This window comes from Anser brachyrhynchus, assembly GCF_964034855.1.
Source record: "Anser brachyrhynchus genome assembly, chromosome: 6".
NCBI classification, from domain to species: Eukaryota; Metazoa; Chordata; class Aves; order Anseriformes; family Anatidae; genus Anser; species Anser brachyrhynchus.
Window position 1 is genome coordinate 3069709 of NC_137700.1, and position 72089 is coordinate 3141797.

Consider the following 72089-nt stretch of genomic DNA (forward strand, 5'->3'; position numbering starts at 1 on the left):
AGGGAGTTATAAAATATAAACAAAAAATAGTAAAAATGAGTTATATATAAGACTAATAACAGTTATCAGCAATGGAAAAAGTACCGTACATGTGCAAGGCCTTTCCTTTTAAGCTCACAAAAAGACAGAAAATTCTGGCTTTAAGTGTGACTGAACCGATCACACCTCAAAGAGCACGTTAAGGAAGGACCATGCAATTCAGATGTGAGGTGCTATTACAGTTCTTTCTCTTCCTCAGACATCACTTATGAGAATCCTGAATACGCTGCATGTTGCTTTCTAGGATCCGCAGGCTAAGACGAACCTGGGATTAAATTGCTTTAATAACCTATTGGACGCTCTTGATTCGACACCTTAATTTCCTTAGTATCCAACAACAAGAAGTGGATACTGCATTTTTCATTTAGAGGGGTCAGGCATGAATCCTACAGAACTGAGCCGGGCACTCTGTGCTTTTCTGAGGGGATGTTTGACTAACAGCTTGTTTTGCCAAACCATCTTATGCAAATGTTCAATTGTTTCTCACATACGTAGAAACATCTTACATATTGATCAGCACAGAGAGCGCCTGAACTCAACAGGCTTTCCCTGTGCACGGGTTAGGCTTAAGGGAGCTCATTTCGGACATTAGTCCACATCGACAGGTTTCACAGTTCAAGAGCTGTGCAAGACGCTGTTTAGTGAGCCAGCACAGGCTGCTAACATTCATTACCACAGAGCCAGCTCACATTCCCTGACACTCAATCTAACTTTGTTTCACAGTGAACGCTAGGACCTGCAGCAACCTGCTGCTGCCTTCCACTCCAAATCATTCTCCACAGCTCCTTGCTTCAGCTCACCACTACTTACTGGGCATGTCTTTTCACTTCTGCCAATATGAATATTTCAGCATGCAGCTACACGCCTAGGAAGCTTGACAAGCCATGGTGCAGACAATGCTACGAGAAAAGTCCAATATCAGCTAATAGCCACTCTTCTTAGATTTCCAAAACAGATGTAACGTTTTCAAGTTTGGGATTATTTCCGTGCACCAGTTGTTTAAACAAAATGAAGCAACAACAACAACAACGAAGCTGCGTCTCCTTATTTCTAAATGAAGTTAAAGGATAACTTACGCTCTAAGTCATGCAATACATAAAACTAATATCTAGCATTAAGACATAATTAGTTAATAATCTCACTCGCTACATTTGTAGCAATTCTCTCCATCCAGCTCTTCAGGTTTCACAAATAGTTCTAGAGCTCTGGTAACAGATGAAACCGCCTAGAGGAGCGAGAGAGAAGAGCGTAAAGTCACTGTAAATTCAAAATTCCAGAGACGCACTAGGAGTTTATAAGAGAACCTGACTAATACATACTTAAGCGATCTACTATGAGCACTGTCAAGAAGGAGGCAGAAAGAGCATGCTCAGCGTTTACCTCACCTGGAAGTCATTTTACTTTGAAACAAATCATTTTCCAGTAACGCAGACAGCATCTATAGTGTGCTTTGTCATCAATACTGGCAACAAATCCAGCAGTCTAACAATTAGATGTATATTGAGGTAGAACAACAAAGAAGTTTTGACAGTATCATAATTTGTGCAGACATAAAATTCTTTCCGCTTAAACCCAATGCAAATTTGGAGACTCTTTACATGGCTTCCATCAGCGCATTCCTCTATATTCTTAAACCTATAATAGCAGGGAAAAAAAGAAAAAGACAAAAAAAAAAAACAAAAAGGAGAAAAAAAGCAGGATTTTTACATAGTACATATTTTTACATATTACATAGTTTACATATCCCTCCACATGCTGTTCTGAATAATAGCCAAAATATTCATAGCCACTGTATTTGTTCTCCCCACACAGCTGAAAAAACAACATTTGAAACATATTTTTCAAAACATATTTTAATATCCAGCAGACTGTTCAGTCATCAAGCATTTAAAGACTGTTTTAGATAATCTCTAGATTAATCTAAAAGGAATCCCATAAACATGCTGCAGCCGCTTACCTTTAATATACTCGCTGGATGCGATGTTTCTTCCTTTCACCTGCACTGGAAGGCTTCCCTTCCTTGTGAGGTTGTTTACTGCCCTCACTTCTGCATTGCTCTCATAAAGAGCCATCTGGAGGATGGGATTCTTCCTTCTTCTCCCGGGTTTTCTTCTGGAAACGAGGATCTAAGTGTTCCAAGAAGCCTTTCACTTTCCTGATGTTTCTCCTTTTTCTTCTTTTTGTTACGCTTGCGATTGGCATTGTCAAAGTGGAGCGCAGAGAAATACAAATCATAAAGTCTGAAAGAAACATGCAAGTTAAAAAGAGAAAAAAAGATGTGGCACTTGTTGCATACAGGAAACTTTATTTATTTTACCACAGGCGATGATTTGCCGCATGTCAGCTATTTTGTGGTACTTTGTGCACATGTAACTTCCTTTAGATGCAGCAAACTTAAGCCCTCAGATTGAAGGACCATAGGTCCTGGTTGGTACACAGATCATTAACAATGGTTAGCTCTGGAATATGTGCAAGTAAAAAAAAAAAAATATTTTAACCTAATCCAGAATGGTGTGCAGATGTGATTCGAACTACGTGGTCCAAAGCTAGTGCTCTGACACAATTCAGCAATACCTTTCCTGTCTTCACTGATCAACCTAATGATCCCCAGTCATGATCCCCAGCCAGATTATGCTATCTAAATAACTCAGAAACTATGAAAAAAAAAAAACAAAACATGAGAAGCACCCAGAAAAGAATTAGGAAAAAAAATGCTGATTAGGCTGGAATCCCTGCTTACTTGGAATCCTTCTCTCCCTGTTTATCTTCAGACTTCTTTTTCTTCTAGAACTTCTTATATTTTTTCATGTTTTCACCACCTAAAACCTCCTTTTCTACCTTTCTGCGTTGCCTTTCTATTTCACTTTCACTACCTTCTGCACGAGTATATTGTCTTTTTCTGTTTCCTTCTTTTGCCTTTTTCTGGCGACAGTTCTCCAAATGAGCTGACACAGGTGGAAGTGCATGTCTCTCACGCGAATGTTTTCCAGAATGTTGCTGAGCTACTGAGCAACGATGTGAGTCTGCTCTGGGTGTGCTAAAGTGATGTACATCTTCCTCTCTCAAGAGGGAACCGTGAGGCCATCTGCTTTTGTAATGATAACGCTTATGTGACCTGCTGGAGTAAGTCTGAGTCAATTTGTCAAAGTCTTTATCACCGTGAGAGAACTTTCTCTCTCTACTGTCTCCTGCTGCATGAGGTGAATAGTAATCCTTGTAATAGCTACATTTTTCCCATTTCCGTGGTTCATCTTGATAGTATCTTTCTCTGCTCCAACTTCTTTCCCCTTTGGAATGGTAATATCTAGCGCTATCTTGTTCTGATCTTCCTCTGCTTCGAGATCTGTACTTTGAATATTTTACTGGTCTTCTGCCATTATCAGGGCTGTTCCTTTCACTATGGGAAGATCTGTACCTGCTTCCCTCCCAATACTCCTGCTTGTGACGCTTTTGCTTAACAACTTCCACACTCCGAGAGCACCTTCTCTTGCTGGAATGACCATCTTTTTGACTCTCCTTCTCTTCAGTAGGAGAATGTTCCCTCTTTCTCTGGTAACGCTCTTTGTCAGATTTTTTAGTCTCGTCCTTTGTATCTTGGCATCTATCTGTAACAGCTAAGGAGGAAAGGTTTTTAGAACTACATTCACTGTCAGACTTTAGAGGGGAAGTTTGCCGCAATTTCTCACCAGTCTCAGAAGACTCTTTGATGTAGAAAACATTTTCTTCTGAAATCAGTTCATGTTCTTTTGATCTTCTTGGTTTCTCCTTGTCTCCACGGTCATCACATTGGTACTGTTCAAGGTATTCATCATTCTCAGTAGATTTCGGAGGTCCCGGGACACTGCACAAAATAAAAACACGTTTCCGTCTCCCTCCACCTGCTGCTCTGAGAAAAAAGGGGTGGGGGCGACGGGGGAACAGCCAATGTTTCTCCAGATAATGGAGAAAAATGGAAAAACATTCTATGAAGAAACACAAGTTCTCCGCGAGGCACCAGCCTGCATCAGAGTGCTATGCACAGTGTCGATCATTAGTTCTGTTCGCAACACTGGCCATACAGTACGGAATTCTACTGATTTAAATCCTTCCATTAAATAGTATTAGTAGACAGATAAAACCGCAATGGACTTCCATAAAATCTTGTCTTAATCAGACTGTGCTCATTTTACCTTCTTTCCTCTGACAAGCTGTTCAGCTGGCTGGCCGTGAGGGATTCCATGATGACTTCTCGAGGGACTGGAGGCATAGCTCCAGGCATCTGCAACTAAAACGCACAAGTCAGCAGACAGAAAAAATACCATTTGTGCTGAGGACTAGTCTTCTCAGAATTTCTACATTAAATGCTAAGCAAGATCGCTTTGTGTTGTATGCATTATCTACACTTCAAAGATAACGCCAACTCACTTCCCAAAATCTACTTTATGAAACTTAAGAATTTTTATCTCAGCTCAGCTTAAGCTGACAAGTTCTAATGTCAGCTCAGCTCTGCAAATTCTAATGGCATAATATCACAAAGGGTTACGATCAAATTTGTGCTGTGTTTTCTCAGCATTTCGCCTGAATTAGGAACATGATAAACACTCCCGAATACATCGTGGGTGAGAAATTCTCGATGGAGCAAACTACTATGTTTCAAGCAATCCGTTTGTTTTAGAAAAGAACATCTCACAAGGTTTAACAGGTTCAACTTGGCAAGTGGAATCATCAAGTTTCAGTCCGTTTTCTTTAGATTCATGAACTGAACTAATAGCACCATTCAGTGAATCAGTGTTTGGCAGCTCATGCTGGGATCTTCCTTCATCAGCATTCTGACAGGAAGAATGGGAATTCTGCAATGTACGGACTACCTTTCCAACCAAAATTCCACATTGCATTGCAATTCCTTTTAAATAAGCCCTTTGACTCCTCCTCAGATTTTCCTGAAGATTCTGCACCGTAAGGGACTGTGTTATCAGAGCTGAGTTTAGGATTTCCATTCACCTTTGGCTCCACAAAAATTTCAGCAGAAACTCTTTTTTTTTTTTTTTTGTATTTGTATTTGCTTCATTTGCTTTACCGAATTTGTGATTGTGGATGAAGGAACAGCCTTGTAGAGATCTTCATCCTCCACAGCACTGCTAAGACAGTCAGGCTGTGACACAGTCTGACGAGCAGGCAATTTATTGTGAATACTGATGGTGATCTTCTGGTTTTTTGACGTATCAGTAATTGAAGGCCTGGTAATCGCCTGTTCTTGAACACAGGCCATTGGTGGTGCTGAAGATGGCCTTTTTAGGGTGACACCAGTGGTATTTGCATCCTCTTTTATGGATCCATTTCCATTTAAACGACTTGAATTCTGTATTTAAAAAGAAGAAATTGCAAGACGGGTTAATGGAAACACTCCATTTAACATTTTTAAACATGTCATTCTCCTACTAAGTATTTCTACAAATGGTCTTAACACCTAAAAAGCAAAAAACACTGCCCTTAAAAGATAAATGCAAGTCCCATAAGTGTATTTAATTCCTGCTTTTGGTTTACTGCATATTGATATCAAATTAACATCATTTTTGAAAACCATCCAAACAACTGAACATTGCCTAAAGCTATTCCCAAATATATTTAGTTTCCCCTTTAAACATACCCCAAAAAGCCTGGAATAATTGTTCTGGTGCTCAGGAATAAGACAATTTGGTTTCCCTGTCTTAGCTAAAGTGACGTCGATAGGAAAAACAAGTCCTCTTTTAAATGATTCGAGGATTAGTACACTCTACTTAAATTGTCAAAGAGCGTAGCTCTCTGTGCTTTACAAAGCTGTCTAGGAGGTATAAACAATGGAGTCGCATGGCTGCGCAATTCAGCAGTAACCACTGTTTGAATGACTCTGGCTGTAGCATGAGGGCTGTGAAGACAGCTGCAGCGTGGGAAGGAAAACAAAACAAAGATGCCAAAAACCAAACAAAAAACCCCACACCAAACCCCAAACCCACTGTCCGTTTGGTGCCATTATCTGCCCTCCCGCTTCCCTAAATTACCTTAATCATATGAGGAGGAAGTCGTGGTCCCAGAAATCCAGCCTGCTTACTGTTAGCCCCCCGCTGACCAGGGGGGAATGAACAGGGATAAGACGGTGCTGCTAAGTAAAAAGCACGTTCTCCGAGCGTCAAATCATAGCGCCTTCAGAAAAGAGCAGTGATCTCAGTTTAGTTTTTCTTTCGGCCTACTCTTGGATTAAATCCCATCCTATAATTTTATAGGAACAGTTCATACGATATGGAAGCCTTCTCTACAGAAGACTTAGCCAAGACTACAAACTGAAAAGTAGGTAACAGTCTTCCTACTATGACTATCACTTTCAGAGCAATAATTCATTCTTACACCACAGATGGCCTTCATTTCTCTCCTCTAAATTAGCCAGCTACAGATAACACATATACAGCAATTTACACAAGTGCTGCAGTTTAAGGCCAAGCAACAAAAGATAATAAATGACAGAGAATTTCAGGTTAGACAGAACTGAATTAGAGAAATAATCATCTTTTCCTGGGAGAGAAAGAAAAACACTTGCAAAAAGAAAAGTATCAATAACAGGAGAGTAAATCTCTTCTGAACACATTTGAATACTTGTTATTACCTGATATAAAAAAGTAAGTAAGCTTGCTGACCAAGAACTCTTTTAATGTCAGTACGGACTACTTTTGCATCATTCATCTGATACCAAAGTCCATTACCAGCCTGCAAATAAAGACAACGATATCTTTAGATGAATTGCATGTTTTCCAAATGAAATCACAGATAGCAATAAAATACACACGTGTCAAATAAACATATAATGAAATCTTTTTCCCTAGAAACAGTACTACTAGTAACACTTGAACTGGTTTGCCAGCACAACCTTTACCCTGTTAGAAATGATGTTGACTTCTACCTTTATGTAGCATACATAGTGCCCTGAGCGACAGTTGATACCATGATGCACCAGCACCGCATATAAGGCATAGAGGAGTGGTTCTCCACTTGATTGAGACATGTAGGCTCGGAGGTCCAAATACTCAGGATATTTTACTTCCTAAAGAGAGACCAAGAAGATAGAAAAATTATATCAGAGTACTTCGCGGACTAGCCAGAGAAAAACACTTCCAAAAAACAGAGACTGGAATTATATGAATATATCTCTTGATTCACTAAAAATAAGTCTTCCCATAAGCAACGTTTAATACTAGAAGTTGCAGACAACTGTTTTCTGATGAATTAGCCTTCTCAGAGGAAAGTATATGCTTCTTGTCAAGCAGGAACTTTACTGATATTAAGAGAAAGAATAAGCCGCAGTCGTTAGTCTACTATTATTGTCTGAAAATATTAACAACTTTCAGCTTTGGGGGATGTCCCATTACATGATGACAAAGTTGTATTACAGCGGGAAATATACCTTGTTGATCTTTCCACCTGTGAAATCTGCAAATCTTTTCAGTGATATTGTGAGAACGTTGGAAGAACGGTGTATGGTAAATCTCTTGGATGCAGGAACCATCTTTTTACACCTTAAAAACAAGCAGAGACAAGTGTTTGAAAGCATCATCTTTTTTGCCCCCAAAACAAACTCCTTTTAATGTCTCATGCATGCTTATGCTATTTGAATGATATTTACTTGCATCATATGTTTGGTTTTTTCTTTTCATAAACCCATGCACTGCATGTCACGTTTGTTAATACAGAGAAGAAGGTAAGTTTTACCAACAACTCAGAGCATAGCGGGAACAGGAATCTCTCACGAAAGCGTATTACCAGGGAGTTATAAAATATAAACAAAAAATAGTAAAAATGAGTTATATATAAGACTAATAACAGTTATCAGCAATGGAAAAAGTACTGTACATGTGCAAGGCCTTTCCTTTTAAACTCACAAAAAGACGGAAAATTCTGGCTTTAAGTGTGACTGAACCGATCACACCTCAAAGAGCACGTTAAGGAAGGACCATGCAATTCAGATGTGAGGTGCTATTACAGTTCTTTCTCTTCCTCAGACATCACTTATGAGAATCCTGAATACGCTGCATGTTGCTTTCTAGGATCCGCAGGCCAAGACGAACCTGGGATTAAATTGCTTTAATAACCTATTGGACGCTCTTGATTCGACACCCTAATTTCCTTAGTATCCAACAACAAGAAGTGGATACTGCATTTTTCATTTAGAGGGGTCAGGCATGAATTCTACAGAACTGAGCCGGGCACTCTGTGCTTTTCTGAGGGGATGTTTGACTAACAGCTTGTTTTGCCAAACCATCTTATGCAAATATTCAATTGTTTCTCACATACGTAGAAACATCTTACATATTGATCAGCACAGAGAGCGCCTGAACTCAACAGGCTTTCCCTGTGCACGGGTTAGGCTTAAGGGAGCTCATTTCGGACATTAGTCCACATCGACAGGTTTCACAGTTCAAGAGCTGTGCAAGACGCTGTTTAGTGAGCCAGCACAGGCTGCTAACATTCATTACCACAGAGCCAGCTCACATTCCCTGACACTCAATCTAACTTTGTTTCACAGTGAACGCTAGGACCTGCAGGAACCTGCTGCTGCCTTCCACTCCAAATCATTCTCCATAGCTCCTTGCTTCAGCTCACCACTACTAGAAAATGAAGCAACAACAACAACAACAATGCTGCGTCTCCTTATTTCTAAATGAAGTTAAAGGATAACTTACGCTCTAAGTCATGTAATATATAAAACTAATATCTAGTATTAAGACATAATTAGTAATAATCTTACTCGCTGCATTTATAGCAATTCTCTCCATCCAGCTCTTCAGGTTTCACAAATAGTTCTAGAGCTCTGGTAACAGATGAAACCGCCTAGAGGAGCGAGAGAGAAGAGCGTAAAGTCACTGTAAATTCAAAATTCCAGAGACGCACTAGGAGTTTATAAGAGAACCTGACTAACACATACTTAAGCGATCTACTATGAGCACTGTCAAGAAGGAGGCAGAAAGAGCATGCTCAGCGTTTACCTCACCTGGAAGTCATTCTACTTTGAAACAAATCATTTTCCAGTAACGCAGACAGCATCTATAGTGTGCTTTCTCATCAATACTGGCAACAAATCCAACAGTCTAACAATTAGACGTATATTGAGGTAGAACAACAAAGAAGTGTGACAGTATTATACTTTGCGCAGCAATAAAATTCTTTCCCCTTAAACCCAATGCAGACGTGGAGACTATTTACAGGGGTTCCACAGAAGGACAAAGTCCAATCCACTTTCTAACCACCACCAAGCTCTTATATTTTAACATTGTACGTGGTTTGGTTTTTTAAGTTAAACAAGTTTAATTTAGAAAGTTATACATGTACTTAAACATCATGAATTATATTTACAAAACCTCCTACCTTTACATCCAAAGTGATATCAAGAAATGCCTCATACGTATCCGAAACTGCTTTGCAATTCAAGCACTTCACTGGAAGCAAAATATAAATGCTTAACAACACGTGAAGGAGACTAACTGTCCACATTCAAGTTGTCGATAGATACTACTTCAGACAAACTACAGACTGCTTTACTACCGACAAAAGACACAGATCAGTTCTAAGGACAGGAATATTTTTAAAAGTACCTCTTGATCTTAGAAATCCTCCAAATATTTGATGAATGATGGTGGTAGCTTGAGAAGATCTGTCCAATCTGGAAATAAATTATAATCAGACCTCAGAAGATTTAAGGCACACAGTTAACTCTTCAAAGAGTTTTATGAAAACCAAGGATGACCTAGACTTTCAGTTTTGATAGTAAATAAAGGCCTAAAAGGTGCTAGAGAACGTATAAAAGTGAATTTGTTTATGCTTACTTGGTGCTTCCATTCAAGCACGCTTCCTGCATAGCATCAACAGTATAGCGCAAGAACTCGTGTGCGTCTTCTTGACTGCCAAAACGGAAATGTTGTCCTATTCCTAAATAAGAAGATGATAGTATTCACCTCATTTAAAAATGAAGTAATTCTCCTGTTTCTAAAATCTCTCTTCTTTACAGTGTTAAAACCATTTATACACATCAAATAATTATTTGAAGATTACAAGATGCTGAAAAAGAAACACATCTGAAGCCACTTACGACTGAGATTATTGATAACACGCGTAGGCTCGATGGCATCAACAGTGCAACGCAGGGCCTGGTTAATGTGAGTCTCCATCGTGCACATCATGCAAAAATCTTGTTCACGACCTGAAGAGTGAAAGAAGAAAGCATCCCAGTCTAGCGAAACAGACATAACTACAAACAAACATATAAGTAACATTTAAACTATAGATACAATATCCACTCTCCTTGTCCCAACAGTCTCCTAACATTTCATTTCACACAACTTTATAGAATAAAAATATCCATTAAGCCTGTATTCAAGTGCATTTTGTGATGAGAAATCTAAAAGACTACTGCAAAGTCACGTTTGTAAAGGCTGACAGGAATGTGAACTCCACAGGTTGCAAAATGTATGAGGAAAGAATATTTGACCTTGATGATACAGCATTAAGAGAACGTGGGTTATTTTCAGCACAGTGCTGTCAGGTGAGCTTCATGATACAGAGCTACGAGTCCTTTGGGAGAAAGGAAAAATTACAGTAATGTATGTAATAGTACTTCTGCCCTCCTTTTTTCAACAGGATTCTTAACTGAAACGATTTCTATATACAGGAAGAAAACAGTTAAATTTCTAGGTATCGATACAAAGATACCAGCCTAAAAAGCATACAGGTTTAGTACAACATTTACTTTATAGTACAACATTTTATTTAGGACAAAATCAGTCTAGATTTTAATACAGTCCCACAAAAAAATCTAGTCGTGTTCATAACAGCTCATATTGCTTTCTAGGTTTTTTTTGTTTTTTTTTTTTTTTTAATTGGTTCAACAACGAACAGACCATTTATTGTAGTGCATTATGGAACCTCGGCTGTGCAGACTAAAGACCTATGATGCCAACATCCTAAATTTTATTGCCTTTCTAGCAGCAGGAAGCCCAAATAGCCCAAATGCCAAATGTTCATTAAATGCATTACTGTCCAATGCACTTCATTATTCCCATGAAGCAAGAAAAGATCCTTTTAAAAAAACAAACAAACAAACAAACAAAAAAAACACATGGTGCATTAAACGCACTCCATATGCTATTCCGAGCCCACTGCTAATACAATGCTCAAAGCCAGCGTCTACAGGTAAAATCAGGCAAGTAAGTTTGTCTCACAGAATCACTGCTGTTCTTTCACCTTCACAGCTATCCAACAGATTTAAAATACTGTTAGAAAGTACTCACATGACTGGCTGTGCTCAAGAGAAAGCATGTAATTGGCAAGTGGGGGGGTGTAGGTCAAACACTGTAGAGTAGCATTAAGAAAACACGTGTTGCCAAGATTGTACAGGCCAACTCCAACACTTTGTGTTTCTTGCCAATCCATACGTATCTTCTCAGGTGGAAAAAGAATCCTTTGTGGCGGAGCAATTCCATCATTAACAACTGCAAGAAAGTTATATTTAAAAAGAGATTTTGTTTGTTTGTTTCTAAGAAAGGTATTAAGTATATATAGGTATAGTGAATATATAAAGTATATATAGGCATAGTAAAAATACTATTCTGCGGGAGCACCTAGAGGAACTAGCTACAATCCAAAACAGAAAAACTTATTGCAGACACCTTTAATACCGCCATCTTCAAATTGGCTGGTCAACACAACGTTTTGGGAAAAAAAAGTTTAGTCAACCATTTTAATTTCTTCCTTATTATATGCTTTTTTCCTTATTATAACTTCAACCACAAACTTAGACTTGAAATTATATGGTAATAAATGCAAGGACAATGTAAAAACAAATAACTAGGAATGACGGTACCCCTACAAATATCAGATCTTTTCCTGAGCAATCTTAACATTCAAAAACCTGTGAATAATGGAACCTGTGAATAGCAACAATCAAACACTTTTCTTTGCAAAACAGAAAAGATATGGATGAATCAGTGCATTACAAAATGCTCCCCACATTTCTCTGTCGACTGTAAATATATCAAAATTAATTTCTGTAACGTCAGTCACTTCAGTTGCCTTAGGAGAATCGCTTTGGAAGTCTTTATTCACAGTAGTCCTATTCTCTATCAGTGCAACAAGCAAGAACTACCACTTTCTACTTTTGTTTTGAAGAAAACGGAGGCAGGATAAAGCGCACACTTACTTAGATCTCTTTGGGCAAAAGGCTTAGATTTTTCAGAGGATCTACAATAAATAGCACCTCCACATCCTTGGGCCACAGAGACTTGGCTTGAATCTTCTGCAGGTGGTATCCGGCCCCAGTTTGCGGTGCGTGACATCAGTTTTTTAGTACTCGGTTTCTTGGATTTGCCAGACCGCCTTGAAGATGGCTTTTTAGACTTTGAAGATTTGGGCTTGTTAACTATGGTCATTGTTCTCATCTGCGACAGAGACAAATGTTCTGGCTGACGTAAGAATACCAAGAAGCATTCCAAGAAGAAAAGAGTAGTAGAAGTCCTGTCACTTAATCTCAAAGAAACGGCCTTGAAGAACTAAATTGCTGGTATGAATGATTTAAAAGGAATCCCCAAACTAAACACACAAAGGAAAAATTTCCATCAAAACTCTATCAGTATTACTTTTAGCTTCTGCAGAACTAGTGGCTGATGCCATTTCTTTCACTTTCGTAGGATTTTAATCCATTACAACTCTGGAGTCTTTTTAATATAAAAATGCAAATGACATTCTCTGAGGGGAATCAGTTATTTATTGCATTTTTGGAGCTTTGCAATTATCTATTAATTATTACCTATTATCTAATAGATAATGGTTGCGATTTATATATAATTGTTGCTCACGCTAGTAATGGAGCACTATTACTTTACTGCCTGCGCTTTTCTGCTTCGTGTGCACAAAGGTACCTGCATTTCGCTGCTACTTTACTTCTGTCTTTCCAGGGCTCACCCTCTACCTCACTGTCTACTGCACCAGTCATGATGGCTTGGTTGTGATTCTATAATGAGCCTAGCTTTTGAATACACTTTTTCTGGGCGTCACTTTGTGATAGCAAGTTAATTTGTGAGGGCTTATCACCTATGACCTGCTTCTCAGTAGGTACACGTTTGGCCTCTGTTAAGCAGAGAGTCAATCACAGCTTAAGATTTTGTCCAAGATGCCATTCACGAAACTGAGTTTAACCTTGACAGAACTGAGTTTAACCTTTAAACCTGAAGCTCCGTTAAAGAATAAAGCAGCACCCAAGCCAGGAAATAGAAGTTAATCGTCACTTTACCCTGAAACGCACGTAAAGCCGGTGAGCTATTCTGTGCTGGCAGGATTGCTGCCGGGATGGCCGACGAGGCGGCGGGCACAGGGGGCCACAGGACCTGCTCCCCGGGGCCACAGGTCCTGTCACAGGGGGCTGCCGGGGGTCTCCAGGCGCCGGGAACAGCGGCAACAGCGGGGACAGAGGGGACAGCAGCGACAGCAGCCGCCACCTCAGCCGAGGCCGTCTCCACAACTGCCACAACGGCCTCGGAACGCCGCCCAACTCGGAGCTCCAGCGTGACGCCTTTTCAACCTGGCCGCGGTGCTCACGGCTAAAAGCAGAGCGTTTCCTCGGGCGTGTCTTTACTGTCGGTGCCGGACCGGCCCTCACCCCGAGCTCTCCCTGCCGGGAGGGCTTTGCGGTTGGGGTTTCCCTCCCGCCGCCGCCGCGGGCAGGCCCCGCGCGCAAGCTGTCCGCGCTGGGGAGCGGCATGTCGCCCGCGGCGAGAGCCCGAGGGCGCGACACGAAAAAGCCCCGACACGAAAAAGCCCCGACGTGCGGGCGAGGCGGCGGGGACACGGCTCTGAGGGAGCGGCCGCTTCGCCCCGCCGTCCTCCTCCCCTCCCGGGCCGCCCCGCCGAGCCCCGTGCGCCTCAGGTGCTGCCCTGAGAGGGCGCTCGGGCACTGGGACAGCTGCCCAGGGCAGTGGTCGTGGCACCGAGCCTGACGGGGGTCCAGAAGTGTTTGAACAATGCTCTCAGACATAGGCTCTGCTTTTGGGGTGGTCCTGTGTGGAGCCAGGAGTTGGACTCGCTCATTATTGTGAGCCCTTTCCACCTTGGGATGTTCTCTGATTCTAGGTCAGCAATCCATTATCTGATGAGAGGTGTGGAGTCATTCGAAGGGAAGAGAGACCAAAACACTTCTGGTTTCCAGAAGCGGGTATTTGGTAACCAAACCGATGATTCCTTTTCTTCTAGAGCGAGTAGCAGCAGGGATCCGCTTTACAATATGCTGGCAACAAGGAAACGAAGAATTGCAAACAAGACGTAGGACTTGAGCAGCAGCTTGTATACATGCATCAGCTTATAAATGAGCACACAGCTGAGCGATAATGCAAAAATTGGACAAACTAAGAGAAGACGTTAACTGTAAATTTTATAGGTATACACTTTACTATGACGTAAGAACTGGGCAAGACCTTTCAGGGAAAAGAGCTGTTGGCATGTAATTTGAAGTAAGCTTCAAATCCCAGAGGATGATTTTGTTGGAACTTTATTCAGCTGAAAACGTGGAAGCCTTGTTTCTGCTTGTGTTAGTTACAGCTCCAGTTTACTTTGGTTGGGAGGGAAGGCATTCCAGGCTAATGTGCTGTACCTGTTCCTTCAGCTCGTTGTCCATAAACGGAGGAGCAAATGAAATTCTTTGAATCTCCATTAAATGCAGCACTACAAAGCGGAGTAGAGGGCGATTTGGCACTTAATTTTTCTGTAAGCAGAAAACCCAACAGAATCTCCACAACAGTTTTCAAATCTTGTCCTGCAGTAAATGACCAGCTGAGTGAAGCTTGCATTTAGAGTATGTGCTCCTACGTTAGAGGGAAATAGCTTTTCCTCTTCAGAAGTGCAACTGAGTGGTGAACTGGCAGCTACGTAGGGAACTAGTTGTACCAAAGGGTTTGTGTTGAAGGCACAGAAAAATATGCAGGTCCCAACAGTAAAGGATTGTCTGTAGGCATCACACTGAGTACAGATGTTGTCCGCGAGTTCGTGCCCAGTGCACCGCGCCAATAAGCACCCAGAGTCGGAATGCACACCAAGGTCTTTTAATTACATAATTAATTACAGAACTCTGCAGAGTCAGGTACTTGGCTATCTTTCGCAAAGCAAGCACACCTCTGACTCGAATCACCGTCATTCATACACAGGAAACTTGTGAAAACTCTCTCTTTGGCTCCTTTTGATTGGTTATTACAGCTCACCTAACTTTTCTCTACTGAGCTTGCGCATTACAGAGGAACACCGGGGGGGGGGGGGGGGGGTACAGGAGGAGGGGGACACACACCGAATCCCACATTAGCAAGGATTATCATTTTGACAGGTGTGATTTCTAATGTGTTAATGACCCTTAATGAGCAAAAGGTTACTACAGGCCAGTCTGGAGCTGGTTTTCTCCTTCTTGTTTTTTCCCTTTTATCCCTTCTCTTCCTTGCTTCTGCTAGCTCAAGGCTACCTGTCTCTCTCCTTCCTTATTTTCTCAGCTAAAAGACTACACAAGCTACAGGCCTCCCTATTTTCTTCAAGGTTTCCTTGCTTTTCTCCCAGCTTTGGGACTACACAGGTGTGCTTTGATATTTGCCAGTATAGCTAAAACTCATGCCAGTCTGCTCACGCACAATAAGCAGTAAGAGTTAAGGACTGGTTTCATCTGCTTTTTACATAGTAACATCCTCCTTATGTTTTAGATATGCTGTAGTTAAAGCTTAAAGTAGTTCAAGTAGTTAAGTTAAAGGAGTAAAGTTACTCCTTGTGGAGTAATTGCCTTAAGTGACTAGGCATTATAAGCACCCCTCCATCCCAAAAGCTACCCGCCTCCAAGGGGCAACCACCCCTCACTGAGCACATCCTCTGAATTTCTCGGAGCCTGTGCCTTTAAACGCAAGCGAGGTAATTTCTACCAATCACAACCAAGATACGCATGACTGGAGTCACTCAAGCTCCACCTAAAAGATAGAAAATAATATAAATTGGCTTAAGAGAAAGGGAATGTTGGGGAAGATACTGTCACGAAGGATACCTTCTGACATCAGTCGACAGGCTGAGCCTCTCACCCCTCCCCCCCCCCGCCCACTGGGATGCTGCGAGGTAAGATCTGAACGCTTGGTTATACCAGGCGTCTCCACGGAAACTTAGAAATCTCTAGCGTCTTTATGCTTTTTAACATCTTAATACCTAGGCCGTGTACCTGTGCATTTCATGCATGCTAGCTTGCTTTTGCAGACAGTGAATTTATCACTGGCAATCCAAAGGACCTGTGTATCTGTTGCCGTAATAAACTGCACTTAATTGCATTGTTCCTGGCCGTGACAGTTCTCCTTGAACGCGACTAGAGCGAGGGCGTGCTGCGTTGTTGGTGGATCCGTGGCCGTGATAGTTCAGTACCCTGAAGCCGACCGGACCCGTAACGGTCAATCGGCTACACCCCTTAATGCGACACTACTAAAGGAAGAAGATGACAGGGCTTGCATTAGGCACGAGTTGCATTAGGCTTTGCATGTGAAAACATCCCCAAATAATTTCACATGGATTTAACGTTTTTAAAGGGAAAAAAACAGGAAGGTGTAGTCTTTCTGTAAGCTACAGCCCTAGATAGTTAAGGCATCAGCATTCATTCCTTTGCTTGACAACAAACTATGAACATACAGAAGAGTTAAATATTTTCATTGCATTCTTAAAGGCGATTTTTCAGACTTGTGCTTCAGTTGTTGGAGTTGAAGAAATCGGTAGACGCCCTTACTTTTACGTTAAGACCAAAATCTTTATCTAAGATTGTGTTATCTAACACAACTAAACTCCCACCCCCACATGTCTTTTTGGAACTTCTGAAAGATCTTTCTGCAGTCCCACTCTGATGGTCTTTCAGTTGTTGAACCTGAGCTGTGCCTACCGCACCAACGAATGCTTTCATGACACAGTATTTTGTCAAAGCAGTTTTGCTTCTTGGAGCTACAGAAGCAGCTCTGGCTACATGATAGGGAACTGTGCTGCACTGGCAAAAACAGACTTACTTACAGACTTAACACCACTTGCTAACTTGATCTATTTCAAATCTCATTTTAACTTTAAAGAGCAATCAGTTTTGCGGTTCCTGTCTTACTAAGTTGCCTTGTTTTGCATGGAAGGTCAGCCTGTGAATGTTTTGCTTTATTGCATGCTTCAAAAAAAGGCTGAGAGGAAGAGACTGGAGGAACCTTTTCTATTCTATAGACTTTCCCCCACGAATGTGGAATTGCAGGCTACTTGGATGAATGTTCGAATGTAAGGGAGCAAGCCTCAGCCAAAGGAGGTAGAATCCTTGCTTAAGAGGAAGTAGCAGTGTGGGGACATCTTTGCTTAATGGGAGCCGTTTAAACTCTTCATAGAAACTCAATAAGCTCTACATCTTATGTTTGGAAAGCAGTATGGTTACGCAGCTGCTAACCTAATGACTTGAGTCTTCTGCTCTGCAACCACGTTTTGTTTTCAAGCAGTGCATACATCAGTTTAGGCTTTGGACAAGGAGATTTGTAATGCAAATAGTGATAAACCAGAATCAGTGCTACTGACGAGTGTAATGGTGAAATGCAGCAAATCAAGTGTTCCTGGAGAACTGTGAGATTACAAAACCAATAAGCCATGAAGCACTTTTTTTTTTTTTTTTTAATCAATTCTTATATGCTGAAATAACACCTTCAAGAAAATCTGTTTATCCAGCCAGGCGACGGTGTCTACCTGTAAGCACAAAGGAAACGCCTTGAGAGTTCGTTTGCTGTATTTGAAGTTCTTATACCCTGCAGAAATAATTATTTAGAGTAACATGTAACTGAGGAGATCGTAGCAGGAAGTATATTATTTCTAGCATTAAATTGCTGCCCCGTTGCCAGTGCAATCTAGGGAGAGAACTGTATATAATAGTTAAACTCCCCTGGACTGACTTAAATTTTAAAATATTCTGACAAAGTAAGCTCTAAATCACTTGACATTTTGAACAGTTTTAAACGGGTACAAAACCGAAGCTTTATAAACCAAGCAGCATTTATAATGCTTCATATATAAAAACAATGCCTATTTTTAAGATTTGTTACATATCTATGTAGATACGCTTGCTGGAAAAGCCAGGTCTGTTGTAGACCAAATGCTGCAGATTAAGACTTGTGGCTTACCAGTTCCATTTCTGTATTTTCTTGGAAAATGTTTCGAGTTAGAGTTTAAATATAAAATGTAAATACTGTACAGATATATATTGAAATAAGTATTTCTTGGTGTACACAGCTGATTTGCATGACAAATACTCTGTATCGATCATTGTTAAAAACGCAATGTTCTGTGTAAATCCACTGCGTATTAATCTTTTCATTTATCATCAAGAGCTGTTACTTAAGCCTGGACATTCTCAAAAATAAAGTGTGAAACTATATACCATTGTGTAGCTCCTCCTTTATCAAGAGTACATGCAAGATAATTGCTCCTTTTTTTTTTCTTTCTAGAGGATGATTCAATTTTATAGCATGGATTATAACCGCTCTTGCAAGTGACCTTCTTTTAAGCACAACAGTTTAAATGATCAGGTTACAGAGAAAACCCTTTCACTGCAAAATAGATTCAATAAAGACTTGTGGCTTACCAGTTTCATTTCAAAACCCAAGGTGTTGGGTTTGATGGAAAAATGGTTGGTTTGGATGGTAAAAAGGTCGTCCGTTTTGATGGTAGGTTTAGTCTGAGTATTGAAGGCTTCCATCAGTAAGCTCTGCATCTGAAAGACAAAGGGAAGAAATGTCATTCCCTGTTGTGATACTCAACATGGAACTGTCTGGCTCAGTGGTTTTCTTTCTAAAGAGAGAAGTCACAAGCCTGCACACAGCTTGATCTGCTCTCTGACTACAGGGCTGAACTGACTGGAGAAGGCAGCTTCCAAAGCCCTCCCATTAAACTGACTGCATTTCAGTTCCATGCTAAAATTGGTCAACTGTACAGAATATTAGGACAAAGCTACCTGTTTTGATAGCAAACGGTAGACCTTAGGTAAGTTGCATTCATTTGAAGGTTTGACTGGACGGCATCCTTGTTTTACTAGTGATCTTGTGGTCAAGCTGACCAAATCCTAGCCACAGAACAGAAGCGTTCAGAAACTGGCTAGAGAGAGCACTTATTAGAGAGAGCAGGAATTTAACTGCTTTAACGCTGCTCTTTCTCTCACGTATCTGGAATTTCCTTAAATCACAAATTATCACTAGCTATCCTTGTTAATTTATTCAAAGTAACATGAGTCCAGGTGAAAAGGCACACTCTAACAAGTCCTCAGTTGTTCCTAGTCTGCTCCTAGCTTACTTGAGAGGTTCAATACAGTAAGAAATAAATAAATAAATAAATAACCTGCTGAAGTGGCCTTTTTTCAGATTAGATTCCACCATTCAGAAAATCCTGCTTAAGAGATGTTTTTTCTTTTCTTTGAAAGACTGACCTTCCCCCACATGAAACTAATTAGTATCTTTAGGCTTGATGAAATACATGAATTCCTCAATTTACCAAAATTGCTTTGCACAGCCCTCCCATCCTGCTTATGTTGCAAGCAGCGTATCTAAGTGGGGTACTGTTGGGGTACATCTCTTTCACTCATGTAGCCCAGTGATCCCAATGCCCTGGACTTGTGTAATGTGTGCAAGACATTTACTTTCTCCCTATACTTTTGACTGGTTTAGAATAAGCGAGTTCGCCATCTGCTGGCCAGAGAATTCACCGAAGCCCAAAGAGCATTAGAGCAGACGCATTTTCTTCTGTGCTATTCCTGATTTATCAGCTAGAAGAGACACAGTTTAGTACAATCAGGATTCTTTTGACATTAGTAGCATAAAAAGTCTATTTTTGCAACACTGGTATTTGAAAGACCTCCGTTCAGTCCCTAATTTTGTTCTTGATAATGGGACAGATTGTATTAATGTTTGCAAGAATGTGTGAACAACCAGCCTCCCCTCCATGTCGTATTTTAAGATTAAAACTTGTGGTCGTCCCTGTCTCAAAACACAGTCATGCTTTGCAACAATCGCACTCCCTCTTTAGCTTGAAGGAACTTGTCAGTGCCAGAATCTACTGACTATGGCAATTTACTTCATCATCCAAACCGGGCAGAATTTTTGAAAACCTCTAGCAAGATTTCACTTCTCCAAACATTATGTAGAAGACATTCAGCTGTAAAGCAAGAAGATGAAGTCCTTTGTTTCCTATGCCAGAATGACATTTTCAACACTGAACAGGATTGTCACCGACCGTTAACTGGTTGTTAAGTTGTGGCTAGGTATAAAATGTAGAAAATGTTTAAAAATAAAACTTGCCTTTGGATAGTGAACTGTCTTCTTCGGGGATTACTTCAGTTACCTGTAAGAGGAAAACAGATGATTTGGGGGGGTTGTTTGTTTTTAAGAACGGGTGCAGTCTTGCCAGTAATTTAGCTGGTATTTTTCAAAGTGACCTCTTAGAAACTTTACAGCACTGTTGAATCAACATGTCTCTAACCCTACAATTAAATAATGCTAAAAGATGCAGCAATTTATCTTCCTGCAAGTGCTTATTAAGATATCTGAGTAACTGCGACCGTGGCTTCATCACAGATATATATATATATATATATATTTAATACTACACACTTCTGCTCAGAAAGAAAATCACGGAAAATGTAAAATTTCATTTGAGATGCTGAATTTGTTGCAGTGTGAGATCTTCTTCATCACATGATTCTATTCGTAATTAAACCATATTATCTACTGAGAGACCAAGATTACGACAAGAACAGCACAGAGTTCAGCATGAAGCCGATCAGGAGCTCAAGTTTGTACTTATTTTTTTGTAAGGAGATGTACCAAGCTGGCTTTTTTATTGTTTCATCAGCACATTTCTAAGCCTATATGAGCAGGGGAAAAAAAAAAAAACAAAAAAAACCCAAGTAGAACAATTGCAGGGCTCCTCAGTTTACAGCATGAGGTCGCTTTTTCCAGGTGAAAAGCGGAGCCATAAGTGGCAGTACACTAAAGCCCTGGCACGTGGAGATCCGAGAGGAGAGCTGTTTGGCCCTCCTTTTCACTCCTGGGAACCACATACCTCAAAACCCACAGACTATGGGATATATCTCAGAGAAATCTTGGGAAAGGAGAGCATGAAGAGCATGTTTGTAAATTTATTTCTCCCTGGGCTTCTTCTGCTTCTCCAAGAAATACTTGTTTGAATATAACTTTGGCAGCAGTACTTATGCTGTTTTGCACCTACCACATTTAAAACTCCTACAAAAAACTGAAAAGTTAGACTGAAAAGCATCTCTTTCCGTTCTACTTTGTAAAGCTGCATGTTTTCCTCATGCAAAACAACAGGGGAATGGAAGCTAGAAAAGGAAATGCTGAATGTAAAACAAAACAAAACAAACCTCAGCCCTCCAGGACAAAAGCCGATAACTAAGTGCTTTCTAACATGCTGATTAGGTTTCAAGAGGATACCGCTTTAAATAAGTGTAATTGTCTGTCCATAGGCAGAAGCTGAATAATGGCAGGATGAATATCTATACTTAATTTTTTGTTACTGTCTTCCTGTAGCACACAGGGACTTGTTACGTTTAGGGAAAATGCTAACCTAATGGAGGGTTTAAACCATAAGCTAGTTTGTTATACCAAAATGACTGAGAGAACAAAGCATAAAGTGTTTTCAGATTTCTAGTACACCTTGATTGCTATCCATTAAACTTAAGACAGGTTAAACAAAGCACAGGAAATAAGAGAACTCCTAGTCCCACAACTGGCAAATTGTGCGCACACTTTCCATTCCTGAGAAAATAATACACAAACCTGAAAAATGCATTTAACTGAGAAACGAAGACATCCTTGTCCTATTGGAAGACTAAGGTGACAGCTCTTGGGCTCAGTGATTTTCAGATAAGCTCCAGTCTTCAACTTGCAGACACCAGTGACAGCTCCTTTTTTTGCATTGAAAGGGAAAATGTTTCAACAACACATTGAAAACATACTTAAGGGACAAGAAACAAAATCAAGACTGCAGTGAGAAGGAAAACAGAAAAACAATACTGGGAAAAAAAAAAAAAAAGAGAAAAGAGAAAAGACCTTGGTCTTTGTATCGACCAACGAGATAAGCCTTACACATTTTTAAGTTTATTTTTGACGATTGATTGATGCGTTACCAGATATTAAGTACTAATCAAGAGCAAATATTAACACTAGTAAGAATAAATCCGATCCACCAGCCCTTATTCAAAATACATCAATTTCTAATTTGGAGACAACGTCTCTCTGACAAGGAAGTAGAAAAGCTGTAAATACCGATATAGTTTCCTCTCCCGATGTTCCATATACATACCGACGCTGTTCCTACACCTACACTCTGAGCATAAATTTATGTTGACATGAGTATCGGGTGTTATTTCTCTCTCTGTTTGCCTTGAGAGACTCTCCTCCTGTCCACTGAAAAGTAAACTCAAGATTCCAGATCAGTTAAGACAGTTGCTAGCCCCCCATTCAGAGTTCTGCAGCAGCACTGTTCAGATTTTTCAGCAGTCTCTTTACAAAATGACCACTTACAAGTGTACAAAAACACTTATCACCTAGCTTCTCAGTAGGTACACGTTTGGCCTCTCTTAAGCAGAGAGTCAATCACAGCTTAAGATTTTATACAAGATCCCATTTTCAAGTTTGGGGTTATTTCAGAAAATCTTTTTCCCTAGAAACAGTACTACTAGTAACACTTGAACTGGTTTGCCAGCACAACCTTTTACCGTGTTAGAAATGATGTTGACTTCTACCTTCATGTAGCATACATAGTGTCCTGTGCGACAGTTGATTCCATGATGCACCAGCACCGCATATAAGGCGTAGAGGAGTGGTTCTCCACTTGATTGAGACATGTAGGCTCGGAGGTCCAAATACTCAGGATATTTTACCTCCTAAAGAGAGACCAAGAAGATAGAAAAATTATATCAGAGTACTTCGCGGACTAGCCAGAGAAAAACACTTCCAAAAAACAGAGACTGGAATTATATGAATATATTTCTTGATTCACTAAAAATAAGTCTTCCCATAAGCAATGTTTAATACTAGAAGTTGCAGACAACTGTTTCCTGATGAATTAGCCTTCTCAGAGGAAAGTATATGCTTCTTGTCAAGCAGGAACTTTACTGATATTAAGAGAAAAATGAAAAAAAGAGAAAATGAAAATAAAAGCAGACCATTTCTCTATATTCTTAAGGTATATTCTTAATATACCTTGTTGATCTTTCCACCTGTGAAATCTGCAAATCTTTTCAGTGATATTGTGAGAACGTTGGAAGAACGGTGTATGGTAAATCTCTTGGATGCAGGAACCATCTTTTTACACCTTAAAAACAAGCAGAGACAAGTGTTTGAAAGCATCTTCTTTTTCGCCCCCAAAACAAACTCCTTTTAATGTCTCACGCATGCTTATGCTATTTGAATGATATTTACTTGCATCATGTGTTTGGTTTTTTCTTTTCATAAACCCATGCACTGCATGTCACGTTTGTTAATACAGAGAAGAAGGTAAGTTTTACCAACAACTCAGAGCACAGCGGGAACAGGAATCTCTCACGAAAGCATATTACCAGGGAGTTATAAAATATAAACAAAAAATAGTAAAAATGAGTTATATATAAGACTAATAACAGTTATCAGCAATGGAAAAAGTACCGTACATGTGCAAGGCCTTTCCTTTTAAGCTCACAAAAAGACAGAAAATTCTGGCTTTAAGTGTGACTGAACCGATCACACCTCAAAGAGCACGTTAAGGAAGGACCATGCAATTCAGATGTGAGGTGCTATTACAGTTCTTTCTCTTCCTCAGACATCACTTATGAGAATCCTGAATACGCTGCATGTTGCTTTCTAGGATCCGCAGGCTAAGACGAACCTGGGATTAAATTGCTTTAATAACCTATTGGACGCTCTTGATTCGACACCTTAATTTCCTTAGTATCCAACAACAAGAAGTGGATACTGCATTTTTCATTTAGAGGGGTCAGGCATGAATCCTACAGAACTGAGCCGGGCACTCTGTGCTTTTCTGAGGGGATGTTTGACTAACAGCTTGTTTTGCCAAACCATCTTATGCAAATGTTCAATTGTTTCTCACATACGTAGAAACATCTTATATATTGATCAGCACAGAGAGCGCCTGAACTCAACAGGCTTTCCCTGTGCACGGGTTAGGCTTAAGGGAGCTCATTTCGGACATTAGTCCACATCGACAGGTTTCACAGTTCAAGAGCTGTGCAAGACGCTGTTTAGTGAGCCAGCACAGGCTGCTAACATTCATTACCACAGAGCCAGCTCACATTCCCTGACACTCAATCTAACTTTGTTTCACAGTGAACGCTAGGACCTGCAGCAACCTGCTGCTGCCTTCCACTCCAAATCATTCTCCACAGCTCCTTGCTTCAGCTCACCACTACTTACTGGGCATGTCTTTTCACTTCTGCCAATATGAATATTTCAGCATGCAGCTACACGCCTAGGAAGCTTGACAAGCCATGGTGCAGACAATGCTACGAGAAAAGTCCAATATCAGCTAATAGCCACTCTTCTTAGATTTCCAAAACAGATGTAACGTTTTCAAGTTTGGGATTATTTCCGTGCACCAGTTGTTTAAACAAAATGAAGCAACAACAACAACAACGAAGCTGCGTCTCCTTATTTCTAAATGAAGTTAAAAGATAACATGCTCTAAGTCATGCAATACATAAAACTAATATCTAGCATTAAGACATAATTAGTTAATAATCTCACTCGCTACATTTGTAGCAATTCTCTCCATCCAGCTCTTCAGGTTTCACAAATAGTTCTAGAGCTCTGGTAACAGATGAAACCGCCTAGAGGAGCGAGAGAGAAGAGCGTAAAGTCACTGTAAATTCAAAATTCCAGAGACGCACTAGGAGTTTATAAGAGAACCTGACTAACACATACTTAAGCGATCTACTATGAGCACTGTCAAGAAGGAGGCAGAAAGAGCATGCTCAGCGTTTACCTCACCTGGAAGTCATTCTACTTTGAAACAAATCATTTTCCAGTAACGCAGACAGCATCTATAGTGTGCTTTCTCATCAATACTGGCAACAAATCCAACAGTCTAACAATTAGACGTATATTGAGGTAGAACAACAAAGAAGTGTGACAGTATTATACTTTGCGCAGCAATAAAATTCTTTCCCCTTAAACCCAATGCAGACGTGGAGACTATTTACAGGGGTTCCACAGAAGGACAAAGTCCAATCCACTTTCTAACCACCACCAAGCTCTTATATTTTAACATTGTACGTGGTTTGGTTTTTTAAGTTAAACAAGTTTAATTTAGAAAGTTATACATGTACTTAAACATCATGAATTATATTTACAAAACCTCCTACCTTTACATCCAAAGTGATATCAAGAAATGCCTCATACGTATCCGAAACTGCTTTGCAATTCAAGCACTTCACTGGAAGCAAAATATAAATGCTTAACAACACGTGAAGGAGACTAACTGTCCACATTCAAGTTGTCGATAGATACTACTTCAGACAAACTACAGACTGCTTTACTACCGACAAAAGACACAGATCAGTTCTAAGGACAGGAATATTTTTAAAAGTACCTCTTGATCTTAGAAATCCTCCAAATATTTGATGAATGATGGTGGTAGCTTGAGAAGATCTGTCCAATCTGGAAATAAATTATAATCAGACCTCAGAAGATTTAAGGCACACAGTTAACTCTTCAAAGAGTTTTATGAAAACCAAGGATGACCTAGACTTTCAGTTTTGATAGTAAATAAAGGCCTAAAAGGTGCTAGAGAACGTATAAAAGTGAATTTGTTTATGCTTACTTGGTGCTTCCATTCAAGCACGCTTCCTGCATAGCATCAACAGTATAGCGCAAGAACTCGTGTGCGTCTTCTTGACTGCCAAAACGGAAATGTTGTCCTATTCCTAAATAAGAAGATGATAGTATTCACCTCATTTAAAAATGAAGTAATTCTCCTGTTTCTAAAATCTCTCTTCTTTACAGTGTTAAAACCATTTATACACATCAAATAATTATTTGAAGATTACAAGATGCTGAAAAAGAAACACATCTGAAGCCACTTACGACTGAGATTATTGATAACACGCGTAGGCTCGATGGCATCAACAGTGCAACGCAGGGCCTGGTTAATGTGAGTCTCCATCGTGCACATCATGCAAAAATCTTGTTCACGACCTGAAGAGTGAAAGAAGAAAGCATCCCAGTCTAGCGAAACAGACATAACTACAAACAAACATATAAGTAACATTTAAACTATAGATACAATATCCACTCTCCTTGTCCCAACAGTCTCCTAACATTTCATTTCACACAACTTTATAGAATAAAAATATCCATTAAGCCTGTATTCAAGTGCATTTTGTGATGAGAAATCTAAAAGACTACTGCAAAGTCACGTTTGTAAAGGCTGACAGGAATGTGAACTCCACAGGTTGCAAAATGTATGAGGAAAGAATATTTGACCTTGATGATACAGCATTAAGAGAACGTGGGTTATTTTCAGCACAGTGCTGTCAGGTGAGCTTCATGATACAGAGCTACGAGTCCTTTGGGAAAAAGGAAAAATTACAGTAATGTATGTAATAGTACTTCTGCCCTCCTTTTTTCAACAGGATTCTTAACTGAAACGATTTCTATATACAGGAAGAAAACAGTTAAATTTCTAGGTATCGATACAAAGATACCAGCCTAAAAAGCATACAGGTTTAGTACAACATTTACTTTATAGTACAACATTTTATTTAGGACAAAATCAGTCTAGATTTTAATACAGTCCCACAAAAAAATCTAGTCGTGTTCATAACAGCTCATATTGCTTTCTAGGTTTTTTTTGTTTTTTTTTTTTTTTAATTGGTTCAACAACGAACAGACCATTTATTGTAGTGCATTATGGAACCTCGGCTGTGCAGACTAAAGACCTATGATGCCAACATCCTAAATTTTATTGCCTTTCTAGCAGCAGGAAGCCCAAATAGCCCAAATGCCAAATGTTCATTAAATGCATTACTGTCCAATGCACTTCATTATTCCCATGAAGCAAGAAAAGATCCTTTTAAAAAAACAAACAAACAAACAAACAAAAAAAACACATGGTGCATTAAACGCACTCCATATGCTATTCCGAGCCCACTGCTAATACAATGCTCAAAGCCAGCGTCTACAGGTAAAATCAGGCAAGTAAGTTTGTCTCACAGAATCACTGCTGTTCTTTCACCTTCACAGCTATCCAACAGATTTAAAATACTGTTAGAAAGTACTCACATGACTGGCTGTGCTCAAGAGAAAGCATGTAATTGGCAAGTGGGGGGGTGTAGGTCAAACACTGTAGAGTAGCATTAAGAAAACACGTGTTGCCAAGATTGTACAGGCCAACTCCAACACTTTGTGTTTCTTGCCAATCCATACGTATCTTCTCAGGTGGAAAAAGAATCCTTTGTGGCGGAGCAATTCCATCATTAACAACTGCAAGAAAGTTATATTTAAAAAGAGATTTTGTTTGTTTGTTTCTAAGAAAGGTATTAAGTATATATAGGTATAGTGAATATATAAAGTATATATAGGCATAGTAAAAATACTATTCTGCGGGAGCACCTAGAGGAACTAGCTACAATCCAAAACAGAAAAACTTATTGCAGACACCTTTAATACCGCCATATTCAAATTGGCTGGTCAACACAACGTTTTGGGAAAAAAAAGTTTAGTCAACCATTTTAATTTCTTCCTTATTATATGCTTTTTTCCTTATTATAACTTCAACCACAAACTTAGACTTGAAATTATATGGTAATAAATGCAAGGACAATGTAAAAACAAATAACTAGGAATGACGGTACCCCTACAAATATCAGATCTTTTCCTGAGCAATCTTAACATTCAAAAACCTGTGAATAATGGAACCTGTGAATAGCAACAATCAAACACTTTTCTTTGCAAAACAGAAAAGATATGGATGAATCAGTGCATTACAAAATGCTCCCCACATTTCTCTGTCGACTGTAAATATATCAAAATTAATTTCTGTAACGTCAGTCACTTCAGTTGCCTTAGGAGAATCGCTTTGGAAGTCTTTATTCACAGTAGTCCTATTCTCTATCAGTGCAACAAGCAAGAACTACCACTTTCTACTTTTGTTTTGAAGAAAACGGAGGCAGGATAAAGCGCACACTTACTTAGATCTCTTTGGGCAAAAGGCTTAGATTTTTCAGAGGATCTACAATAAATAGCACCTCCACATCCTTGGGCCACAGAGACTTGGCTTGAATCTTCTGCAGGTGGTATCCGGCCCCAGTTTGCGGTGCGTGACATCAGTTTTTTAGTACTCGGTTTCTTGGATTTGCCAGACCGCCTTGAAGATGGCTTTTTAGACTTTGAAGATTTGGGCTTGTTAACTATGGTCATTGTTCTCATCTGCGACAGAGACAAATGTTCTGGCTGACGTAAGAATACCAAGAAGCATTCCAAGAAGAAAAGAGTAGTAGAAGTCCTGTCACTTAATCTCAAAGAAACGGCCTTGAAGAACTAAATTGCTGGTATGAATGATTTAAAAGGAATCCCCAAACTAAACACACAAAGGAAAAATTTCCATCAAAACTCTATCAGTATTACTTTTAGCTTCTGCAGAACTAGTGGCTGATGCCATTTCTTTCACTTTCGTAGGATTTTAATCCATTACAACTCTGGAGTCTTTTTAATATAAAAATGCAAATGACATTCTCTGAGGGGAATCAGTTATTTATTGCATTTTTGGAGCTTTGCAATTATCTATTAATTATTACCTATTATCTAATAGATAATGGTTGCGATTTATATATAATTGTTGCTCACGCTAGTAATGGAGCACTATTACTTTACTGCCTGCGCTTTTCTGCTTCGTGTGCACAAAGGTACCTGCATTTCGCTGCTACTTTACTTCTGTCTTTCCAGGGCTCACCCTCTACCTCACTGTCTACTGCACCAGTCATGATGGCTTGGTTGTGATTCTATAATGAGCCTAGCTTTTGAATACACTTTTTCTGGGCGTCACTTTGTGATAGCAAGTTAATTTGTGAGGGCTTATCACCTATGACCTGCTTCTCAGTAGGTACACGTTTGGCCTCTGTTAAGCAGAGAGTCAATCACAGCTTAAGATTTTGTCCAAGATGCCATTCACGAAACTGAGTTTAACCTTGACAGAACTGAGTTTAACCTTTAAACCTGAAGCTCCGTTAAAGAATAAAGCAGCACCCAAGCCAGGAAATAGAAGTTAATCGTCACTTTACCCTGAAACGCACGTAAAGCCGGTGAGCTATTCTGTGCTGGCAGGATTGCTGCCGGGATGGCCGACGAGGCGGCGGGCACAGGGGGCCACAGGACCTGCTCCCCGGGGCCACAGGTCCTGTCACAGGGGGCTGCCGGGGGTCTCCAGGCGCCGGGAACAGCGGCAACAGCGGGGACAGAGGGGACAGCAGCGACAGCAGCCGCCACCTCAGCCGAGGCCGTCTCCACAACTGCCACAACGGCCTCGGAACGCCGCCCAACTCGGAGCTCCAGCGTGACGCCTTTTCAACCTGGCCGCGGTGCTCACGGCTAAAAGCAGAGCGTTTCCTCCGGCGTGTCTTTACTGTCGGTGCCGGACCGGCCCTCACCCCGAGCTCTCCCTGCCGGGAGGGCTTTGCGGTTGGGGTTTCCCTCCCGCCGCCGCCGCGGGCAGGCCCCGCGCGCAAGCTGTCCGCGCTGGGGAGCGGCATGTCGCCCGCGGCGAGAGCCCGAGGGCGCGACACGAAAAAGCCCCGACACGAAAAAGCCCCGACGTGCGGGCGAGGCGGCGGGGAGACGGCTCTGAGGGAGCGGCCGCTTCGCCCCGCCGTCCTCCTCCCCTCCCGGGCCGCCCCGCCGAGCCCCGTGCGCCTCAGGTGCTGCCCTGAGAGGGCGCTCGGGCACTGGGACAGCTGCCCAGGGCAGTGGTCGTGGCACCGAGCCTGACGGGGGTCCAGAAGTGTTTGAACAATGCTCTCAGACATAGGCTCTGCTTTTGGGGTGGTCCTGTGTGGAGCCAGGAGTTGGACTCGCTCATTATTGTGAGCCCTTTCCACCTTGGGATGTTCTCTGATTCTAGGTCAGCAATCCATTATCTGATGAGAGGTGTGGAGTCATTCGAAGGGAAGAGAGACCAAAACACTTCTGGTTTCCAGAAGCGGGTATTTGGTAACCAAACCGATGATTCCTTTTCTTCTAGAGCGAGTAGCAGCAGGGATCCGCTTTACAATATGCTGGCAACAAGGAAACGAAGAATTGCAAACAAGACGTAGGACTTGAGCAGCAGCTTGTATACATGCATCAGCTTATAAATGAGCACACAGCTGAGCGATAATGCAAAAATTGGACAAACTAAGAGAAGACGTTAACTGTAAATTTTATAGGTATACACTTTACTATGACGTAAGAACTGGGCAAGACCTTTCAGGGAAAAGAGCTGTTGGCATGTAATTTGAAGTAAGCTTCAAATCCCAGAGGATGATTTTGTTGGAACTTTATTCAGCTGAAAACGTGGAAGCCTTGTTTCTGCTTGTGTTAGTTACAGCTCCAGTTTACTTTGGTTGGGAGGGAAGGCATTCCAGGCTAATGTGCTGTACCTGTTCCTTCAGCTCGTTGTCCATAAACGGAGGAGCAAATGAAATTCTTTGAATCTCCATTAAATGCAGCACTACAAAGCGGAGTAGAGGGCGATTTGGCACTTAATTTTTCTGTAAGCAGAAAACCCAACAGAATCTCCACAACAGTTTTCAAATCTTGTCCTGCAGTAAATGACCAGCTGAGTGAAGCTTGCATTTAGAGTATGTGCTCCTACGTTAGAGGGAAATAGCTTTTCCTCTTCAGAAGTGCAACTGAGTGGTGAACTGGCAGCTACGTAGGGAACTAGTTGTACCAAAGGGTTTGTGTTGAAGGCACAGAAAAATATGCAGGTCCCAACAGTAAAGGATTGTCTGTAGGCATCACACTGAGTACAGATGTTGTCCGCGAGTTCGTGCCCAGTGCACCGCGCCAATAAGCACCCAGAGTCGGAATGCACACCAAGGTCTTTTAATTACATAATTAATTACAGAACTCTGCAGAGTCAGGTACTTGGCTATCTTTCGCAAAGCAAGCACACCTCTGACTCGAATCACCGTCATTCATACACAGGAAACTTGTGAAAACTCTCTCTTTGGCTCCTTTTGATTGGTTATTACAGCTCACCTAACTTTTCTCTACTGAGCTTGCGCATTACAGAGGAACACCGGGGGGGGGGGGGGGGTACAGGAGGAGGGGGACACACACCGAATCCCACATTAGCAAGGATTATCATTTTGACAGGTGTGATTTCTAATGTGTTAATGACCCTTAATGAGCAAAAGGTTACTACAGGCCAGTCTGGAGCTGGTTTTCTCCTTCTTGTTTTTTCCCTTTTATCCCTTCTCTTCCTTGCTTCTGCTAGCTCAAGGCTACCTGTCTCTCTCCTTCCTTATTTTCTCAGCTAAAAGACTACACAAGCTACAGGCCTCCCTATTTTCTTCAAGGTTTCCTTGCTTTTCTCCCAGCTTTGGGACTACACAGGTGTGCTTTGATATTTGCCAGTATAGCTAAAACTCATGCCAGTCTGCTCACGCACAATAAGCAGTAAGAGTTAAGGACTGGTTTCATCTGCTTTTTACATAGTAACATCCTCCTTATGTTTTAGATATGCTGTAGTTAAAGCTTAAAGTAGTTCAAGTAGTTAAGTTAAAGGAGTAAAGTTACTCCTTGTGGAGTAATTGCCTTAAGTGACTAGGCATTATAAGCACCCCTCCATCCCAAAAGCTACCCGCCTCCAAGGGGCAACCACCCCTCACTGAGCACATCCTCTGAATTTCTCGGAGCCTGTGCCTTTAAACGCAAGCGAGGTAATTTCTACCAATCACAACCAAGATACGCATGACTGGAGTCACTCAAGCTCCACCTAAAAGATAGAAAATAATATAAATTGGCTTAAGAGAAAGGGAATGTTGGGGAAGATACTGTCACGAAGGATACCTTCTGACATCAGTCGACAGGCTGAGCCTCTCACCCCTCCCCCCCCCCGCCCACTGGGATGCTGCGAGGTAAGATCTGAACGCTTGGTTATACCAGGCGTCTCCACGGAAACTTAGAAATCTCTAGCGTCTTTATGCTTTTTAACATCTTAATACCTAGGCCGTGTACCTGTGCATTTCATGCATGCTAGCTTGCTTTTGCAGACAGTGAATTTATCACTGGCAATCCAAAGGACCTGTGTATCTGTTGCCGTAATAAACTGCACTTAATTGCATTGTTCCTGGCCGTGACAGTTCTCCTTGAACGCGACTAGAGCGAGGGCGTGCTGCGTTGTTGGTGGATCCGTGGCCGTGATAGTTCAGTACCCTGAAGCCGACCGGACCCGTAACGGTCAATCGGCTACACCCCTTAATGCGACACTACTAAAGGAAGAAGATGACAGGGCTTGCATTAGGCACGAGTTGCATTAGGCTTTGCATGTGAAAACATCCCCAAATAATTTCACATGGATTTAACGTTTTTAAAGGGAAAAAAACAGGAAGGTGTAGTCTTTCTGTAAGCTACAGCCCTAGATAGTTAAGGCATCAGCATTCATTCCTTTGCTTGACAACAAACTATGAACATACAGAAGAGTTAAATATTTTCATTGCATTCTTAAAGGCGATTTTTCAGACTTGTGCTTCAGTTGTTGGAGTTGAAGAAATCGGTAGACGCCCTTACTTTTACGTTAAGACCAAAATCTTTATCTAAGATTGTGTTATCTAACACAACTAAACTCCCACCCCCACATGTCTTTTTGGAACTTCTGAAAGATCTTTCTGCAGTCCCACTCTGATGGTCTTTCAGTTGTTGAACCTGAGCTGTGCCTACCGCACCAACGAATGCTTTCATGACACAGTATTTTGTCAAAGCAGTTTTGCTTCTTGGAGCTACAGAAGCAGCTCTGGCTACATGATAGGGAACTGTGCTGCACTGGCAAAAACAGACTTACTTACAGACTTAACACCACTTGCTAACTTGATCTATTTCAAATCTCATTTTAACTTTAAAGAGCAATCAGTTTTGCGGTTCCTGTCTTACTAAGTTGCCTTGTTTTGCATGGAAGGTCAGCCTGTGAATGTTTTGCTTTATTGCATGCTTCAAAAAAAGGCTGAGAGGAAGAGACTGGAGGAACCTTTTCTATTCTATAGACTTTCCCCCACGAATGTGGAATTGCAGGCTACTTGGATGAATGTTCGAATGTAAGGGAGCAAGCCTCAGCCAAAGGAGGTAGAATCCTTGCTTAAGAGGAAGTAGCAGTGTGGGGACATCTTTGCTTAATGGGAGCCGTTTAAACTCTTCATAGAAACTCAATAAGCTCTACATCTTATGTTTGGAAAGCAGTATGGTTACGCAGCTGCTAACCTAATGACTTGAGTCTTCTGCTCTGCAACCACGTTTTGTTTTCAAGCAGTGCATACATCAGTTTAGGCTTTGGACAAGGAGATTTGTAATGCAAATAGTGATAAACCAGAATCAGTGCTACTGACGAGTGTAATGGTGAAATGCAGCAAATCAAGTGTTCCTGGAGAACTGTGAGATTACAAAACCAATAAGCCATGAAGCACTTTTTTTTTTTTTTTTTAATCAATTCTTATATGCTGAAATAACACCTTCAAGAAAATCTGTTTATCCAGCCAGGCGACGGTGTCTACCTGTAAGCACAAAGGAAACGCCTTGAGAGTTCGTTTGCTGTATTTGAAGTTCTTATACCCTGCAGAAATAATTATTTAGAGTAACATGTAACTGAGGAGATCGTAGCAGGAAGTATATTATTTCTAGCATTAAATTGCTGCCCCGTTGCCAGTGCAATCTAGGGAGAGAACTGTATATAATAGTTAAACTCCCCTGGACTGACTTAAATTTTAAAATATTCTGACAAAGTAAGCTCTAAATCACTTGACATTTTGAACAGTTTTAAACGGGTACAAAACCGAAGCTTTATAAACCAAGCAGCATTTATAATGCTTCATATATAAAAACAATGCCTATTTTTAAGATTTGTTACATATCTATGTAGATACGCTTGCTGGAAAAGCCAGGTCTGTTGTAGACCAAATGCTGCAGATTAAGACTTGTGGCTTACCAGTTCCATTTCTGTATTTTCTTGGAAAATGTTTCGAGTTAGAGTTTAAATATAAAATGTAAATACTGTACAGATATATATTGAAATAAGTATTTCTTGGTGTACACAGCTGATTTGCATGACAAATACTCTGTATCGATCATTGTTAAAAACGCAATGTTCTGTGTAAATCCACTGCGTATTAATCTTTTCATTTATCATCAAGAGCTGTTACTTAAGCCTGGACATTCTCAAAAATAAAGTGTGAAACTATATACCATTGTGTAGCTCCTCCTTTATCAAGAGTACATGCAAGATAATTGCTCCTTTTTTTTTTCTTTCTAGAGGATGATTCAATTTTATAGCATGGATTATAACCGCTCTTGCAAGTGACCTTCTTTTAAGCACAACAGTTTAAATGATCAGGTTACAGAGAAAACCCTTTCACTGCAAAATAGATTCAATAAAGACTTGTGGCTTACCAGTTTCATTTCAAAACCCAAGGTGTTGGGTTTGATGGAAAAATGGTTGGTTTGGATGGTAAAAAGGTCGTCCGTTTTGATGGTAGGTTTAGTCTGAGTATTGAAGGCTTCCATCAGTAAGCTCTGCATCTGAAAGACAAAGGGAAGAAATGTCATTCCCTGTTGTGATACTCAACATGGAACTGTCTGGCTCAGTGGTTTTCTTTCTAAAGAGAGAAGTCACAAGCCTGCACACAGCTTGATCTGCTCTCTGACTACAGGGCTGAACTGACTGGAGAAGGCAGCTTCCAAAGCCCTCCCATTAAACTGACTGCATTTCAGTTCCATGCTAAAATTGGTCAACTGTACAGAATATTAGGACAAAGCTACCTGTTTTGATAGCAAACGGTAGACCTTAGGTAAGTTGCATTCATTTGAAGGTTTGACTGGACGGCATCCTTGTTTTACTAGTGATCTTGTGGTCAAGCTGACCAAATCCTAGCCACAGAACAGAAGCGTTCAGAAACTGGCTAGAGAGAGCACTTATTAGAGAGAGCAGGAATTTAACTGCTTTAACGCTGCTCTTTCTCTCACGTATCTGGAATTTCCTTAAATCACAAATTATCACTAGCTATCCTTGTTAATTTATTCAAAGTAACATGAGTCCAGGTGAAAAGGCACACTCTAACAAGTCCTCAGTTGTTCCTAGTCTGCTCCTAGCTTACTTGAGAGGTTCAATACAGTAAGAAATAAATAAATAAATAAATAACCTGCTGAAGTGGCCTTTTTTCAGATTAGATTCCACCATTCAGAAAATCCTGCTTAAGAGATGTTTTTTCTTTTCTTTGAAAGACTGACCTTCCCCCACATGAAACTAATTAGTATCTTTAGGCTTGATGAAATACATGAATTCCTCAATTTACCAAAATTGCTTTGCACAGCCCTCCCATCCTGCTTATGTTGCAAGCAGCGTATCTAAGTGGGGTACTGTTGGGGTACATCTCTTTCACTCATGTAGCCCAGTGATCCCAATGCCCTGGACTTGTGTAATGTGTGCAAGACATTTACTTTCTCCCTATACTTTTGACTGGTTTAGAATAAGCGAGTTCGCCATCTGCTGGCCAGAGAATTCACCGAAGCCCAAAGAGCATTAGAGCAGACGCATTTTCTTCTGTGCTATTCCTGATTTATCAGCTAGAAGAGACACAGTTTAGTACAATCAGGATTCTTTTGACATTAGTAGCATAAAAAGTCTATTTTTGCAACACTGGTATTTGAAAGACCTCCGTTCAGTCCCTAATTTTGTTCTTGATAATGGGACAGATTGTATTAATGTTTGCAAGAATGTGTGAACAACCAGCCTCCCCTCCATGTCGTATTTTAAGATTAAAACTTGTGGTCGTCCCTGTCTCAAAACACAGTCATGCTTTGCAACAATCGCACTCCCTCTTTAGCTTGAAGGAACTTGTCAGTGCCAGAATCTACTGACTATGGCAATTTACTTCATCATCCAAACCGGGCAGAATTTTTGAAAACCTCTAGCAAGATTTCACTTCTCCAAACATTATGTAGAAGACATTCAGCTGTAAAGCAAGAAGATGAAGTCCTTTGTTTCCTATGCCAGAATGACATTTTCAACACTGAACAGGATTGTCACCGACCGTTAACTGGTTGTTAAGTTGTGGCTAGGTATAAAATGTAGAAAATGTTTAAAAATAAAACTTGCCTTTGGATAGTGAACTGTCTTCTTCGGGGATTACTTCAGTTACCTGTAAGAGGAAAACAGATGATTTGGGGGGGTTGTTTGTTTTTAAGAACGGGTGCAGTCTTGCCAGTAATTTAGCTGGTATTTTTCAAAGTGACCTCTTAGAAACTTTACAGCACTGTTGAATCAACATGTCTCTAACCCTACAATTAAATAATGCTAAAAGATGCAGCAATTTATCTTCCTGCAAGTGCTTATTAAGATATCTGAGTAACTGCGACCGTGGCTTCATCACAGATATATATATATATATATATATTTAATACTACACACTTCTGCTCAGAAAGAAAATCACGGAAAATGTAAAATTTCATTTGAGATGCTGAATTTGTTGCAGTGTGAGATCTTCTTCATCACATGATTCTATTCGTAATTAAACCATATTATCTACTGAGAGACCAAGATTACGACAAGAACAGCACAGAGTTCAGCATGAAGCCGATCAGGAGCTCAAGTTTGTACTTATTTTTTTGTAAGGAGATGTACCAAGCTGGCTTTTTTATTGTTTCATCAGCACATTTCTAAGCCTATATGAGCAGGGGAAAAAAAAAAAAACAAAAAAAACCCAAGTAGAACAATTGCAGGGCTCCTCAGTTTACAGCATGAGGTCGCTTTTTCCAGGTGAAAAGCGGAGCCATAAGTGGCAGTACACTAAAGCCCTGGCACGTGGAGATCCGAGAGGAGAGCTGTTTGGCCCTCCTTTTCACTCCTGGGAACCACATACCTCAAAACCCACAGACTATGGGATATATCTCAGAGAAATCTTGGGAAAGGAGAGCATGAAGAGCATGTTTGTAAATTTATTTCTCCCTGGGCTTCTTCTGCTTCTCCAAGAAATACTTGTTTGAATATAACTTTGGCAGCAGTACTTATGCTGTTTTGCACCTACCACATTTAAAACTCCTACAAAAAACTGAAAAGTTAGACTGAAAAGCATCTCTTTCCGTTCTACTTTGTAAAGCTGCATGTTTTCCTCATGCAAAACAACAGGGGAATGGAAGCTAGAAAAGGAAATGCTGAATGTAAAACAAAACAAAACAAACCTCAGCCCTCCAGGACAAAAGCCGATAACTAAGTGCTTTCTAACATGCTGATTAGGTTTCAAGAGGATACCGCTTTAAATAAGTGTAATTGTCTGTCCATAGGCAGAAGCTGAATAATGGCAGGATGAATATCTATACTTAATTTTTTGTTACTGTCTTCCTGTAGCACACAGGGACTTGTTACGTTTAGGGAAAATGCTAACCTAATGGAGGGTTTAAACCATAAGCTAGTTTGTTATACCAAAATGACTGAGAGAACAAAGCATAAAGTGTTTTCAGATTTCTAGTACACCTTGATTGCTATCCATTAAACTTAAGACAGGTTAAACAAAGCACAGGAAATAAGAGAACTCCTAGTCCCACAACTGGCAAATTGTGCGCACACTTTCCATTCCTGAGAAAATAATACACAAACCTGAAAAATGCATTTAACTGAGAAACGAAGACATCCTTGTCCTATTGGAAGACTAAGGTGACAGCTCTTGGGCTCAGTGATTTTCAGATAAGCTCCAGTCTTCAACTTGCAGACACCAGTGACAGCTCCTTTTTTTGCATTGAAAGGGAAAATGTTTCAACAACACATTGAAAACATACTTAAGGGACAAGAAACAAAATCAAGACTGCAGTGAGAAGGAAAACAGAAAAACAATACTGGGAAAAAAAAAAAAAAAGAGAAAAGAGAAAAGACCTTGGTCTTTGTATCGACCAACGAGATAAGCCTTACACATTTTTAAGTTTATTTTTGACGATTGATTGATGCGTTACCAGATATTAAGTACTAATCAAGAGCAAATATTAACACTAGTAAGAATAAATCCGATCCACCAGCCCTTATTCAAAATACATCAATTTCTAATTTGGAGACAACGTCTCTCTGACAAGGAAGTAGAAAAGCTGTAAATACCGATATAGTTTCCTCTCCCGATGTTCCATATACATACCGACGCTGTTCCTACACCTACACTCTGAGCATAAATTTATGTTGACATGAGTATCGGGTGTTATTTCTCTCTCTGTTTGCCTTGAGAGACTCTCCTCCTGTCCACTGAAAAGTAAACTCAAGATTCCAGATCAGTTAAGACAGTTGCTAGCCCCCCATTCAGAGTTCTGCAGCAGCACTGTTCAGATTTTTCAGCAGTCTCTTTACAAAATGACCACTTATAAGTGTACAAAAACACTTATCACCTAGCTTCTCAGTAGGTACACGTTTGGCCTCTCTTAAGCAGAGAGTCAATCACAGCTTAAGATTTTATACAAGATCCCATTTTCAAGTTTGGGGTTATTTCAGAAAATCTTTTTCCCTAGAAACAGTACTACTAGTAACACTTGAACTGGTTTGCCAGCACAACCTTTTACCGTGTTAGAAATGATGTTGACTTCTACCTTCATGTAGCATACATAGTGTCCTGTGCGACAGTTGATTCCATGATGCACCAGCACCGCATATAAGGCGTAGAGGAGTGGTTCTCCACTTGATTGAGACATGTAGGCTCGGAGGTCCAAATACTCAGGATATTTTACCTCCTAAAGAGAGACCAAGAAGATAGAAAAATTATATCAGAGTACTTCGCGGACTAGCCAGAGAAAAACACTTCCAAAAAACAGAGACTGGAATTATATGAATATATTTCTTGATTCACTAAAAATAAGTCTTCCCATAAGCAATGTTTAATACTAGAAGTTGCAGACAACTGTTTCCTGATGAATTAGCCTTCTCAGAGGAAAGTGTATGCTTCTTGTCAAGCAGGAACTTTACTGATATTAAGAGAAAAATGAAAAAAAGAGAAAATGAAAATAAAAGCAGACCATTTCTCTATATTCTTAAGGTATATTCTTAATATACCTTGTTGATCTTTCCACCTGTGAAATCTGCAAATCTTTTCAGTGATATTGTGAGAACGTTGGAAGAACGGTGTATGGTAAATCTCTTGGATGCAGGAACCATCTTTTTACACCTTAAAAACAAGCAGAGACAAGTGTTTGAAAGCATCTTCTTTTTCGCCCCCAAAACAAACTCCTTTTAATGTCTCACGCATGCTTATGCTATTTGAATGATATTTACTTGCATCATGTGTTTGGTTTTTTCTTTTCATAAACCCATGCACTGCATGTCACGTTTGTTAATACAGAGAAGAAGGTAAGTTTTACCAACAACTCAGAGCACAGCGGGAACAGGAATCTCTCACGAAAGCATATTACCAGGGAGTTATAAAATATAAACAAAAAATAGTAAAAATGAGTTATATATAAGACTAATAACAGTTATCAGCAATGGAAAAAGTACCGTACATGTGCAAGGCCTTTCCTTTTAAGCTCACAAAAAGACAGAAAATTCTGGCTTTAAGTGTGACTGAACCGATCACACCTCAAAGAGCACGTTAAGGAAGGACCATGCAATTCAGATGTGAGGTGCTATTACAGTTCTTTCTCTTCCTCAGACATCACTTATGAGAATCCTGAATACGCTGCATGTTGCTTTCTAGGATCCGCAGGCTAAGACGAACCTGGGATTAAATTGCTTTAATAACCTATTGGACGCTCTTGATTCGACACCTTAATTTCCTTAGTATCCAACAACAAGAAGTGGATACTGCATTTTTCATTTAGAGGGGTCAGGCATGAATCCTACAGAACTGAGCCGGGCACTCTGTGCTTTTCTGAGGGGATGTTTGACTAACAGCTTGTTTTGCCAAACCATCTTATGCAAATGTTCAATTGTTTCTCACATACGTAGAAACATCTTATATATTGATCAGCACAGAGAGCGCCTGAACTCAACAGGCTTTCCCTGTGCACGGGTTAGGCTTAAGGGAGCTCATTTCGGACATTAGTCCACATCGACAGGTTTCACAGTTCAAGAGCTGTGCAAGACGCTGTTTAGTGAGCCAGCACAGGCTGCTAACATTCATTACCACAGAGCCAGCTCACATTCCCTGACACTCAATCTAACTTTGTTTCACAGTGAACGCTAGGACCTGCAGCAACCTGCTGCTGCCTTCCACTCCAAATCATTCTCCACAGCTCCTTGCTTCAGCTCACCACTACTTACTGGGCATGTCTTTTCACTTCTGCCAATATGAATATTTCAGCATGCAGCTACACGCCTAGGAAGCTTGACAAGCCATGGTGCAGACAATGCTACGAGAAAAGTCCAATATCAGCTAATAGCCACTCTTCTTAGATTTCCAAAACAGATGTAACGTTTTCAAGTTTGGGATTATTTCCGTGCACCAGTTGTTTAAACAAAATGAAGCAACAACAACAACAACGAAGCTGCGTCTCCTTATTTCTAAATGAAGTTAAAAGATAACATGCTCTAAGTCATGCAATACATAAAACTAATATCTAGCATTAAGACATAATTAGTTAATAATCTCACTCGCTACATTTGTAGCAATTCTCTCCATCCAGCTCTTCAGGTTTCACAAATAGTTCTAGAGCTCTGGTAACAGATGAAACCGCCTAGAGGAGCGAGAGAGAAGAGCGTAAAGTCACTGTAAATTCAAAATTCCAGAGACGCACTAGGAGTTTATAAGAGAACCTGACTAACACATACTTAAGCGATCTACTATGAGCACTGTCAAGAAGGAGGCAGAAAGAGCATGCTCAGCGTTTACCTCACCTGGAAGTCATTTTACTTTGAAACAAATCATTTTCCAGTAACGCAGACAGCATCTATAGTGTGCTTTGTCATCAATACTGGCAACAAATCCAGCAGTCTAACAATTAGATGTATATTGAGGTAGAACAACAAAGAAGTTTTGACAGTATCATAATTTGTGCAGACATAAAATTCTTTCCGCTTAAACCCAATGCAAATTTGGAGACTCTTTACATGGCTTCCATCAGCGCATTCCTCTATATTCTTAAACCTATAATAGCAGGGAAAAAAAGAAAAAGACAAAAAAAAAAAACAAAAAGGAGAAAAAAAGCAGGATTTTTACATAGTACATATTTTTACATATTACATAGTTTACATATCCCTCCACATGCTGTTCTGAATAATAGCCAAAATATTCATAGCCACTGTATTTGTTCTCCCCACACAGCTGAAAAAACAACATTTGAAACATATTTTTCAAAACATATTTTAATATCCAGCAGACTGTTCAGTCATCAAGCATTTAAAGACTGTTTTAGATAATCTCTAGATTAATCTAAAAGGAATCCCATAAACATGCTGCAGCCGCTTACCTTTAATATACTCGCTGGATGCGATGTTTCTTCCTTTCACCTGCACTGGAAGGCTTCCCTTCCTTGTGAGGTTGTTTACTGCCCTCACTTCTGCATTGCTCTCATAAAGAGCCATCTGGAGGATGGGATTCTTCCTTCTTCTCCCGGGTTTTCTTCTGGAAACGAGGATCTAAGTGTTCCAAGAAGCCTTTCACTTTCCTGATGTTTCTCCTTTTTCTTCTTTTTGTTACGCTTGCGATTGGCATTGTCAAAGTGGAGCGCAGAGAAATACAAATCATAAAGTCTGAAAGAAACATGCAAGTTAAAAAGAGAAAAAAAGATGTGGCACTTGTTGCATACAGGAAACTTTATTTATTTTACCACAGGCGATGATTTGCCGCATGTCAGCTATTTTGTGGTACTTTGTGCACATGTAACTTCCTTTAGATGCAGCAAACTTAAGCCCTCAGATTGAAGGACCATAGGTCCTGGTTGGTACACAGATCATTAACAATGGTTAGCTCTGGAATATGTGCAAGTAAAAAAAAAAAAATATTTTAACCTAATCCAGAATGGTGTGCAGATGTGATTCGAACTACGTGGTCCAAAGCTAGTGCTCTGACACAATTCAGCAATACCTTTCCTGTCTTCACTGATCAACCTAATGATCCCCAGTCATGATCCCCAGCCAGATTATGCTATCTAAATAACTCAGAAACTATGAAAAAAAAAACAAAACATGAGAAGCACCCAGAAAAGAATTAGGAAAAAAAATGCTGATTAGGCTGGAATCCCTGCTTACTTGGAATCCTTCTCTCCCTGTTTATCTTCAGACTTCTTTTTCTTCTAGAACTTCTTATATTTTTTCATGTTTTCACCACCTAAAACCTCCTTTTCTACCTTTCTGCGTTGCCTTTCTATTTCACTTTCACTACCTTCTGCACGAGTATATTGTCTTTTTCTGTTTCCTTCTTTTGCCTTTTTCTGGCGACAGTTCTCCAAATGAGCTGACACAGGCGGAAGTGCATGTCTCTCACGCGAATGTTTTCCAGAATGTTGCTGAGCTACTGAGCAACGATGTGAGTCTGCTCTGGGTGTGCTAAAGTGATGTACATCTTCCTCTCTCAAGAGGGAACCGTGAGGCCATCTGCTTTTGTAATGATAACGCTTATGTGACCTGCTGGAGTAAGTCTGAGTCAATTTGTCAAAGTCTTTATCACCGTGAGAGAACTTTCTCTCTCTACTGTCTCCTGCTGCATGAGGTGAATAGTAATCCTTGTAATAGCTACATTTTTCCCATTTCCGTGGTTCATCTTGATAGTATCTTTCTCTGCTCCAACTTCTTTCCCCTTTGGAATGGTAATATCTAGCGCTATCTTGTTCTGATCTTCCTCTGCTTCGAGATCTGTACTTTGAATATTTTACTGGTCTTCTGCCATTATCAGGGCTGTTCCTTTCACTATGGGAAGATCTGTACCTGCTTCCCTCCCAATACTCCTGCTTGCGACGCTTTTGCTTAACAACTTCCACACTCCGAGAGCACCTTCTCTTGCTGGAATGACCATCTTTTTGACTCTCCTTCTCTTCAGTAGGAGAATGTTCCCTCTTTCTCTGGTAACGCTCTTTGTCAGATTTTTTAGTCTCGTCCTTTGTATCTTGGCATCTATCTGTAATAGCTAAGGAGGAAAGGTTTTTAGAACTACATTCACTGTCAGACTTTAGAGGGGAAGTTTGCCGCAATTTCTCACCAGTCTCAGAAGACTCTTTGATGTAGAAAACATTTTCTTCTGAAATCAGTTCATGTTCTTTTGATCTTCTTGGTTTCTCCTTGTCTCCACGGTCATCACATTGGTACTGTTCAAGGTATTCATCATTCTCAGTAGATTTCGGAGGTCCCGGGACACTGCACAAAATAAAAACACGTTTCCGTCTCCCTCCACCTGCTGCTCTGAGAAAAAAGGGGTGGGGGCGACGGGGGAACAGCCAATGTTTCTCCAGATAATGGAGAAAAATGGAAAAACATTCTATGAAGAAACACAAGTTCTCCGCGAGGCACCAGCCTGCATCAGAGTGCTATGCACAGTGTCGATCATTAGTTCTGTTCGCAACACTGGCCATACAGTACGGAATTCTACTGATTTAAATCCTTCCATTAAATAGTATTAGTAGACAGATAAAACCGCAATGAACTTCCATAAAATCTTGTCTTAATCAGACTGTGCTCATTTTACCTTCTTTCCTCTGACAAGCTGTTCAGCTGGCTGGCCGTGAGGGATTCCATGATGACTTCTCGAGGGACTGGAGGCATAGCTCCAGGCATCTGCAACTAAAACGCACAAGTCAGCAGACAGAAAAAATACCATTTGTGCTGAGGACTAGTCTTCTCAGAATTTCTACATTAAATGCTAAGCAAGATCGCTTTGTGTTGTATGCATTATCTACACTTCAAAGATAACGCCAACTCACCTCCCAAAATCTACTTTATGAAACTTAAGAATTTTTATCTCAGCTCAGCTTAAGCTGACAAGTTCTAATGTCAGCTCAGCTCTGCAAATTCTAATGGCATAATATCACAAAGGGTTACGATCAAATTTGTGCTGTGTTTTCTCAGCATTTCGCCTGAATTAGGAACATGATAAACACTCCCGAATACATCGTGGGTGAGAAATTCTCGATGGAGCAAACTACTATGTTTCAAGCAATCCGTTTGTTTTAGAAAAGAACATCTCACAAGGTTTAACAGGTTCAACTTGGCAAGTGGAATCATCAAGTTTCAGTCCGTTTTCTTTAGATTCATGAACTAAACTAATAGCACCATTCAGTGAATCAGTGTTTGGCAGCTCATGCTGGGATCTTCCTTCATCAGCATTCTGACAGGAAGAATGGGAATTCTGCAATGTACGGACTACCTTTCCAACCAAAATTCCACATTGCATTGCAATTCCTTTTAAATAAGCCCTTTGACTCCTCCTCAGATTTTCCTGAAGATTCTGCACCGTAAGGGACTGTGTTATCAGAGCTGAGTTTAGGATTTCCATTCACCTTTGGCTCCACAAAAATTTCAGCAGAAACTCTTTTTTTTTTTTTTTTGTATTTGTATTTGCTTCATTTGCTTTACCGAATTTGTGATTGTGGATGAAGGAACAGCCTTGTAGAGATCTTCATCCTCCACAGCACTGCTAAGACAGTCAGGCTGTGACACAGTCTGACGAGCAGGCAATTTATTGTGAATACTGATGGTGATCTTCTGGTTTTTTGACGTATCAGTAATTGAAGGCCTGGTAATCGCCTGTTCTTGAACACAGGCCATTGGTGGTGCTGAAGATGGCCTTTTTAGGGTGACACCAGTGGTATTTGCATCCTCTTTTATGGATCCATTTCCATTTAAACGACTTGAATTCTGTATTTAAAAAGAAGAAATTGCAAGACGGGTTAATGGAAACACTCCATTTAACATTTTTAAACATGTCATTCTCCTACTAAGTATTTCTACAAATGGTCTTAACACCTAAAAAGCAAAAAACACTGCCCTTAAAAGATAAATGCAAGTCCCATAAGTGTATTTAATTCCTGCTTTTGGTTTACTGCATATTGATATCAAATTAACATCATTTTTGAAAACCATCCAAACAACTTAACATTGCCTAAAGCTATTCCCAAATATATTTAGTTTCCCCTTTAAACATACCCCAAAAAGCCTGGAATAATTGTTCTGGTGCTCAGGAATAAGACAATTTGGTTTCCCTGTCTTAGCTAAAGTGACGTCGATAGGAAAAACAAGTCCTCTTTTAAATGATTCGAGGATTAGTACACTCTACTTAAATTGTCAAAGAGCGTAGCTCTCTGTGCTTTACAAAGCTGTCTAGGAGGTATAAACAATGGAGTCGCATGGCTGCGCAATTCAGCAGTAACCACTGTTTGAATGACTCTGGCTGTAGCATGAGGGCTGTGAAGACAGCTGCAGCGTGGGAAGGAAAACAAAACAAAGATGCCAAAAACCAAACAAAAAACCCCACACCAAACCCCAAACCCACTGTCCGTTTGGTGCCATTATCTGCCCTCCCGCTTCCCTAAATTACCTTAATCATATGAGGAGGAAGTCGTGGTCCCAGAAATCCAGCCTGCTTACTGTTAGCCCCCCGCTGACCAGGGGGGAATGAACAGGGATAAGACGGTGCTGCTAAGTAAAAAGCACGTTCTCCGAGCGTCAAATCATAGCGCCTTCAGAAAAGAGCAGTGATCTCAGTTTAGTTTTTCTTTCGGCCTACTCTTGGATTAAATCCCATCCTATAATTTTATAGGAACAGTTCATACGATATGGAAGCCTTCTCTACAGAAGACTTAGCCAAGACTACAAACTGAAAAGTAGGTAACAGTCTTCCTACTATGACTATCACTTTCAGAGCAATAATTCATTCTTACACCACAGATGGCCTTCATTTCTCTCCTTCTCTAAATTAGCCAGCTACAGATAACACATATACAGCAATTTACACAAGTGCTGCAGTTTAAGGCCAAGCAACAAAAGATAATAAATGACAGAGAATTTCAGGTTAGACAGAACTGAATTAGAGAAATAATCATCTTTTCCTGGGAGAGAAAGAAAAACACTTGCAAAAAGAAAAGTATCAATAACAGGAGAGTAAATCTCTTCTGAACACATTTGAATACTTGTTATTACCTGATATAAAAAAGTAAGTAAGCTTGCTGACCAAGAACTCTTTTAATGTCAGTACGGACTACTTTTGCATCATTCATCTGATACCAAAGTCCATTACCAGCCTGCAAATAAAGACAACGATATCTTTAGATGAATTGCATGTTTTCCAAATGAAATCACAGATAGCAATAAAATACACACGTGTCAAATAAACATATAATGAAATCTTTTTCCCTAGAAACAGTACTACTAGTAACACTTGAACTGGTTTGCCAGCACAACCTTTACCCTGTTAGAAATGATGTCGACTTCTACCTTTATGTAGCATACATAGTGTCCTGAGCGACAGTTGATACCATGATGCACCAGCACCGCATATAAGGCATAGAGGAGTGGTTCTCCACTTGATTGAGACATGTAGGCTCGGAGGTCCAAATACTCAGGATATTTTACTTCCTAAAGAGAGACCAAGAAGATAGAAAAATTATATCAGAGTACTTCGCGGACTAGCCAGAGAAAAACACTTCCAAAAAACAGAGACTGGAATTATATGAATATATCTCTTGATTCACTAAAAATAAGTCTTCCCATAAGCAACGTTTAATACTAGAAGTTGCAGACAACTGTTTTCTGATGAATTAGCCTTCTCAGAGGAAAGTATATGCTTCTTGTCAAGCAGGAACTTTACTGATATTAAGAGAAAGAATAAGCCATAGTCGTTAGTCTACAATTATTGTCTGAAAATATTAACAACTTTCAGCTTTGGGGGATGTCCCATTACATGATGACAAAGTTGCATTACAGCGGGAAATATACCTTGTTGATCTTTCCACCTGTGAAATCTGCAAATCTTTTCAGTGATATTGTGAGAACTTATCCCCAAATAATTTCACATGGATTTAACGTTTTTAAAGGGAAAAAAACAGGAAGGTGTAGTCTTTCTGTAAGCTACAGCCCTAGATAGTTAAGGCATCAGCATTCATTCCTTTGCTTGACAACAAACTATGAACATACAGAAGAGTTAAATATTTTCATTGCATTCTTAAAGGCGATTTTTCAGACTTGTGCTTCAGTTGTTGGAGTTGAAGAAATTGGTAGACGCCCTTACTTTTACGTTAAGACCAAAATCTTTATCTAAGATTGTGTTATCTAACACAACTAAACTCCCACCCCCACATGTCTTTTTGGAACTTCTGAAAGATCTTTCTGCAGTCCCACTCTGATGGTCTTTCAGTTGTTGAACCTGAGCTGTGCCTACCGCACCAACGAATGCTTTCATGACACAGTATTTTGTCAAAGCAGTTTTGCTTCTTGGAGCTACAGAAGCAGCTCTGGCTACATGATAGGGAACTGTGCTGCACTGGCAAAAACAGACTTACTTACAGACTTAACACCACTTGCTAACTTGATCTATTTCAAATCTCATTTTAACTTTAAAGAGCAATCAGTTTTGCGGTTCCTGTCTTACTAAGTTGCCTTGTTTTGCATGGAAGGTCAGCCTGTGAATGTTTTGCTTTATTGCATGCTTCAAAAAAAGGCTGAGAGGAAGAGACTGGAGGAACCTTTTCTATTCTATAGACTTTCCCCCACGAATGTGGAATTGCAGGCTACTTGGATGAATGTTCGAATGTAAGGGAGCAAGCCTCAGCCAAAGGAGGTAGAATCCTTGCTTAAGAAGAAGTAGCAGTGTGGGGACATCTTTGCTTAATGGGAGCCGTTTAAACTCTTCATAGAAACTCAATAAGCTCTACATCTTATGTTTGGAAAGCAGTATGGTTACGCAGCTGCTAACCTAATGACTTGAGTCTTCTGCTCTGCAACCACGTTTTGTTTTCAAGCAGTGCATACATCAGTTTAGGCTTTGGACAAGGAGATTTGTAATGCAAATAGTGATAAACCAGAATCAGTGCTACTGACGAGTGTAATGGTGAAATGCAGCAAATCAAGTGTTCCTGGAGAACTGTGAGATTACAAAACCAATAAGCCATGAAGCACCTTTTTTTTTTTTTTTAATCAATTCTTATATGCTGAAATAACACCTTCAAGAAAATCTGTTTATCCAGCCAGGCGACGGTGTCTACCTGTAAGCACAAAGGAAACGCCTTGAGAGTTCGTTTGCTGTATTTGAAGTTCTTATACCCTGCAGAAATAATTATTTAGAGTAACATGTAACTGAGGAGATCGTAGCAGGAAGTATATTATTTCTAGCATTAAATTGCTGCCCCGTTGCCAGTGCAATCTAGGGAGAGAACTGTATATAATAGTTAAACTCCCCTGGACTGACTTAAATTTTAAAATATTCTGACAAAGTAAGCTCTAAATCACTTGACATTTTGAACAGTTTTAAACGGGTACAAAACCGAAGCTTTATAAACCAAGCAGCATTTATAATGCTTCATATATAAAAACAATGCCTATTTTTAAGATTTGTTACATATCTATGTAGATACGCTTGCTGGAAAAGCCAGGTCTGTTGTAGACCAAATGCTGCAGATTAAGACTTGTGGCTTACCAGTTCCATTTCTGTATTTTCTTGGAAAATGTTTCGAGTTAGAGTTTAAATATAAAATGTAAATACTGTACAGATATATATTGAAATAAGTATTTCTTGGTGTACACAGGTGATTTGCATGACAAATACTCTGTATCGATCATTGTTAAAAACGCAATGTTCTGTGTAAATCCACTGCGTATTAATCTTTTCATTTATCATCAAGAGCTGTTACTTAAGCCTGGACATTCTCAAAAATAAAGTGTGAAACTATATACCATTGTGTAGCTCCTCCTTTATCAAGAGTACATGCAAGATAATTGCTCCTTTTTTTTTTCTTTCTAGAGGATGATTCAATTTTATAGCATGGATTATAACCGCTCTTGCAAGTGACCTTCTTTTAAGCACAACAGTTTAAATGATCAGGTTACAGAGAAAACCCTTTCACTGCAAAATAGATTCAATAAAGACTTGTGGCTTACCAGTTTCATTTCAAAACCCAAGGTGTTGGGTTTGATGGAAAAATGGTTGGTTTGGATGGTAAAAAGGTCGTCCGTTTTGATGGTAGGTTTAGTCTGAGTATTGAAGGCTTCCATCAGTAAGCTCTGCATCTGAAAGACAAAGGGAAGAAATGTCATTCCCTGTTGTGATACTCAACATGGAACTGTCTGGCTCAGTGGTTTTCTTTCTAAAGAGAGAAGTCACAAGCCTGCACACAGCTTGATCTGCTCTCTGACTACAGGGCTGAACTGACTGGAGAAGGCAGCTTCCAAAGCCCTCCCATTAAACTGACTGCATTTCAGTTCCATGCTAAAATTGGTCAACTGTACAGAATATTAGGACAAAGCTACCTGTTTTGATAGCAAACGGTAGACCTTAGGTAAGTTGCATTCATTTGAAGGTTTGACTGGACGGCATCCTTGTTTTACTAGTGATCTTGTGGTCAAGCTGACCAAATCCTAGCCACAGAACAGAAGCGTTCAGAAACTGGCTAGAGAGAGCACTTATTAGAGAGAGCAGGAATTTAACTGCTTTAACGCTGCTCTTTCTCTCACGTATCTGGAATTTCCTTAAATCACAAATTATCACTAGCTATCCTTGTTAATTTATTCAAAGTAACATGAGTCCAGGTGAAAAGGCACACTCTAACAAGTCCTCAGTTGTTCCTAGTCTGCTCCTAGCTTACTTGAGAGGTTCAATACAGTAAGAAATAAATAAATAAATAAATAACCTGCTGAAGTGGCCTTTTTTCAGATTAGATTCCACCATTCAGAAAATCCTGCTTAAGAGATGTTTTTTCTTTTCTTTGAAAGACTGACCTTCCCCCACATGAAACTAATTAGTATCTTTAGGCTTGATGAAATACATGAATTCCTCAATTTACCAAAATTGCTTTGCACAGCCCTCCCATCCTGCTTATGTTGCAAGCAGCGTATCTAAGTGGGGTACTGTTGGGGTACATCTCTTTCACTCATGTAGCCCAGTGATCCCAATGCCCTGGACTTGTGTAATGTGTGCAAGACATTTACTTTCTCCCTATACTTTTGACTGGTTTAGAATAAGCGAGTTCGCCATCTGCTGGCCAGAGAATTCACCGAAGCCCAAAGAGCATTAGAGCAGACGCATTTTCTTCTGTGCTATTCCTGATTTATCAGCTAGAAGAGACACAGTTTAGTACAATCAGGATTCTTTTGACATTAGTAGCATAAAAAGTCTATTTTTGCAACACTGGTATTTGAAAGACCTCCGTTCAGTCCCTAATTTTGTTCTTGATAATGGGACAGATTGTATTAATGTTTGCAAGAATGTGTGAACAACCAGCCTCCCCTCCATGTCGTATTTTAAGATTAAAACTTGTGGTCGTCCCTGTCTCAAAACACAGTCATGCTTTGCAACAATCGCACTCCCTCTTTAGCTTGAAGGAACTTGTCAGTGCCAGAATCTACTGACTATGGCAATTTACTTCATCATCCAAACCGGGCAGAATTTTTGAAAACCTCTAGCAAGATTTCACTTCTCCAAACATTATGTAGAAGACATTCAGCTGTAAAGCAAGAAGATGAAGTCCTTTGTTTCCTATGCCAGAATGACATTTTCAACACTGAACAGGATTGTCACCGACCGTTAACTGGTTGTTAAGTTGTGGCTAGGTATAAAATGTAGAAAATGTTTAAAAATAAAACTTGCCTTTGGATAGTGAACTGTCTTCTTCGGGGATTACTTCAGTTACCTGTAAGAGGAAAACAGATGATTTGGGGGGGTTGTTTGTTTTTAAGAACGGGTGCAGTCTTGCCAGTAATTTAGCTGGTATTTTTCAAAGTGACCTCTTAGAAACTTTACAGCACTGTTGAATCAACATGTCTCTAACCCTACAATTAAATAATGCTAAAAGATGCAGCAATTTATCTTCCTGCAAGTGCTTATTAAGATATCTGAGTAACTGCGACCGTGGCTTCATCACAGATATATATATATATATATATATTTAATACTACACACTTCTGCTCAGAAAGAAAATCACGGAAAATGTAAAATTTCATTTGAGATGCTGAATTTGTTGCAGTGTGAGATCTTCTTCATCACATGATTCTATTCGTAATTAAACCATATTATCTACTGAGAGACCAAGATTACGACAAGAACAGCACAGAGTTCAGCATGAAGCCGATCAGGAGCTCAAGTTTGTACTTATTTTTTTGTAAGGAGATGTACCAAGCTGGCTTTTTTATTGTTTCATCAGCACATTTCTAAGCCTATATGAGCAGGGGAAAAAAAAAAAAACAAAAAAAACCCAAGTAGAACAATTGCAGGGCTCCTCAGTTTACAGCATGAGGTCGCTTTTTCCAGGTGAAAAGCGGAGCCATAAGTGGCAGTACACTAAAGCCCTGGCACGTGGAGATCCGAGAGGAGAGCTGTTTGGCCCTCCTTTTCACTCCTGGGAACCACATACCTCAAAACCCACAGACTATGGGATATATCTCAGAGAAATCTTGGGAAAGGAGAGCATGAAGAGCATGTTTGTAAATTTATTTCTCCCTGGGCTTCTTCTGCTTCTCCAAGAAATACTTGTTTGAATATAACTTTGGCAGCAGTACTTATGCTGTTTTGCACCTACCACATTTAAAACTCCTACAAAAAACTGAAAAGTTAGACTGAAAAGCATCTCTTTCCGTTCTACTTTGTAAAGCTGCATGTTTTCCTCATGCAAAACAACAGGGGAATGGAAGCTAGAAAAGGAAATGCTGAATGTAAAACAAAACAAAACAAACCTCAGCCCTCCAGGACAAAAGCCGATAACTAAGTGCTTTCTAACATGCTGATTAGGTTTCAAGAGGATACCGCTTTAAATAAGTGTAATTGTCTGTCCATAGGCAGAAGCTGAATAATGGCAGGATGAATATCTATACTTAATTTTTTGTTACTGTCTTCCTGTAGCACACAGGGACTTGTTACGTTTAGGGAAAATGCTAACCTAATGGAGGGTTTAAACCATAAGCTAGTTTGTTATACCAAAATGACTGAGAGAACAAAGCATAAAGTGTTTTCAGATTTCTAGTACACCTTGATTGCTATCCATTAAACTTAAGACAGGTTAAACAAAGCACAGGAAATAAGAGAACTCCTAGTCCCACAACTGGCAAATTGTGCGCACACTTTCCATTCCTGAGAAAATAATACACAAACCTGAAAAATGCATTTAACTGAGAAACGAAGACATCCTTGTCCTATTGGAAGACTAAGGTGACAGCTCTTGGGCTCAGTGATTTTCAGGTAAGCTCCAGTCTTCAACTTGCAGACACCAGTGACAGCTCCTTTTTTTGCATTGAAAGGGAAAATGTTTCAACAACACATTGAAAACATACTTAAGGGACAAGAAACAAAATCAAGACTGCAGTGAGAAGGAAAACAGAAAAACAATACTGGGAAAAAAAAAAAAAAAGAGAAAAGAGAAAAGACCTTGGTCTTTGTATCGACCAACGAGATAAGCCTTACACATTTTTAAGTTTATTTTTGACGATTGATTGATGCGTTACCAGATATTAAGTACTAATCAAGAGCAAATATTAACACTAGTAAGAATAAATCCGATCCGCCAGCCCTTATTCAAAATACATCAATTTCTAATTTGGAGACAACGTCTCTCTGACAAGGAAGTAGAAAAGCTGTAAATACCGATATAGTTTCCTCTCCCGATGTTCCATATACATACCGACGCTGTTCCTACACCTACACTCTGAGCATAAATTTATGTTGACATGAGTATCGGGTGTTATTTCTCTCTCTGTTTGCCTTGAGAGACTCTCCTCCTGTCCACTGAAAAGTAAACTCAAGATTCCAGATCAGTTAAGACAGTTGCTAGCCCCCCATTCAGAGTTCTGCAGCAGCACTGTTCAGATTTTTCAGCAGTCTCTTTACAAAATGACCACTTATAAGTGTACAAAAACACTTATCACCTAGCTTCTCAGTAGGTACACGTTTGGCCTCTCTTAAGCAGAGAGTCAATCACAGCTTAAGATTTTATACAAGATCCCATTTTCAAGTTTGGGGTTATTTCAGAAAATCTTTTTGCCTAGAAACAGTACTACTAGTAACACTTGAACTGGTTTGCCAGCACAACCTTTTACCGTGTTAGAAATGATGTTGACTTCTACCTTCATGTAGCATACATAGTGTCCTGTGCGACAGTTGATTCCATGATGCACCAGCACCGCATATAAGGCGTAGAGGAGTGGTTCTCCACTTGACTGAGACATGTAGGCTCGGAGGTCCAAATACTCAGGATATTTTACCTCCTAAAGAGAGACCAAGAAGATAGAAAAATTATATCAGAGTACTTCGCGGACTAGCCAGAGAAAAACACTTCCAAAAAACAGAGACTGGAATTATATGAATATATTTCTTGATTCACTAAAAATAAGTCTTCCCATAAGCAATGTTTAATACTAGAAGTTGCAGACAACTGTTTCCTGATGAATTAGCCTTCTCAGAGGAAAGTATATGCTTCTTGTCAAGCAGGAACTTTACTGATATTAAGAGAAAAATGAAAAAAAGAGAAAATGAAAATAAAAGCAGACCATTTCTCTATATTCTTAAGGTATATTCTTAATATACCTTGTTGATCTTTCCACCTGTGAAATCTGCAAATCTTTTCAGTGATATTGTGAGAACGTTGGAAGAACGGTGTATGGTAAATCTCTTGGATGCAGGAACCATCTTTTTACACCTTAAAAACAAGCAGAGACAAGTGTTTGAAAGCATCTTCTTTTTCGCCCCCAAAACAAACTCCTTTTAATGTCTCACGCATGCTTATGCTATTTGAATGATATTTACTTGCATCATGTGTTTGGTTTTTTCTTTTCATAAACCCATGCACTGCATGTCACGTTTGTTAATACAGAGAAGAAGGTAAGTTTTACCAACAACTCAGAGCACAGCGGGAACAGGAATCTCTCACGAAAGCGTATTACCAGGGAGTTATAAAATATAAACAAAAAATAGTAAAAATGAGTTATATATAAGACTAATAACAGTTATCAGCAATGGAAAAAGTACCGTACATGTGCAAGGCCTTTCCTTTTAAGCTCACAAAAAGACAGAAAATTCTGGCTTTAAGTGTGACTGAACCGATCACACCTCAAAGAGCACGTTAAGGAAGGACCATGCAATTCAGATGTGAGGTGCTATTACAGTTCTTTCTCTTCCTCAGACATCACTTATGAGAATCCTGAATACGCTGCATGTTGCTTTCTAGGATCCGCAGGCTAAGACGAACCTGGGATTAAATTGCTTTAATAACCTATTGGACGCTCTTGATTCGACACCTTAATTTCCTTAGTATCCAACAACAAGAAGTGGATACTGCATTTTTCATTTAGAGGGGTCAGGCATGAATCCTACAGAACTGAGCCGGGCACTCTGTGCTTTTCTGAGGGGATGTTTGACTAACAGCTTGTTTTGCCAAACCATCTTATGCAAATGTTCAATTGTTTCTCACATACGTAGAAACATCTTACATATTGATCAGCACAGAGAGCGCCTGAACTCAACAGGCTTTCCCTGTGCACGGGTTAGGCTTAAGGGAGCTCATTTCGGACATTAGTCCACATCGACAGGTTTCACAGTTCAAGAGCTGTGCAAGACGCTGTTTAGTGAGCCAGCACAGGCTGCTAACATTCATTACCACAGAGCCAGCTCACATTCCCTGACACTCAATCTAACTTTGTTTCACAGTGAACGCTAGGACCTGCAGCAACCTGCTGCTGCCTTCCACTCCAAATCATTCTCCACAGCTCCTTGCTTCAGCTCACCACTACTTACTGGGCATGTCTTTTCACTTCTGCCAATATGAATATTTCAGCATGCAGCTACACGCCTAGGAAGCTTGACAAGCCATGGTGCAGACAATGCTACGAGAAAAGTCCAATATCAGCTAATAGCCACTCTTCTTAGATTTCCAAAACAGATGTAACGTTTTCAAGTTTGGGATTATTTCCGTGCACCAGTTGTTTAAACAAAATGAAGCAACAACAACAACAACGAAGCTGCGTCTCCTTATTTCTAAATGAAGTTAAAAGATAACTTATGCTCTAAGTCATGCAATACATAAAACTAATATCTAGCATTAAGACATAATTAGTTAATAATCTCACTCGCTACATTTGTAGCAATTCTCTCCATCCAGCTCTTCAGGTTTCACAAATAGTTCTAGAGCTCTGGTAACAGATGAAACCGCCTAGAGGAGCGAGAGAGAAGAGCGTAAAGTCACTGTAAATTCAAAATTCCAGAGACGCACTAGGAGTTTATAAGAGAACCTGACTAATACATACTTAAGCGATCTACTATGAGCACTGTCAAGAAGGAGGCAGAAAGAGCATGCTCAGCGTTTACCTCACCTGGAAGTCATTTTACTTTGAAACAAATCATTTTCCAGTAACGCAGACAGCATCTATAGTGTGCTTTGTCATCAATACTGGCAACAAATCCAGCAGTCTAACAATTAGATGTATATTGAGGTAGAACAACAAAGAAGTTTTGACAGTATCATAATTTGTGCAGACATAAAATTCTTTCCGCTTAAACCCAATGCAAATTTGGAGACTCTTTACATGGCTTCCATCAGCGCATTCCTCTATATTCTTAAACCTATAATAGCAGGGAAAAAAAGAAAAAGACAAAAAAAAAAAACAAAAAGGAGAAAAAAAGCAGGATTTTTACATAGTACATATTTTTACATATTACATAGTTTACATATCCCTCCACATGCTGTTCTGAATAATAGCCAAAATATTCATAGCCACTGTATTTGTTCTCCCCACACAGCTGAAAAAACAACATTTGAAACATATTTTTCAAAACATATTTTAATATCCAGCAGACTGTTCAGTCATCAAGCATTTAAAGACTGTTTTAGATAATCTCTAGATTAATCTAAAAGGAATCCCATAAACATGCTGCAGCCGCTTACCTTTAATATACTCGCTGGATGCGATGTTTCTTCCTTTCACCTGCACTGGAAGGCTTCCCTTCCTTGTGAGGTTGTTTACTGCCCTCACTTCTGCATTGCTCTCATAAAGAGCCATCTGGAGGATGGGATTCTTCCTTCTTCTCCCGGGTTTTCTTCTGGAAACGAGGATCTAAGTGTTCCAAGAAGCCTTTCACTTTCCTGATGTTTCTCCTTTTTCTTCTTTTTGTTACGCTTGCGATTGGCATTGTCAAAGTGGAGCGCAGAGAAATACAAATCATAAAGTCTGAAAGAAACATGCAAGTTAAAAAGAGAAAAAAAGATGTGGCACTTGTTGCATACAGGAAACTTTATTTATTTTACCACAGGCGATGATTTGCCGCATGTCAGCTATTTTGTGGTACTTTGTGCACATGTAACTTCCTTTAGATGCAGCAAACTTAAGCCCTCAGATTGAAGGACCATAGGTCCTGGTTGGTACACAGATCATTAACAATGGTTAGCTCTGGAATATGTGCAAGTAAAAAAAAAAAAATATTTTAACCTAATCCAGAATGGTGTGCAGATGTGATTCGAACTACGTGGTCCAAAGCTAGTGCTCTGACACAATTCAGCAATACCTTTCCTGTCTTCACTGATCAACCTAATGATCCCCAGTCATGATCCCCAGCCAGATTATGCTATCTAAATAACTCAGAAACTATGAAAAAAAAAAAACAAAACATGAGAAGCACCCAGAAAAGAATTAGGAAAAAAAATGCTGATTAGGCTGGAATCCCTGCTTACTTGGAATCCTTCTCTCCCTGTTTATCTTCAGACTTCTTTTTCTTCTAGAACTTCTTATATTTTTTCATGTTTTCACCACCTAAAACCTCCTTTTCTACCTTTCTGCGTTGCCTTTCTATTTCACTTTCACTACCTTCTGCACGAGTATATTGTCTTTTTCTGTTTCCTTCTTTTGCCTTTTTCTGGCGACAGTTCTCCAAATGAGCTGACACAGGTGGAAGTGCATGTCTCTCACGCGAATGTTTTCCAGAATGTTGCTGAGCTACTGAGCAACGATGTGAGTCTGCTCTGGGTGTGCTAAAGTGATGTACATCTTCCTCTCTCAAGAGGGAACCGTGAGGCCATCTGCTTTTGTAATGATAATGCTTATGTGACCTGCTGGAGTAAGTCTGAGTCAATTTGTCAAAGTCTTTATCACCGTGAGAGAACTTTCTCTCTCTACTGTCTCCTGCTGCATGAGGTGAATAGTAATCCTTGTAATAGCTACATTTTTCCCATTTCCGTGGTTCATCTTGATAGTATCTTTCTCTGCTCCAACTTCTTTCCCCTTTGGAATGGTAATATCTAGCGCTATCTTGTTCTGATCTTCCTCTGCTTCGAGATCTGTACTTTGAATATTTTACTGGTCTTCTGCCATTATCAGGGCTGTTCCTTTCACTATGGGAAGATCTGTACCTGCTTCCCTCCCAATACTCCTGCTTGTGACGCTTTTGCTTAACAACTTCCACACTCCGAGAGCACCTTCTCTTGCTGGAATGACCATCTTTTTGACTCTCCTTCTCTTCAGTAGGAGAATGTTCCCTCTTTCTCTGGTAACGCTCTTTGTCAGATTTTTTAGTCTCGTCCTTTGTATCTTGGCATCTATCTGTAACAGCTAAGGAGGAAAGGTTTTTAGAACTACATTCACTGTCAGACTTTAGAGGGGAAGTTTGCCGCAATTTCTCACCAGTCTCAGAAGACTCTTTGATGTAGAAAACATTTTCTTCTGAAATCAGTTCATGTTCTTTTGATCTTCTTGGTTTCTCCTTGTCTCCACGGTCATCACATTGGTACTGTTCAAGGTATTCATCATTCTCAGTAGATTTCGGAAGTCCCGGGACACTGCACAAAATAAAAACACTTTTCCGTCTCCCTCCACCTGCTGCTCTGAGAAAAAAGGGGTGGGGGCGACGGGGGAACAGCCAATGTTTCTCCAGATAATGGAGAAAAATGGAAAAACATTCTATGAAGAAACACAAGTTCTCCGCGAGGCACCAGCCTGCATCAGAGTGCTATGCACAGTGTCGATCATTAGTTCTGTTCGCAACACTGGCCATACAGTACGGAATTCTACTGATTTAAATCCTTCCATTAAATAGTATTAGTAGACAGATAAAACCGCAATGAACTTCCATAAAATCTTGTCTTAATCAGACTGTGCTCATTTTACCTTCTTTCCTCTGACAAGCTGTTCAGCTGGCTGGCCGTGAGGGATTCCATGATGACTTCTCGAGGGACTGGAGGCATAGCTCCAGGCATCTGCAACTAAAACGCACAAGTCAGCAGACAGAAAAAATACCATTTGTGCTGAGGACTAGTCTTCTCAGAATTTCTACATTAAATGCTAAGCAAGATCGCTTTGTGTTGTATGCATTATCTACACTTCAAAGATAACGCCAACTCACCTCCCAAAATCTACTTTATGAAACTTAAGAATTTTTATCTCAGCTCAGCTTAAGCTGACAAGTTCTAATGTCAGCTCAGCTCTGCAAATTCTAATGGCATAATATCACAAAGGGTTACGATCAAATTTGTGCTGTGTTTTCTCAGCATTTCGCCTGAATTAGGAACATGATAAACACTCCCGAATACATCGTGGGTGAGAAATTCTCGATGGAGCAAACTACTATGTTTCAAGCAATCCGTTTGTTTTAGAAAAGAACATCTCACAAGGTTTAACAGGTTCAACTTGGCAAGTGGAATCATCAAGTTTCAGTCCGTTTTCTTTAGATTCATGAACTAAACTAATAGCACCATTCAGTGAATCAGTGTTTGGCAGCTCATGCTGGGATCTTCCTTCATCAGCATTCTGACAGGAAGAATGGGAATTCTGCAATGTACGGACTACCTTTCCAACCAAAATTCCACATTGCATTGCAATTCCTTTTAAATAAGCCCTTTGACTCCTCCTCAGATTTTCCTGAAGATTCTGCACCGTAAGGGACTGTGTTATCAGAGCTGAGTTTAGGATTTCCATTCACCTTTGGCTCCACAAAAATTTCAGCAGAAACTCTTTTTTTTTTTTTTTTGTATTTGTATTTGCTTCATTTGCTTTACCGAATTTGTGATTGTGGATGAAGGAACAGCCTTGTAGAGATCTTCATCCTCCACAGCACTGCTAAGACAGTCAGGCTGTGACACAGTCTGACGAGCAGGCAATTTATTGTGAATACTGATGGTGATCTTCTGGTTTTTTGACGTATCAGTAATTGAAGGCCTGGTAATCGCCTGTTCTTGAACACAGGCCATTGGTGGTGCTGAAGATGGCCTTTTTAGGGTGACACCAGTGGTATTTGCATCCTCTTTTATGGATCCATTTCCATTTAAACGACTTGAATTCTGTATTTAAAAAGAAGAAATTGCAAGACGGGTTAATGGAAACACTCCATTTAACATTTTTAAACATGTCATTCTCCTACTAAGTATTTCTACAAATGGTCTTAACACCTAAAAAGCAAAAAACACTGCCCTTAAAAGATAAATGCAAGTCCCATAAGTGTATTTAATTCCTGCTTTTGGTTTACTGCATATTGATATCAAATTAACATCATTTTTGAAAACCATCCAAACAACTTAACATTGCCTAAAGCTATTCCCAAATATATTTAGTTTCCCCTTTAAACATACCCCAAAAAGCCTGGAATAATTGTTCTGGTGCTCAGGAATAAGACAATTTGGTTTCCCTGTCTTAGCTAAAGTGACGTCGATAGGAAAAACAAGTCCTCTTTTAAATGATTCGAGGATTAGTACACTCTACTTAAATTGTCAAAGAGCGTAGCTCTCTGTGCTTTACAAAGCTGTCTAGGAGGTATAAACAATGGAGTCGCATGGCTGCGCAATTCAGCAGTAACCACTGTTTGAATGACTCTGGCTGTAGCATGAGGGCTGTGAAGACAGCTGCAGCGTGGGAAGGAAAACAAAACAAAGATGCCAAAAACCAAACAAAAAACCCCACACCAAACCCCAAACCCACTGTCCGTTTGGTGCCATTATCTGCCCTCCCGCTTCCCTAAATTACCTTAATCATATGAGGAGGAAGTCGTGGTCCCAGAAATCCAGCCTGCTTACTGTTAGCCCCCCGCTGACCAGGGGGGAATGAACAGGGATAAGACGGTGCTGCTAAGTAAAAAGCACGTTCTCCGAGCGTCAAATCATAGCGCCTTCAGAAAAGAGCAGTGATCTCAGTTTAGTTTTTCTTTCGGCCTACTCTTGGATTAAATCCCATCCTATAATTTTATAGGAACAGTTCATACGATATGGAAGCCTTCTCTACAGAAGACTTAGCCAAGACTACAAACTGAAAAGTAGGTAACAGTCTTCCTACTATGACTATCACTTTCAGAGCAATAATTCATTCTTACACCACAGATGGCCTTCATTTCTCTCCTTCTCTAAATTAGCCAGCTACAGATAACACATATACAGCAATTTACACAAGTGCTGCAGTTTAAGGCCAAGCAACAAAAGATAATAAATGACAGAGAATTTCAGGTTAGACAGAACTGAATTAGAGAAATAATCATCTTTTCCTGGGAGAGAAAGAAAAACACTTGCAAAAAGAAAAGTATCAATAACAGGAGAGTAAATCTCTTCTGAACACATTTGAATACTTGTTATTACCTGATATAAAAAAGTAAGTAAGCTTGCTGACCAAGAACTCTTTTAATGTCAGTACGGACTACTTTTGCATCATTCATCTGATACCAAAGTCCATTACCAGCCTGCAAATAAAGACAACGATATCTTCAGATGAATTGCATGTTTTCCAAATGAAATCACAGATAGCAATAAAATACACACGTGTCAAATAAACATATAATGAAATCTTTTTCCCTAGAAACAGTACTACTAGTAACACTTGAACTGGTTTGCCAGCACAACCTTTACCCTGTTAGAAATGATGTTGACTTCTACCTTTATGTAGCATACATAGTGTCCTGAGCGACAGTTGATACCATGATGCACCAGCACCGCATATAAGGCATAGATGAGTGGTTCTCCACTTGATTGAGACATGTAGGCTCGGAGGTCCAAATACTCAGGATATTTTACTTCCTAAAGAGAGACCAAGAAGATAGAAAAATTATATCAGAGTACTTCGCGGACTAGCCAGAGAAAAACACTTCCAAAAAACAGAGACTGGAATTATATGAATATATCTCTTGATTCACTAAAAATAAGTCTTCCCATAAGCAACGTTTAATACTAGAAGTTGCAGACAACTGTTTTCTGATGAATTAGCCTTCTCAGAGGAAAGTATATGCTTCTTGTCAAGCAGGAACTTTACTGATATTAAGAGAAAGAATAAGCCGTAGTCGTTAGTCTACAATTATTGTCTGAAAATATTAACAACTTTCAGCTTTGGGGGATGTCCCATTACATGATGACAAAGTTGCATTACAGCGGGAAATATACCTTGTTGATCTTTCCACCTGTGAAATCTGCAAATCTTTTCAGTGATATTGTGAGAACGTTGGAAGAACGGTGTATGGTAAATCTCTTGGATGCAGGAACCATCTTTTTACACCTTAAAAACAAGCAGAGACAAGTGTTTGAAAGCATCATCTTTTTTGCCCCCAAAACAAACTCGTTTTAATGTCTCATGCATGCTTATGCTATTTGAATGATATTTACTTGCATCATATGTTTGGTTTTTTCTTTTCATAAACCCATGCACTGCATGTCACGTTTGTTAATACAGAGAAGAAGGTAAGTTTTACCAACAACTCAGAGCACAGCGGGAACAGGAATCTCTCACGAAAGCGTATTACCAGGGAGTTATAAAATATAAACAAAAAATAGTAAAAATGAGTTATATATAAGACTAATAACAGTTATCAGCAATGGAAAAAGTACTGTACATGTGCAAGGCCTTTCCTTTTAAGCTCACAAAAAGACGGAAAATTCTGGCTTTAAGTGTGACTGAACCGATCACACCTCAAAGAGCACATTAAGGAAGGACCATGCAATTCAGATGTGAGGTGCTATTACAGTTCTTTCTCTTCCTCAGACATCAGTTATGAGATCCTGAATACGCTGCATGTTGCTTTCTAGGATCCGCAGGCCAAGACGAACCTGGGATTAAATTGCTTTAATAACCTATTGGACGCTCTTGATTCGACACCCTAATTTCCTTAGTATCCAACAACAAGAAGTGGATACTGCATTTTTCATTTAGAGGGGTCAGGCATGAATTCTACAGAACTGAGCCGGGCACTCTGTGCTTTTCTGAGGGGACGTTTGACTAACAGCTTGTTTTGCCAAACCATCTTATGCAAATGTTCAATTGTTTCTCACATACGTAGAAACATCTTACATATTGATCAGCACAGAGAGCGCCTGAACTCAACAGGCTTTCCCTGTGCACGGGTTAGGCTTAAGGGAGCTCATTTCGGACATTAGTCCACATCGACAGGTTTCACAGTTCAAGAGCTGTGCAAGACGCTGTTTAGTGAGCCAGCACAGGCTGCTAACATTCATTACCACAGAGCCAGCTCACATTCCCTGACACTCAATCTAACTTTGTTTCACAGTGAACGCTAGGACCTGTAGGAACCTGCTGCTGCCTTCCACTCCAAATCATTCTCCATAGCTCCTTGCTTCAGCTCACCACTACTAGAAAATGAAGCAACAACAACAACAACAATGCTGCGTCTCCTTATTTCTAAATGAAGTTAAAGGATAACTTACGCTCTAAGTCATGTAATATATAAAACTAATATCTAGTATTAAGACATAATTAGTAATAATCTTACTCGCTACATTTATAGCAATTCTCTCCATCCAGCTCTTCAGGTTTCACAAATAGTTCTAGAGCTCTGGTAACAGATGAAACCGCCTAGAGGAGCGAGAGAGAAGAGCGTAAAGTCACTGTAAATTCAAAATTCCAGAGACGCACTAGGAGTTTATAAGAGAACCTGACTAACACATACTTAAGCGATCTACTATGAGCACTGTCAAGAAGGAGGCAGAAAGAGCATGCTCAGCGTTTACCTCACCTGGAAGTCATTCTACTTTGAAACAAATCATTTTCCAGTAACGCAGACAGCATCTATAGTGTGCTTTCTCATCAATACTGGCAACAAATCCAACAGTCTAACAATTAGACGTATATTGAGGTAGAACAACAAAGAAGTGTGACAGTATTATACTTTGCGCAGCAATAAAATTCTTTCCCCTTAAACCCAATGCAGACGTGGAGACTATTTACAGGGGTTCCACAGAAGGACAAAGTCCAATCCACTTTCTAACCACCACCAAGCTCTTATATTTTAACATTGTACGTGGTTTGGTTTTTTAAGTTAAACAAGTTTAATTTAGAAAGTTATACATGTACTTAAACATCATGAATTATATTTACAAAACCTCCTACCTTTACATCCAAAGTGATATCAAGAAATGCCTCATACGTATCCGAAACTGCTTTGCAATTCAAGCACTTCACTGGAAGCAAAATATAAATGCTTAACAACACGTGAAGGAGACTAACTGTCCACATTCAAGTTGTCGATAGATACTACTTCAGACAAACTACAGACTGCTTTACTACCGACAAAAGACACAGATCAGTTCTAAGGACAGGAATATTTTTAAAAGTACCTCTTGATCTTAGAAATCCTCCAAATATTTGATGAATGATGGTGGTAGCTTGAGAAGATCTGTCCAATCTGGAAATAAATTATAATCAGACCTCAGAAGATTTAAGGCACACAGTTAACTCTTCAAAGAGTTTTATGAAAACCAAGGATGACCTAGACTTTCAGTTTTGATAGTAAATAAAGGCCTAAAAGGTGCTAGAGAACGTATAAAAGTGAATTTGTTTATGCTTACTTGGTGCTTCCATTCAAGCACGCTTCCTGCATAGCATCAACAGTATAGCGCAAGAACTCGTGTGCGTCTTCTTGACTGCCAAAACGGAAATGTTGTCCTATTCCTAAATAAGAAGATGATAGTATTCACCTCATTTAAAAATGAAGTAATTCTCCTGTTTCTAAAATCTCTCTTCTTTACAGTGTTAAAACCATTTATACACATCAAATAATTATTTGAAGATTACAAGATGCTGAAAAAGAAACACATCTGAAGCCACTTACGACTGAGATTATTGATAACACGCGTAGGCTCGATGGCATCAACAGTGCAACGCAGGGCCTGGTTAATGTGAGTCTCCATCGTGCACATCATGCAAAAATCTTGTTCACGACCTGAAGAGTGAAAGAAGAAAGCATCCCAGTCTAGCGAAACAGACATAACTACAAACAAACATATAAGTAACATTTAAACTATAGATACAATATCCACTCTCCTTGTCCCAACAGTCTCCTAACATTTCATTTCACACAACTTTATAGAATAAAAATATCCATTAAGCCTGTATTCAAGTGCATTTTGTGATGAGAAATCTAAAAGACTACTGCAAAGTCACGTTTGTAAAGGCTGACAGGAATGTGAACTCCACAGGTTGCAAAATGTATGAGGAAAGAATATTTGACCTTGATGATACAGCATTAAGAGAACGTGGGTTATTTTCAGCACAGTGCTGTCAGGTGAGCTTCATGATACAGAGCTACGAGTCCTTTGGGAGAAAGGAAAAATTACAGTAATGTATGTAATAGTACTTCTGCCCTCCTTTTTTCAACAGGATTCTTAACTGAAACGATTTCTATATACAGGAAGAAAACAGTTAAATTTCTAGGTATCGATACAAAGATACCAGCCTAAAAAGCATACAGGTTTAGTACAACATTTACTTTATAGTACAACATTTTATTTAGGACAAAATCAGTCTAGATTTTAATACAGTCCCACAAAAAAATCTAGTCGTGTTCATAACAGCTCATATTGCTTTCTAGGTTTTTTTTTTTTTTTTTTTTTTTTAATTGGTTCAACAACGAACAGACCATTTATTGTAGTGCATTATGGAACCTCGGCTGTGCAGACTAAAGACCTATGATGCCAACATCCTAAATTTTATTGCCTTTCTAGCAGCAGGAAGCCCAAATAGCCCAAATGCCAAATGTTCATTAAATGCATTACTGTCCAATGCACTTCATTATTCCCATGAAGCAAGAAAAGATCCTTTTAAAAAAACAAACAAACAAACAAACAAAAAAAACACATGGTGCATTAAACGCACTCCATATGCTATTCCGAGCCCACTGCTAATACAATGCTCAAAGCCAGCGTCTACAGGTAAAATCAGGCAAGTAAGTTTGTCTCACAGAATCACTGCTGTTCTTTCACCTTCACAGCTATCCAACAGATTTAAAATACTGTTAGAAAGTACTCACATGACTGGCTGTGCTCAAGAGAAAGCATGTAATTGGCAAGTGGGGGGGTGTAGGTCAAACACTGTAGAGTAGCATTAAGAAAACACGTGTTGCCAAGATTGTACAGGCCAACTCCAACACTTTGTGTTTCTTGCCAATCCATACGTATCTTCTCAGGTGGAAAAAGAATCCTTTGTGGCGGAGCAATTCCATCATTAACAACTGCAAGAAAGTTATATTTAAAAAGAGATTTTGTTTGTTTGTTTCTAAGAAAGGTATTAAGTATATATAGGTATAGTGAATATATAAAGTATATATAGGCATAGTAAAAATACTATTCTGCGGGAGCACCTAGAGGAACTAGCTACAATCCAAAACAGAAAAACTTATTGCAGACACCTTTAATACCGCCATCTTCAAATTGGCTGGTCAACACAACGTTTTGGGAAAAAAAAGTTTAGTCAACCATTTTAATTTCTTCCTTATTATATGCTTTTTTCCTTATTATAACTTCAACCACAAACTTAGACTTGAAATTATATGGTAATAAATGCAAGGACAATGTAAAAACAAATAACTAGGAATGACGGTACCCCTACAAATATCAGATCTTTTCCTGAGCAATCTTAACATTCAAAAACCTGTGAATAATGGAACCTGTGAATAGCAACAATCAAACACTTTTCTTTGCAAAACAGAAAAGATATGGATGAATCAGTGCATTACAAAATGCTCCCCACATTTCTCTGTCGACTGTAAATATATCAAAATTAATTTCTGTAACGTCAGTCACTTCAGTTGCCTTAGGAGAATCGCTTTGGAAGTCTTTATTCACAGTAGTCCTGTTCTCTATCAGTGCAACAAGCAAGAACTACCACTTTCTACTTTTGTTTTGAAGAAAACGGAGGCAGGATAAAGCGCACACTTACTTAGATCTCTTTGGGCAAAAGGCTTAGATTTTTCAGAGGATCTACAATAAATAGCACCTCCACATCCTTGGGCCACAGAGACTTGGCTTGAATCTTCTGCAGGTGGTATCCGGCCCCAGTTTGCGGTGCGTGACATCAGTTTTTTAGTACTCGGTTTCTTGGATTTGCCAGACCGCCTTGAAGATGGCTTTTTAGACTTTGAAGATTTGGGCTTGTTAACTATGGTCATTGTTCTCATCTGCGACAGAGACAAATGTTCTGGCTGACGTAAGAATACCAAGAAGCATTCCAAGAAGAAAAGAGTAGTAGAAGTCCTGTCACTTAATCTCAAAGAAACGGCCTTGAAGAACTAACTTGCTGGTATGAATGATTTAAAAGGAATCCCCAAACTAAACACACAAAGGAAAAATTTCCATCAAAACTCTATCAGTATTACTTTTAGCTTCTGCAGAACTAGTGGCTGATGCCATTTCTTTCACTTTCGTAGGATTTTAATCCATTACAACTCTGGAGTCTTTTTAATATAAAAATGCAAATGACATTCTCTGAGGGGAATCAGTTATTTATTGCATTTTTGGAGCTTTGCAATTATCTATTAATTATTACCTATTATCTAATAGATAATGGTTGCGATTTATATATAATTGTTGCTCACGCTAGTAATGGAGCACTATTACTTTACTGCCTGCGCTTTTCTGCTTCGTGTGCACAAAGGTACCTGCATTTCGCTGCTACTTTACTTCTGTCTTTCCAGGGCTCACCCTCTACCTCACTGTCTACTGCACCAGTCATGATGGCTTGGTTGTGATTCTATAATGAGCCTAGCTTTTGAATACACTTTTTCTGGGCGTCACTTTGTGATAGCAAGTTAATTTGTGAGGGCTTATCACCTATGACCTGCTTCTCAGTAGGTACACGTTTGGCCTCTGTTAAGCAGAGAGTCAATCACAGCTTAAGATTTTGTCCAAGATGCCATTCACGAAACTGAGTTTAACCTTGACAGAACTGAGTTTAACCTTTAAACCTGAAGCTCCGTTAAAGAATAAAGCAGCACCCAAGCCAGGAAATAGAAGTTAATCGTCACTTTACCCTGAAACGCACGTAAAGCCGGTGAGCTATTCTGTGCTGGCAGGATTGCTGCCGGGATGGCCGACGAGGCGGCGGGCACAGGGGGCCACAGGACCTGCTCCCCGGGGCCACAGGTCCTGTCACAGGGGGCTGCCGGGGGTCTCCAGGCGCCGGGAACAGCGGCAACAGCGGGGACAGAGGGGACAGCAGCGACAGCAGCCGCCACCTCAGCCGAGGCCGTCTCCACAACTGCCACAACGGCCTCGGAACGCCGCCCAACTCGGAGCTCCAGCGTGACGCCTTTTCAACCTGGCCGCGGTGCTCACGGCTAAAAGCAGAGCGTTTCCTCCGGCGTGTCTTTACTGTCGGTGCCGGACCGGCCCTCACCCCGAGCTCTCCCTGCCGGGAGGGCTTTGCGGTTGGGGTTTCCCTCCCGCCGCCGCCGCGGGCAGGCCCCGCGCGCAAGCTGTCCGCGCTGGGGAGCGGCATGTCGCCCGCGGCGAGAGCCCGAGGGCGCGACACGAAAAAGCCCCGACACGAAAAAGCCCCGACGTGCGGGCGAGGCGGCGGGGAGACGGCTCTGAGGGAGCGGCCGCTTCGCCCCGCCGTCCTCCTCCCCTCCCGGGCCGCCCCGCCGAGCCCCGTGCGCCTCAGGTGCTGCCCTGAGAGGGCGCTCGGGCACTGGGACAGCTGCCCAGGGCAGTGGTCGTGGCACCGAGCCTGACGGGGGTCCAGAAGTGTTTGAACAATGCTCTCAGACATAGGCTCTGCTTTTGGGGTGGTCCTGTGTGGAGCCAGGAGTTGGACTCGCTCATTATTGTGAGCCCTTTCCACCTTGGGATGTTCTCTGATTCTAGGTCAGCAATCCATTATCTGATGAGAGGTGTGGAGTCATTCGAAGGGAAGAGAGACCAAAACACTTCTGGTTTCCAGAAGCGGGTATTTGGTAACCAAACCGATGATTCCTTTTCTTCTAGAGCGAGTAGCAGCAGGGATCCGCTTTACAATATGCTGGCAACAAGGAAACGAAGAATTGCAAACAAGACGTAGGACTTGAGCAGCAGCTTGTATACATGCATCAGCTTATAAATGAGCACACAGCTGAGCGATAATGCAAAAATTGGACAAACTAAGAGAAGACGTTAACTGTAAATTTTATAGGTATACACTTTACTATGACGTAAGAACTGGGCAAGACCTTTCAGGGAAAAGAGCTGTTGGCATGTAATTTGAAGTAAGCTTCAAATCCCAGAGGATGATTTTGTTGGAACTTTATTCAGCTGAAAACGTGGAAGCCTTGTTTCTGCTTGTGTTAGTTACAGCTCCAGTTTACTTTGGTTGGGAGGGAAGGCATTCCAGGCTAACGTGCTGTACCTGTTCCTTCAGCTCGTTGTCCATAAACGGAGGAGCAAATGAAATTCTTTGAATCTCCATTAAATGCAGCACTACAAAGCGGAGTAGAGGGCGATTTGGCACTTAATTTTTCTGTAAGCAGAAAACCCAACAGAATCTCCACAACAGTTTTCAAATCTTGTCCAGCAGTAAATGACCAGCTGAGTGAAGCTTGCATTTAGAGTATGTGCTCCTACGTTAGAGGGAAATAGCTTTTCCTCTTCAGAAGTGCAACTGAGTGGTGAACTGGCAGCTACGTAGGGAACTAGTTGTACCAAAGGGTTTGTGTTGAAGGCACAGAAAAATATGCAGGTCCCAACAGTAAAGGATTGTCTGTAGGCATCACACTGAGTACAGATGTTGTCCGCGAGTTCGTGCCCAGTGCACCGCGCCAATAAGCACCCAGAGTCGGAATGCACACCAAGGTCTTTTAATTACATAATTAATTACAGAACTCTGCAGAGTCAGGTACTTGGCTATCTTTCGCAAAGCAAGCACACCTCTGACTCGAATCACCGTCATTCATACACAGGAAACTTGTGAAAACTCTCTCTTTGGCTCCTTTTGATTGGTTATTACAGCTCACCTAACTTTTCTCTACTGAGCTTGCGCATTACAGAGGAACACCGGGGGGGGGGGGGGGGGGGGGGGGGGTACAGGAGGAGGGGGACACACACCGAATCCCACATTAGCAAGGATTATCATTTTGACAGGTGTGATTTCTAATGTGTTAATGACCCTTAATGAGCAAAAGGTTACTACAGGCCAGTCTGGAGCTGGTTTTCTCCTTCTTGTTTTTTCCCTTTTATCCCTTCTCTTCCTTGCTTCTGCTAGCTCAAGGCTACCTGTCTCTCTCCTTCCTTATTTTCTCAGCTAAAAGACTACACAAGCTACAGGCCTCCCTATTTTCTTCAAGGTTTCCTTGCTTTTCTCCCAGCTTTGGGACTACACAGGTGTGCTTTGATATTTGCCAGTATAGCTAAAACTCATGCCAGTCTGCTCACGCACAATAAGCAGTAAGAGTTAAGGACTGGTTTCATCTGCTTTTTACATAGTAACATCCTCCTTATGTTTTAGATATGCTGTAGTTAAAGCTTAAAGTAGTTCAAGTAGTTAAGTTAAAGGAGTAAAGTTACTCCTTGTGGAGTAATTGCCTTAAGTGACTAGGCATTATAAGCACCCCTCCATCCCAAAAGCTACCCGCCTCCAAGGGGCAACCACCCCTCACTGAGCACATCCTCTGAATTTCTCGGAGCCTGTACCTTTAAACGCAAGCGAGGTAATTTCTACCAATCACAACCAAGATACGCATGACTGGAGTCACTCAAGCTCCACCTAAAAGATAGAAAATAATATAAATTGGCTTAAGAGAAAGGGAATGTTGGGGAAGATACTGTCACGAAGGATACCTTCTGACATCAGTCGACAGGCTGAGCCTCTCACCCCTCCCCCCCCCGCCCACTGGGATGCTGCGAGGTAAGATCTGAACGCTTGGTTATACCAGGCGTCTCCACGGAAACTTAGAAATCTCTAGCGTCTTTATGCTTTTTAACATCTTAATACCTAGGCCGTGTACCTGTGCATTTCATGCATGCTAGCTTGCTTTTGCAGACAGTGAATTTATCACTGGCAATCCAAAGGACCTGTGTATCTGTTGCCGTAATAAACTGCACTTAATTGCATTGTTCCTGGCCGTGACAGTTCTCCTTGAACGCGACTAGAGCGAGGGCGTGCTGCGTTGTTGGTGGATCCGTGGCCGTGATAGTTCAGTACCCTGAAGCCGACCGGACCCGTAACGGTCAATCGGCTACACCCCTTAATGCGACACTACTAAAGGAAGAAGATGACAGGGCTTGCATTAGGCACGAGTTGCATTAGGCTTTGCATGTGAAAACATCCCCAAATAATTTCACATGGATTTAACGTTTTTAAAGGGAAAAAAACAGGAAGGTGTAGTCTTTCTGTAAGCTACAGCCCTAGATAGTTAAGGCATCAGCATTCATTCCTTTGCTTGACAACAAACTATGAACATACAGAAGAGTTAAATATTTTCATTGCATTCTTAAAGGCGATTTTTCAGACTTGTGCTTCAGTTGTTGGAGTTGAAGAAATCGGTAGACGCCCTTACTTTTACGTTAAGACCAAAATCTTTATCTAAGATTGTGTTATCTAACACAACTAAACTCCCACCCCCACATGTCTTTTTGGAACTTCTGAAAGATCTTTCTGCAGTCCCACTCTGATGGTCTTTCAGTTGTTGAACCTGAGCTGTGCCTACCGCACCAACGAATGCTTTCATGACACAGTATTTTGTCAAAGCAGTTTTGCTTCTTGGAGCTACAGAAGCAGCTCTGGCTACATGATAGGGAACTGTGCTGCACTGGCAAAAACAGACTTACTTACAGACTTAACACCACTTGCTAACTTGATCTATTTCAAATCTCATTTTAACTTTAAAGAGCAATCAGTTTTGCGGTTCCTGTCTTACTAAGTTGCCTTGTTTTGCATGGAAGGTCAGCCTGTGAATGTTTTGCTTTATTGCATGCTTCAAAAAAAGGCTGAGAGGAAGAGACTGGAGGAACCTTTTCTATTCTATAGACTTTCCCCCACGAATGTGGAATTGCAGGCTACTTGGATGAATGTTCGAATGTAAGGGAGCAAGCCTCAGCCAAAGGAGGTAGAATCCTTGCTTAAGAGGAAGTAGCAGTGTGGGGACATCTTTGCTTAATGGGAGCCGTTTAAACTCTTCATAGAAACTCAATAAGCTCTACATCTCATGCTTGGAAAGCAGTATGGTTACGCAGCTGCTAACCTAATGACTTGAGTCTTCTGCTCTGCAACCACGTTTTGTTTTCAAGCAGTGCATACATCAGTTTAGGCTTTGGACAAGGAGATTTGTAATGCAAATAGTGATAAACCAGAATCAGTGCTACTGACGAGTGTAATGGTGAAATGCAGCAAATCAAGTGTTCCTGGAGAACTGTGAGATTACAAAACCAATAAGCCATGAAGCACTTTTTTTTTTTTTTTTTAATCAATTCTTATATGCTGAAATAACACCTTCAAGAAAATCTGTT

General features: G+C 40.3%; 2 pseudogenes across 2 annotated transcripts; both read right to left on the reverse strand.

Moving 5' to 3' along the window:
* Nucleotides 1–1518: 1518 nt before the first annotated feature.
* LOC308196947 (ubiquitin carboxyl-terminal hydrolase 42-like) lies at nucleotides 1519–12464 on the reverse strand (annotated as a pseudogene). The gene is made up of 15 exons: nucleotides 12236–12464; nucleotides 11328–11528; nucleotides 10130–10240; nucleotides 9867–9969; nucleotides 9636–9703; nucleotides 9409–9479; nucleotides 8792–8874; nucleotides 7451–7562; nucleotides 6950–7090; nucleotides 6656–6756; nucleotides 6057–6198; nucleotides 4668–5377; nucleotides 4209–4297; nucleotides 2780–3880; nucleotides 1519–2279 (listed from the first exon to the last, which is right to left on the reverse strand). The product of its transcript is annotated as a ubiquitin carboxyl-terminal hydrolase 42-like (transcript).
* A 43370-nt stretch (nucleotides 12465–55834) lies between these two features.
* Nucleotides 55835–66781, reverse strand: LOC308196948 (ubiquitin carboxyl-terminal hydrolase 42-like; annotated as a pseudogene). The gene is made up of 15 exons: nucleotides 66553–66781; nucleotides 65645–65845; nucleotides 64448–64558; nucleotides 64185–64287; nucleotides 63954–64021; nucleotides 63727–63797; nucleotides 63110–63192; nucleotides 61770–61881; nucleotides 61269–61409; nucleotides 60975–61075; nucleotides 60373–60514; nucleotides 58984–59693; nucleotides 58525–58613; nucleotides 57096–58196; nucleotides 55835–56595 (listed from the first exon to the last, which is right to left on the reverse strand). The product of its transcript is annotated as a ubiquitin carboxyl-terminal hydrolase 42-like (transcript).
* Nucleotides 66782–72089: the final 5308 nt, after the last annotated feature.